This window comes from Lolium rigidum, chromosome 3 (genome assembly GCF_022539505.1).
Source record: "Lolium rigidum isolate FL_2022 chromosome 3, APGP_CSIRO_Lrig_0.1, whole genome shotgun sequence".
Lineage (NCBI taxonomy): Eukaryota > Viridiplantae > Streptophyta > Magnoliopsida > Poales > Poaceae > Lolium > Lolium rigidum.
In genome coordinates, this window is record NC_061510.1 from 77241814 (window position 1) to 77312803 (window position 70990).

The 70990-nt window shown below is 46.4% G+C and overlaps 3 protein-coding genes across 3 annotated transcripts; 2 read left to right on the plus strand and 1 right to left on the minus strand.

Moving 5' to 3' along the window:
- Positions 1-8517: 8517 nt before the first annotated feature.
- On the plus strand, positions 8518-12122 carry LOC124695062. The gene is made up of 4 exons (XM_047227953.1): positions 8518-9492; positions 9601-9664; positions 10994-11076; positions 11842-12122. The coding sequence occupies exons 1-3, from the start codon at positions 8518-8520 to the stop codon at positions 11071-11073; spliced, it is 1119 nt and encodes a 372-aa protein (XP_047083909.1). The 3' UTR covers positions 11074-11076; positions 11842-12122.
- Positions 12123-33496: 21374 nt separating this feature from the next.
- On the plus strand, positions 33497-38402 carry LOC124695063. Its single transcript, XM_047227954.1, has 2 exons — positions 33497-34649; positions 38314-38402. Exons 1-2 carry the CDS (start codon positions 33497-33499, stop codon positions 38361-38363), a joined length of 1203 nt encoding a protein of 400 aa, XP_047083910.1. The 3' UTR covers positions 38364-38402.
- Positions 38403-42582: 4180 nt separating this feature from the next.
- On the minus strand, positions 42583-45806 carry LOC124701832 (glutamine synthetase root isozyme 1). The gene is made up of 9 exons (XM_047233926.1): positions 45666-45806; positions 45408-45447; positions 45201-45304; positions 44782-44830; positions 44166-44272; positions 43629-43845; positions 43458-43532; positions 43109-43360; positions 42583-43023 (listed from the first exon to the last, which is right to left on the minus strand). Exons 1-9 carry the CDS (start codon positions 45737-45739, stop codon positions 42877-42879), a joined length of 1065 nt encoding a protein of 354 aa, XP_047089882.1. The 5' UTR covers positions 45740-45806; the 3' UTR covers positions 42583-42876.
- Between the last annotated feature and the right edge of the window lie 25184 nt (positions 45807-70990).

Here is a 70990-nt window from a genome sequence, read left to right on the forward strand (position 1 = left end):
CATATGTCTTTTATGTGAGTTTTGCTGTACCGTTCATCCTTGTGTTTGTTTCAAATAACCTTGCTAGCCTAAACCTTGTATCGAGAGGGAATACTTCTCATGCATCCAAAATACTTGAGCCAACCACTATGCCATTTGTGTCCACCATACCTACCTACTACATGGTATTTATCCGCCATTCCAAAGTAAATTGCTTGAGTGCTACCTTTAAAATTCCATCATTCACCTTTGCAATATATAGCTCATGGGACAAATAGCTTAAAAACTATTGTGGTATTGAATATGTACTTATGCACTTTATCTCTTATTAAGTTGCTTGTTGTGCGATAACCATGCTTCCGGGGACGCCATCAACTATTCTTTGTTGGATATCATGTGAGTTGCTATGCATGTCCGTCTTGTCCGAAGTAAGAGAGATCTACCACCTTTATGGTTGGAGCATGCATATTGTTAGAGAAGAACATTGGGCCGCTAACTAAAGCCATGATTCATGGTGGAAGTTTCAGCTTTGGACATATATCCTCAATCTCATATGAGAATAATAATTGTTGCCACATGCTTATGCATTAAAGAGGAGACCATTATCTCGTTGTCCATGTTGTCCCGGTATGGATGTCTAAGTTGAGAATAATCAAAAGCGAGAAATCCAAAATACGAGCTTTCTCCTTAGACCTTTGTACAGAGCGGCATGGAGGTACCCCATTGTGACACTTGGTCAAAACATGTGCATTGCAAAGATCCGGTAGTCCAAGCTAATTAGGACAAGGTGCGGGCACTATTAGTATACTATGCATGAGACTTGCAACTTGTAAGATATAATTTACATAACTCATATGCTTTATTACTACCGTTGACAAAATTGTTTCATGTTTTCAAAATAAAAGCTCTAGCACAAATATAGCAATCGATGCTTTCCTCTTTGAAGGACCATTCTTTTTACTTTTATGTTGAGTCAGTTCACCTATCTCTCTCCACCTCAAGAAGCAAACACTTGTGTGAACTGTGCATTGATTCCTACATACTTGCATATTGTACTTGTTATATTACTCTATGTTGACTATTATCCATGAGATAAACATGTTACAAGTTGAAAGCAACCGCTGAAACTTAATCTTCCTTTGTGTTGCTTCAATACCTTTACTTTGATTTATTGCTTTATGAGTTAACTCTTATGCAAGACTTATTAATACTTGTCTTGAAGTACTATTCATGAAAAAGTCTTTGCTATATGATTCACTTGTTTACTCATGTCATTACCATTGTTTTGATCGCTGCATTCACTACATATGTTTACAAATAGTATGATCAAGGTTATGATGGCATGTCACTTCGTAAATTATCTTTGTTATCGTTTTACCTCGCTCGGGACGAGCAGAACTAAGCTTGGGGATGCTTGATACGTCTCCGACGTATCGATAATTTCTTATGTTCTATGCCATATTATTGATGATACCTACATGTTTTATGCACACTTTATGTCATATTCGTGCATTTTCCGGAACTAACCTATTAACAAGATGCCGAAGTGCCAGCTCTCGTTTTCTCGCTGTTTTTGGTTTCATAAATCCTAGTAACGAAATATTCTCGGAATTGGACGAAACGAAGACCCAGGGGCCTATTTTTCCACGGAGCTTCCAGAAGACCGAAGAACATACGAAGTGGGGCCACGAGGTGGCGACACCACATGGCGGCGCGGCCAAGGGGGGGCCCGCGCCGCCCTATGGTGTGGGCCCCTCGTCAGGCCCCCGCTCGCCCTTCCGCCTACTTAAAGCCTCCGTCGCGAAACCCCCGAGGCGAAAAACCACGATACGGAAAACCTTACCGAGACGCCGCCGCCGCCGATCCCATCTCGGGGATTCGGAGATCTCCTCCGGCACCCTCGCCGGAGAGGGGATTCATCTCCCGGAGGACTCTACACCGCCATGGTCGCCTCCGGAGTGATGAGTGAGTAGTTCACCCCCGGACTATGGGTCCATAGCAGTAGCTAGATGGTTGTCTTCTCCTCATTGTGCTTCATTGTTGGATCTTGTGAGCTGCCTAACATGATCAAGATCATCTATCCGTAATACTCTATGTTGTGTTTGTCGGGATCCGATGGATAGAGAATACCATGTTATGTTAATTATCAAGTTATTACATATGTGTTGTTTATGATCTTGCATGCTCTCCGTTATTAGTAGAGGCTCTGGCCAAGTTTTTGCTTTTAACTCCAAGAGGGAGTATTTATGCTCGATAGTGGGTTCATGCCTCGCATTGACACCTGGGACAAGGATGCAAAGTTCTAAGGTTGTGTTGTGCTCGTTGCCACTAGGGATAAAACATTGGCGCTATGTCCGAGGATGTAGTTGTTGATTACATTACGCACCATACTTAATGCAATTGTCTCGTTGCTTTGCAACTTAATACCGGAGGGGGTTCGGACGATAACCTCGAAGGTGGACTTTTTAGGCATAGATGCAGCTGGATGGCGGTCTATGTACTTTGTCGTAATGCCCAATTAAATCTCACTATACTTATCATGTCATGTATGTGCATTGTTATGCCCTCTCTATTTGTCAATTGCCCGACCGTAATTTGTTCACCCAACATGCTTTTATCTTACTGGGAGAGACACCTCTAGTGAACCGTGGACCCCGGTCCATTCTTTTAATACTCGAAATACAAATCTGCTGCAATACTTGTTTTTACTATTTTCTCTCGCAAACAATCATCTTCCACACAATACGGTTAATCCTTTGTTACAGCAAGCCGGTGAGATTGACAACCTCACTCGTTTCGTTGGGGCAAAGTACTTTGGTTGTGTTGTGCAGGTTCCACGTTGGCGCCGGAATCTCCGGTGTTGCGCCGCACTACATCCCGCCGCCATCAACCTTCAACGTGCTTCTTGGCTCCTCCTGGTTCGATAAACCTTGGTTTCTTTCTGAGGGAAAACTTGCTGCTGTGCGCATCATACCTTCCTCTTGGGGTTGCCCAACGAACGTGTGAAATACACGCCATCAATGTACATTGTTATGCCTTCTTTATTTGTCAATTTCCCAACTGTAATTTGTTCACCCAACATCTGTTTATCTTATGAGAGAGACACCACTAGTGAACTGTGGACCCTGGTCCAATTCTTTACATCTGAAATAAAATCTACTGCATACTCTGTTCTTTACTGTTCTTCGCAAACAAACATCATCATCCACACTATACATCTAATCCTTTGTTTTCAGCAAGCCGGTGAGATTGACAACCTCACTGTTACGTTGGGGCAAAGTACTTTGATTGTGTTGTGCAGGTTCCACGTTGGCGCCGGAATCCCTGGTGTTGCGCCGCACTACACTCCGCCACCAACAACCTTCACGTGTTCCTTGACTCCTACTGGTTCGATAACCTTGGTTTCTTACTGAGAGAAACTTAATGCTGTGTGCGCATCACACCTTCCTCTTGGGGTTCCCAACGGACGTGTCAACTATACGCAGCAGTTGGCATGCTTCCTGGTACAGCTTTTCCGAAGCACCTTGCAGCACTACAAGGCATCCACTATGGCCTTCGTCTTGGCACCCACAACGATAGGTGATACGTCTCAAACGTATCTATAATTTCTTATGTTCCATGCTAGTTTTATGACAATACTCACATGTTTTATATACACTTTATATCATTTTGATGCATTTTCTGGTACTAACCTATTAACAAGATGCCGAAGCGCCAGCTCTCGTTTTCTCGTTGTTTTTGGTTTCAGAAATCCTACACAGGAAATATTCTCGGAATTGGACGAAACAAAAGCCCACGGTCTTATTTTCCACGGAGCCTTCCAGAACATCGAAGAGGAGACGAAGAGGGGCCACGAGGCGGCCACACCATAGGGGGGCGCGGCCCCACCCCTGGCCGCGCCGCCATATGGGGTGGGCCCCTCGAGCGTCCCCCGACTCTGCCCCTTCGCCTATATAATCCTTCCGTCGCGAAAACATTAGTACCGAGAGCCATGATACGAGAAAAGTTCCAGAGACGACGCCGCCGTCAACCCCATCTCGGGGGGTTCTGAAGATCACCTCCGGCACCCTGCCGGAGAGGGGAATCATCACCGGAGGGCTCTACATCACCATGCCCGCCTCCGGACTGATGCGTGAGTAGTTCATCCTTGGACTATGGGTCCATAGCAGTAGCTAGATGGTTGTATTCTCCTCTTGTGCTATCATGTTTAGATCTTGTGAGCTGCCTATCATGATCAAGATCATCTATTTGTAATGCTACATGTTGTGTTTGTTGGGATCCGATGAATATGGAATACTATGTCAAGTTGATTATCGATCTATCATATATGTGTTGTTTATGATCTTGCATGCTCTCCGTTGCTAGTAGAGGCTCTGGCCAAGTTGATACTTGTAACTCCAAGAGGGGGTATTTATGCTCGATAGTGGGTTCATGTCTCCATTGAATCTGGGGGAGTGACAGCAACCCCTAAGGTTATGGATGTGCTGTTGCCACTAGGGATAAAACATCAATGCTTTGTCTAAGGATATTTGTATTGTTTACATTACGCACAGTACTTAATGCAATTGTCTGTTGTTTGCAACTTAATACCGGAAGGGGTGCGGATGCTAACCCGAAGGTGGACTTTTTAGACATAGATGCATGCCGGATAGCGGTCTATGTTCTTTGTCGTAATGCCCTAAGTAAATCTCATAGTAGTCATCATGATATGTATGTGCATTGTTATGCCCTCTCTATTTGTCAATTGCCCAACCGTAATTTGTTCACCCAACATGTTATTTATCTTATTGGAGAGACACCACTAGTGAACTGTGGACCCCGGTCCATTCTTTTACATCTGAAATACAACCTACCGCAATCATTGTTCTCTCGTTGTTCTTTGCAAGCAAACATCATTCTCCACACCATACGTTGAATCCTTTGTTTACAGCAAGCTCGGTGAGATTCACAACCTCACCGTTAAGTTGGGGCAAAGTATTTTGATTGTGTTGTGCAGGTTCCACGTTGGCGCCGGAATCCTGATGTTGCGCCGCACTACACTCCTTCACCAACAACCTTCACGTGGCCTTCATCTCCTACTGGTTCGATAACCTTGGTTTCTTACTGAGGGAAAACTTGCTGCTGTACGCATCACACCTTCCTCTTGGGGTTCCCAACGGACGTGTGCTTCACGCGTCATCAATAGGCTACGACACATAGTGATGGAGGCCATGGCAAAGGGATAGGTTCTTGTGGGGTAGTGTGCTCGCGGAGGTAGAGGTTCCTGTGGAGGCCATGACGAATCCCCTTGGGGCAAGGCGCTTGTGGAGGTGGTGGCTAGCGGCGTGACACTTGTGGAGGTGGAGGTGGAGGTCTGCCGCGTAAACTTCTTGCCGTGATCAGTGATGTAAAACTTTTGAACTACAACTGCTTTAAATAAATGAAAGCCGTGTGCATCAATCTGATGCAGAGGCTGGGCTATGCCCCATTTCGAAAAAAAAACCCGGACCGGTCGATGGCGCGTGGAACCGGAGCAGACTCATTGGGTACTCGCGAAGGTGGAGGCCGGAGGGTGGGACACTCGCCGACATGCTCACCACCAACTGTCAGACCGACCGCGGCGCGTAGAACCGGAGAACACCCGTAGGGTGGGCAACTTGATCAATTGTAGACGATGAAATGAACCTGGTTGCTTTTTGAGAAGGGGAAGTATGGGCGTCAAAGGAAAAGTGGTGGGGCGCCAACCCGGACGATGGAACGAGTCCATCGTTCGGGTGATTAATAGTTTTTTCCTTCTAAAAAAAAGGCATACATTTCGAAATGGAAGTAGTACAATAAGGCGAAACTCCCATGCCGCTCGCGCGAGCGGCTCCATGGCACCCAAAACTCTAAAAGATCCACCCCCAATCCGCTCTCCTTGGTCGTTTCCGCTGACGCAGGTGGCGGCCGCACCCCAACAGGATCCGTTCACACGGGGGGTGGGGGAGTCTCCAGTGCGATGCGGGTGGCATGCGTGGGGCACGTGGAGACGGAGACGCTCACGACAACGACAGGGAGGCGCAACAATGATCAAGTGAAGCATTCTGACTTGGATGCAGCTTGAAGCGTTCTCATCAAGATCAAGTGGAATGCGCAAGGCAAAGGTATGACCTTGCTATGTTTTCGTTTTATTGGTCTCAAGGTGTTTGTTGGTAGGCCGGGTTATAGGATAGATGACCACACTATTAAGAGGGGCTTTTGGTTAGGTAACTTGATCGTATCGTCTTAGGGAGATCAATAATTTGCATAGTTTGCATCCCCTATTCTTGTTGCTTCTTTTTGTTTATCTATATGTTGTTCTTGATCTTGTTGCTAGCTTCTCAACAAGCCCAAGTTTATCAAAAACGAAATTTGTATGCATCTTTTATTGTGTTTTCGAGATTGGAGGTTTTATCGATTCTTCATTTTGGGAGGTTTAACTTCTCCCCACTTTTGACATTTATTTTCTTGCTCCTTCTTGGGTTTTATGGTCTTTATTAGATAGAACTTGTTCTAAGCTTTTCAAAAATCCCAAGTTTGAAATCGAAATATAGTGAGCCTTACGTGATAGGAGAAATATCTAGTGATACCGCACCTTATATGATATCATGATACTATTTCTTAAATTAAAATTTGCAAGTGTCAAAAAATTGAAAAAAAAGTTTGTGGGTGTTCACAAGATATGATTTTATATTCCCCAAAATTTCCAGCTCTAAATTCTTAATGCACATATAGAATTTTTTTTTGTAATGTGAGTAGTGTTATTTTGTGTTTTTATCTTTTTGTGACACTACTCATGTTGGATTGCCTCTTTGTTTCTCTGAGTTATTTAAAATTTGGTTTTGCAAATCATAGGAATTGTAAACACACATCTTGTGAACATCCGGAATGGTTTTTGGAAAATTTTGAAACTTTAAACTTGGATTTTAAATAGTGGTGTCATAATATCATATAAGGTGTTTGGATGAAGGGAATAAACAATTTTGGAAGAGAAGGGGAGGGAGTAGGAAGCAACATATATCAGCCAACATGCAGACATTATAATATATGATGAACACAACGAAGAGAACACGATACACTAGGGGAAACATAATATACAATAAATATAACGAAGATAACATAATAAACTGGCAAGAGGGGCGTACGAGAAGACGAAAGACCCATCACATTAGCAGTCTTCAGATCTCCTTGGTGGTCCTCATCTGCTCGACAGTGCTCAAACACGAGGAGAGGCCATCGAAGCACTTGGCCCCAGCGAGACACCTCATCACACTGGTACTTAAGCTATAGATCCCAGGGGGCCAATGCCCCCACCCTCCGTTCAAACATGTGTGCTTTGTGAGGCTTAATACTCCCATTTAATAGATAATAATATATACTTTCTCGGCCTAATAGCTGCAATGATGCGGGCCATTCTGAAAAAACTTTAATTACTTATGATACATATGGGAGGGACTAACCTCTCACACCAGTGTAAGGGTAGTCCGTCTCACCTGTGAGTCCGCCATTGTCTATGATCCACTCTAGTGACTGGCCGGTCTACTTATCCGCCTATGCATGTACCATCGCAGAGGTCACAATACGCAAGTTGCTGTTTCGAGAGTGACAACTTCCAACCATTATGTGTGAATCGTGTGTGTTGCTTCCACAGTAGCGACGGTAGCGAACGCCAACCTAAACAAGTAAAACATGCATATATTTCCAACGTGAAACTAAATACATATATTTATGCATAATAAGCGGAAGTCTAATAGAAATGGTAAACTTGACTCTATATTACCACTTGTAGAGCTCTCCAAAATATCTACCGCTTCATATTCCACCAGTTTTACAGTGATATTTTTTTTTCCTAAAATGGGGATATCACCGGCCTCTGCATCAATTGATGCAAATAGCCACTTTATTAAGAAGTTCAAAAATATCTAGTTATTACATCTCATGGATCACATAAGGTCGACACCGACACCCCAACCTGTACACGCGCGGAGCTAAGCCTGCACCCTAGCAAGCAACGCCCTCATCCGACCGGCCCATACCCAAGCAGCCCAGATGAGGCCCAAACCTAGTCCCCCAGACCTAAATCTAGGCCCGCCGCTGACATCCCTTGGCCATGGCCGCGCCAACGATGGGCCGTGCCAGCCAGTACCAGCACGCCACCACCCTACTGGAGTTGTGCAGACCCCACACCATGGACGAGCCACTGGCCCATCCTGTCCTGCACCGAACCCGGAGTCCCCACCGACCGCGCCAGCCCTCGCCGTCATCGCCACACGAGGAGGAGAAGAGGCCCCGCCGCCATCGACACCCCAGGGCTGTGCCCTAGTGGTGGCGAGGGAGGGAAGAAGGGAGGATGGAACTGGCGGCTAGGGAACTAGGCGTCACCCTGCCGCTCGTCTGTCGCCCTGCGGCTCGCGAGACGAACGGCAGGGATGAAACGTTTTGTGGGACCCGGAACTCACAGTGTTGTATTGTAATCCGTGAACTTCTCCGTTCCAGCAGCAGCACACCCAATTTCCGTCTCAAACGCACATTTTAGACTAGATGAACAGCCGCCGCCGCCGCCTGTCCTCCCCCACATCGCCGGCGACGACGCCGCCGCTGGAGGACGAAAATCTCCTCCTAGAGATCCTCCTCCGCCTCTCTCCGCTACCGTCGTCACTCCCCCGCGCCTCCCTCGTCTCCAAGCGCTGGCGCCGCCTCGTCTCCGACCCCAAATTCTTCCGCCGCTTCTGCGCCCACCACCGCAAAGCCCCATTCCTTGGATTTTTCATCAGATGCGTGGATGGGATCTCCTTCAAACCCATGCTGCCTACGCCGGACCACATCCCTCCCTCGCGCTTCTGCCTGCCGCAGAGCCGCTACGAGCGCTGGGACTTCGTCGGCTGCCGCAACGGCCTCGCCCTCCTCATCAATCAGACGCGTCTCGAGGTCGTCGTGTGGGATCCCATCACACGCCACCAGCTCTGCGTGGCCTTCCCACCGGACTTCGACGAAAGGTATGCAAGATATGTCAGAAACGCCGCGCTGCTCTGCGCTTCCGGTGAAAACCATGACCAAGTGCACGGTCGCCGCGGTTTGCAGCCTTTTAAGCTGGTCTTGGTGCAAGGCACCGGCAGGGTTGGTGAGCCCCAGCGTGCATTGGTCTATCTCTATGATTCAGAATCCGGGGTATGGGGAAATTCCATCTCAGCAGCGACTAAACATGGTATTCATGATGCGAGTACCAACGTCCTGGTTGGTAATGCACTTTATTGGTTGCTTAATGGGGGTGAAATCCTTGAATTTGATTTTGAAAGGCAGAGCTTAGTGGTGATCGACAGACCAGCAGCTGTACCGCCCTATGGGGAGAAGAATGACGACTTTCAGATCTTGCGGTTGCGGACACGGGAACACCGGCTTGGCTTTGCCATGTGGACAGAGGTGGGCATTGAAATATGGGAGAGGAAGGGCAATTCTGACAGTGTTGCCAGATGGGAGCGTCAGGACATTATCGAATTTGACAAGCTCCCTCCACTGGTATCCAGAAAACGTTTTTCTATAGCAGGGTTTGATGAGGACAGCAATGCAATATTTCTGTCTACGATCATTGGCCATACCTTCATGGTCCAACTTGAGTCAATGCAGTTCAGAAAAATTTCTATAGGACATTATGGCCAGGTTTATCCGTACACAAATTTCTGTACTGCAGGTAATACTCCGTCTCTACAGTGGATAGGTATTATATAATTCAATAACCCTTTTGAGAATCAATCCATTTACTTGTGACTAGTGTCTATACTAATATTGTTAACGTCTTTAAGGATTGGTTAGATGCTAAGAAATGCTAGCTAAATACTTGTGATTTGCTATGAATCAAAATGAATGACCAATCACATTAAGCTGTTGTCATTGTCTCCCTGCGTCTGCTCTCTTATCTGAGTTCCATCTAGATCAGCTCGCGCCCTAAAGTTCGTGTTCGGACTGCTCACCTCACCGTGTCCTTGGGTTGCTTCTTTGTGACAGGTGGTATCATGTATGTGTGTTAGAGATATTCTATTCTTAGGAGGTGATTCAGTTAGTTTGGCAAGGAAGAGCTTTGTTTTGTTTCATTAGTTAGTTTTTGAATTTATAGAAACGTTCGTAGCAAGATGACAAACGTGAACGAACCACTACAAACTCCCATTTTATATACTAGTAAAGAAATTGTGATGCTTGTTTCTTTGTTAGGTTGGTCATCCAGTGACATTTTTCTAAAACCGTGCAAAAATAGAAGTATATAACTAGACTCTTCTGTTGTCTGGTCGTGATCGAATGAATGGAGTATGCTATGGAAGTGTTCATATGTATGTATCGGTTGTAGTTTCTAGCTCAGTTACATAGCAGTTGAAATTTCTTAAAATCCGAACTTCTTAAATGTGTACTCAGTGACTTGATTGGTACAGTAGGAAGCCGAAAACTAGTCATGTTCCTCCATTCAGTACTTTCCTTTTCTTCTAGAATATATTATTTATCTATATTAATCTTGGTAGTAGTCATTCAATCTGCCCTAGCTTATAACTAGATAGTTCTATTAAGCTTTTATGAAGAGTCCAGCTATTAGTGATGAGTTCATTTCTACAATATGAAAAAAGACACTGCTTTCTTTTGACGTCCGTAAGGCCAGATTTATTCAGAACTAATTATTCGTACTCATTTGAACTGAAATTTCTCATTTGGTCATATTTGGTCAACTCGAATTTACTTTTAACTTATACTCATTTGAATTAAAACTTTATTTTCCCTAATCGGCTAAACCAGTTTGAATATATTCATCACTACAAGGTAATGAGTATTACTGTTTTGAGTGGTTCCCTTTGAACTTGGCAGTAGATACATCTTCCTTTACCCATTCGTAACATTGTACAAAGGTAGTAGTTTTCTCCAGTTATATAAACGTAGAGTGGTGGGCTGATCTCACAATTGCACCTTTGGGCTCTCTTAAAAGTTTATCTTTTCTTTAAAATTTCATATTGATTTGTTGGATTTTGTTTGCTTGTAGGCAGAGGAATTAGTGATGGAAGTAGAGTTGAACTGATGCGCAATACATCAGACTATATTCCTGTGGGCTGGATTGGCTGAAAGGTTATATATATTTGTCTTCTACTTATTGTTTATAATTTGCTTGTGAACATGTTGTTAGAACTTAGTTGTTAGTGCATATGTGTAGGAAGTTCATCACCTCTTTAGTCAATTTTGATCAACATTTTCTTCAGCTGCTTGGAATAGTTTGATGGGATAAAAATACATTAGTTCAATTCAGTACTTTCCCCATTTGTGTTCACACCCTTATCATATGTTCATAGAAATTCATACTTGGCTTTCTCGCCCATCTCAACTTCCTTTACCTGACCTGAATCTCTGTCGGGGCCCTGATTTTGATGGAAATGTTTCGGCCAGAAACAGGGACAAAATTTAAAACACTGATGTGCGTGGATGGAGTTATGTAGTTCCAAGGGCCAGGACTGAAGGAGCACTGTTTCCATGTTGGATTTGCTACAGATAACTAATTTTCTGTTTTAATCTGTTGCATTACTCTTAAGCATCGTTAAGGAGATGTAAACGCTGTCAGCGCGTGCTTGTATAGCCCGAGTCTGTTTGGAGCCCATGGATAAAAAATCTAATTTTATCTTGTTATTTACTTTTTTTCACAATAGGTAAAAATCCTAGCGTAGAACCCTATCCTCTTTCCTCCCAAATTTGGCTAAGGATCCTCTGAATTATCCTCAGTCCTAGCAGGATGCTGACAATATCTCACCATCCATGCTAGTTCATTAAATCCATTTTATCCGCTATAGCAGAATCAAATAATTGTCTTGGTTGGGCTAATACAATTGTCTGCTGTCACAGGATTCCAAAGCTGCTTTTGAAGTGTCAAGATGAAGAATGTTCTATGTTTCGTTCTTTGGTGGCTTGCGTAGTATTGAAAGTGTCCAAGGTGGAATGTGGCCATCTTGCAACTGTCAACCATGTCATGTGCTGTAGAACTGTCTAGTTTTGGTAGAATCCACCATTGTGTCGTATCCTTGTCATATTCGTTGATCAGCCGAAACTTTTGAGTTCGCTTCAATTAACTCAATAGACTTGACTCCTTCCACCCGATTTATGCAAGTAATATCATGCTACATGGACACATGGTTGCTTTGAGTGATTCTGCTGACAAAGCTTGGCCCCTCGGATTGTGATTGGTCTTTCCGTTCTGGCCCGACAGAAGAAATCGATATGCTATCTGCTCTCTAAATTGAGCAATTGGCCTATTTGTAGTTTGATTCAGACAAAATTTGGGTGTTGACGTCTTGTATGTTTCAGGCTGAGTATAGTTTACTATCTCCTCTATCCCAAGATATAAGATGTTACTTGTAGCTTGGCCTCCATTTGCAGTTTTCGGTTTTGGTAGGCTAAAATAGCACACAAGAACGTTTTGTCTTTTGGGACGGAGGTATACTAAACAAAAACCTTGACAAGATGCTCGGACAAACTAAATTTCGGCCTCGGATATGATGTTGCTGGACCACTATGGCAGTAGCTTGATGTGTCGTGATTGGCGAGCTATCTTCTTCCCCCTTTCCCCATGATCTGACGGCGAAGCGCTACAAGTATGACGACTCAAATCTGTTGGAAGCTGACTGCTGAATGCTTGCTGTTACGTGGGAAGAAATAATTGAAAATCCGTCTTTTCGTGTGAAGAAAGCAGTAGCAGGTTGTGTCCAAATAGGAGCACATCTTATCAATTATTAGACGTAAACAAAAGAAGGGCCGAACGTTAAAGAGACGCGACGACCATATTCCCCGAGTGGTCGTATGAGGAAGGATAAGATACATTTTGCCCCACGGTCTGATTGCGATGCAACAAGCCAATGTATTATGCTTGAAGACTTCATGGCTGCAGTACACACGTTTGCTCGAAATGTGCAAAAGCGAGCCAGAGGTAGGCCACGGTCGGTTTAGTTGCAATTATCATTGGTGCTTCAGTTCTGTTCGCGCCAGGCTTTGTTTATTTCTAGTATATTTATGGGGATAGGAGGGGATTATTTCGTATCTCGAAAAATCTCCATTGTTTATGAGGATAGAAGGTGGTGGAGGTGCTCGTGGCGGGCGCAGCGAAAGGCAGCGAGCATGCTACTCCCAGTGATGGCCACCGTTACTCAGTTCAAGTGTTTAAATTAGCCACTATTACTCAGTTCAAATGTTTAAATATGGTGGTGTGAGGTAAGCTCACCACGTGAACAAAGTGGTAAGACTCAACTTAATCAGAGAGTCAATCAAACAAATGGTTAAAATTGTTTGAGAAATGCGACCGGGTTGCGAAACAAACGAAGAATATGAGACACATTTCATACCTTGGGCTCGATTTGGGGCTCACTGGCGCGCAGTGGTGCGAGGGCACATGCGCGTTCGGAACGAGCCACATGCCATAATTAGCTTGTTGTTTGGTAGGTCAGGTTGCATGGTTTGGGTTAAAAAGGTCTTTTTGTTTGTTTGCCTGCAGCCAAACCCAAATCTCGATGGAGATGAAACTACACTGGTACCATCCAGGCAAGCATAAGGTCACATGTTCTCTACAACGGGTAGCCTTACAATACTATCACCTCCCATCACACAGAAATCACAGTTCATCACAGTTGCACACTTTCGAAACTGGCAGTTCACGAAATCAGCCGTAGCTACTACAAATGGTTGTTCATAACGATACTCCATAGCTATTACGAATGGCAGTTTATCATCACGGGGTAGTTCAACATACGGGGATCAAATTGGGGTTGGAGAAACAGGGGATCAAAGGGGGTTCTTCTTCTTCTTCACTTCTTCACTTGATTTGTTCATTCACTTCTTCACTTGTTCTTCTCCTATCAAATGGTGGTGTTGCCTCCGGCTTCCCACACTGCATCTTCCCGCTCTTGCCTCTTCTCCTTCCAGGCTTCATTGTCGCTTGCCTCCACGTCATGGCCGGTCTCAACTTCATCAAAAGTGACGACCATTTGGAAGAAGTCATCCTCGACCAACCTAGGATCCAGTTGTGAAGAATGTAGCAAGCAAGGACCAACTTTACTTGAGTGTCAAAAGTGTGGAACGATTTCTAGTCAAGGACCTTGAACCTGTTTTTCAATGCAGCAAAGGCCATCTCAATGGTGACTCTAAGGATTGAGTGTCTCAGATTGAACAACCCTTTCGCATTCTGAGGTCGGTTCCTTGGAGTAAACTCGTTGAGGTGGTACCTTGTTTTCCTGAAGGGAGTTAGAATACCATGTCGGCATGCATATCATGAGCTGAACCCTCCCAGCCAGCAAGCACGTATGTGAACCTCATATCGAAATCCACAACTGCTAGCACGTTCTGGCTGGTGTAGTGCTTCCTCCCGCAGAATGCTGTGCGACATTAATCTCGGTAGCTGTTCTTGATCTTGGGTGGTCTGTTCATTGATGTTGGTTTGATCATTTCACCTATGAGCTCCCCAACTGCGTACGTCACCTGCTGGAAGTACCGAGAGATAGTCTCCGTGGATCACCTGAATGTGTTATGGATGACTCTGAACTTCTGGTTATGACCCACGGCATGAAGAAATATTGCGACTAGTTCTTCGATAGAGGTGTGGATGCTATCAACCAGTAGTTCTCTATACCTAAACGTTTTCACAAGTGCATAGAAAGGGGATCTTCTCACCCGAAGCATCTGGATAGCCTCTACATCGTTGCAGTTGTAGATGTAGTTTAGGTTGGCCATCCTCTCCTGATCTCGTTGTAACATAGGACTGTACATGTCAGGTGGAAAAGCAACATGCCTAACTGCTCTCTTGTGCACCATCAAGATCCAGACTTGTATGCAAATGATGAGTGTTGCGGCGTGATGCACAAGCTGGAGCTGGTCGGTCTACTCAAACAAGATCTATGCATTACGAACGGTCTTGTCAAACCCAACTAGTTCTACCAACATGAATCTAACACTACAATAGAGCAGAGGAGTTTCCCCTTACCTCTGTCATGGCAGATGATGGAGACAACCGGAAGTCAGAGAAGATGTGCACAGGCTCGACCGCGGCTACAAACGACGACCCTGGTCCGGCGTCGGAGACCGAAGGGAGGAGCTCCTCGTCCAGACCACGGCCAGGGTCACATGCGCGATGCCAGATTTGGGTCGCCGCAGCCATCGCTGGTATGAAAATTGGGGAAAGGGAAATTTAGGGAGGGGCTAATGAAGAGGGTAACCGAAGAGGGAGGTTACCTCTACCTTTGTCGCGGAACACTGCTCGGATTTCGCCTTTTCTCACCATGCCGAGGCCGAACGCCCACGCGAACGGCGTTGTCGATTTTCGTCTCACCCAGGCATTTCCCTGGAAAAACTGTCAAACTGGGTGTTCCTCTCAGACCTGTCGCGGAGGTGCTTTAAAAACCGTGCGGTGCAACAACGCAGAGGAGCCTAGGAAACCAAACGGCCCAAAAACTTTGAGACACATGCGAGCCAAAGGGTCTCCAGCTGCCAAACGCACCCATGGTTTTCTTTTTGCCCTTCTACACCATCAAGACATCTAGGGCGTGCTACCGGAAAAAAGGTTGCCACTTGCCAATTGCGCCCTAGGGCGCGTTTGGTAGGCTGCACCTATTTCCTGCACCACTGGCGCAGTGGGAAGAATCCCCCTCGCGCCCAAGACGGGCCATGGGCCAGAAAAGCCACGTTGTTTGGTGGCGTAGAATTTTTTTTGCTCCATGGAGATTTGGGCTCTGGCCCTACGTCATCGTGGAAGTGGCCGACGTTAGCCGGCCTTCCACGACGCTTCTTCGCCGGTCTGTTGCGGTCAGAAACCCACCGGCGGGTAGCGACGGGCAACACCATAGAGCCGGGAACAACTCAGGGCTGCGGCTGGCCCTGGTCCCTCCGAGCGACGGCCCGCAAAGCCTTCTGCGCACAAGTCCGATGCTGATGCAAGGGCGTGCCACCTGACCTATACCTGGTCAGGAAGGTGTTGGATGATGCCTCGCTTAGTTTCCTGCATGGCATACACGTAAACATTAAATACGAGCCTCGATCGGCTCTCAGGTTATCCTGTGTGAATCGGCTCCAAGAGCCGATCCACCCATGATTCGTACCAGGTGTACGAATATATGGTGGTCCTGCTTGATCAAGGTAAAGCTAAAGCGATCTACGACGATTTAGGGTTTTCACCGCATAATCGGATCATCCTACTCACGATTGGGCCTCGCGGCCACGCACGGTGATCGTGAGCCGGTCCTAGACAAGGCCTAAAAACCAACACGAGGTTGATCCCCGGAACATCCTGTCTAGGACTAGCAAACGACACCCTACGCGCCGCTGGATCCTCCAACCCTTTGTAAGGCCTAACTATTGCGAGATATTAAACTAATCCTTGAAGAACAAGGAGCAACCGTAACGGATCGGATCTACTAAACAATGATCAAGCGGGGTGCCGCCCCTACACCTAAGATAGGTTTAAGGGCGGCTAGATGTATAAGGGTTGCACTACGACAGCATATGATACGAAGAACAATGCTAACCCTAACACATCTAAGATAACTACGTTGCTCGCCATCAAAAGGCTTCGAGTACGAGCAACGCATGAACAACGTAATAAGCTTGTGCTGCCTAGATCGCAAGATGCGATCTAGGCAGCATGGTGCTTACCAGGAGAAACCCTCGAGACGAAGGAGTTGGCGATGCGCCGAGATTGATTTGTGTTGAACGTTGGTTGTTGTTTATTTCATAAACCCTAGATACATATTTATAGTCCGTAGACTTTCTAACGTGGGAATAATCCCAACCGTGCACGAGGCAAACTCTAACTAACCGACACGTAATCTACTATGTTACAGATACAAGGGCAAACTAGCCCAAACTTTGCATATAAGGCCGATTCACGTATTTCTTCCGTATATAATCTTCAAGCCCATCTTGATCGCGGCCCACCTCTGATCTGGTCAAATTCTGGTGATAACACATGCCCCCCTGGTTTTGGAAATGACATTTCCAAAATCATTACACTTTCTTTCGTCGGGTCATGTCGTGGCAGAGCGAGAACCGCTGCAGTATCCTTCATCACGATGCCTTGCCTCTTCCACTTCTCCGCGTGGCCTGCGAATTTTTTTTTTCCTGTTGGGCACCACTTCCTCGGAAACTGCTGTGGCATTGAATCTCCACCATATCCCCTTTTATTTAACTGTTCCAAACAGTTTGCTTCTCCTTAATCCTCCTCGCATTAGCACCCAAGAAACCCTCCTGCGCCACCATGTCTTCTTCCTCCTCTTCCTCTTCCGGTCTCTCCTATGGGTCTTCCTCCTCCCGCGAGACGCCGGAGGACATCCGCGCACCAGAAGAATGGGACCAGGAAGACCACGCTTCCTCCATCTGGTCCGAGGACGACCAGTCCTTGACCAGCGGGGATGAAGATCTCCAGTTCCTCGCCGACGGGGAGCTGGAATCGGAAAGCGAGGATGACCTGTTCCCCCGGGACGGCTGCCCCTCCTCTGAAGAAGAGGAAGAGGAAGACGATGACGACGACTCCCTCGAGGGCTACCCGCCGGCGAAACGCCTCCGCATGTGGTGGGACGACGACGACAGCGATGATGAAGAGGAGGATGAAGCTCCCGTAGAGGGCTACGGGAGCAGCGACGAGGAGCCCATCGGCAGCAGTGCCGATGAGAGCTCCGAGGATGACGACGAGGGCATCGATGGCCCGTAGACTAGGATCTACTAGTGTAGGCCTAGTAGTAGTAGATTGGTCAACAGACCCTTCTTTTGTTCTTCCTTCTTTGAGCAATCGGCTCTTTCTTTGTAAGAAAATCCTGTTCATTAATGAAGAAGTTTCCCCAATTTGATTTTGCCGATTTCTTTTAAGCCGATTCTCAATGAGCCGATGGCAACGCATCGGTTTCTCATAATCCGTCCTTCATCCCTTCGACCACGGGGTGATCGCGAACTTGGTCAAAACTTAATAAGCCGATGTCAGCGCATCAAGCCCTCATGATCTATCTTTCATCTTTTCGACCAATGAGTCCGAGTTCTGCTGGATCACCACCCTTGACGAAAATCGCGACGCAGGACTAACCGATGGCCACCCAATCGGCTTCCAAAAACAGAGCATCCACCAGGCCAGCTGCCCCCCGAGCCCCAGTCGAGGTGAAGACAGTGATGCGGACACGCAGAGAAAACTGCCACGCAGAGTCAGCCAGAGCCGATCACCTTCCTTCCGTGGAAAGTCGATATAGCAGATGCTCGCACAACGGCTCAGACACAGAATTCCTCTGACACCGAGCTGGAGGTCCTTGTGTTTTGAACACGTAACTGGTAGATCCTGTGTCATTGTGCTAGAGTCGATGGCCATGCATCGGCTTTGTCACTCAGCTCTAAAGTCGATGCCCGTGCATCGGCTGTACATTGCGAGAAACTGCGTGAGAAGATTTTTTTTACAGGCCGATTTTTCTATCGGCCCCCAATGTTTCACTGCACATGTATCGCACATGTTCAGCTGATTAGGTGCCCCCCGAGCCGATTCTGCCAGGTAACTGCTGAAATCGGCTCTGTGATTAGCCAAGGCACTCTATGCGAACGTCGGCTTGATTAGGACCAGTGTGGACTTCTTCTAGCTCATTAGCCGACGTAACCCCATTGCCCATTAGATTGGCGTTGAACCCAGGCAGAATGGATGGTGAGGATAATTTTGGCCGATTGCTGGAATCGGCCTCCATGTTGCTTGCTCGATGAAGGTTTTTGCAATGTTCCTCCATAAATCCTTGGGGCCGATCACTTGGATCGGCATCGCCACATTTGTCCATCGATGTTGCTCTTGTTACACGGTCAGGCCGGTGGATAAAACTAGCCTAATCCCGTTCTTTGTCATGTCGATGCGCTCGCAGTCGTCCAAATTGATGCCTGAGAGTGGCTCTTGGCCTGATGTCTCCCAAACGTCCATGCCAGCCGTTGAAATCTCGGCTGAATCATCTGCGTGGACGACTTCTACTTCATCTCCATCCCATTGTATTAGGCATTGGTGCATCGTGGATGGAATGCAACGATTAGCGTGGATCCAATCTCTCCCTAGTAGGACAACATAGGAGCTCTTGCTGTCGACGATAAAGAACGTCGTAGGGACGGTTTTCCTTCCTACGGTCAGATCCACGTTCAGAACACCTTGTGCGTCAGATGCTTGGCCGTTGAAATCGCTCAGTGTCACATTGGTCTTGATCAGATCCGAGCTAGAGCGTCCCAACCGACGTAGCATGGAGTATGGCATAATGCTAACTGCCGCTCCGGTGTCCACCAACATCTTGTTGACAGGCTGCCCATTGATGTAACCTCGCAAGTACAGGGCCTTCAGATGCCTGTAGCTTCTTTCTCGTGGCTTCTCAAAGATGACCGGCCGTGGGCCGCAGTCAAGTTGTGCCACAGGTGCTTCGTCTAATCCTGGAGCGCTAAACTCCGTTGGAAGGATGAAGACCATGTTTGTGCCAGCCGATGTCTCGTCATCGGCTTTCTTTGTACGGGCGCCACTCTTTCCTTTGTGGCCGACCTTCTTCGTCCAGGGTTCGCTGAATTTTAGCGGCCAGATCAGGCCGTGCCTTCCTCAACGTGTGCAGGTATAACCTTTCAGCTTCTTCCAACCCACGTAGACGCTGAACCCTTCGTTTTTGGGAACGGCTGAGCCCATCAGGACACCACCTTGGCCGATGATACTTGTCTTCTTCTTCATCATCGTCATCTAGTTCCTCGAGATCTTCCACCCGGGCGGACTCAGCATGTTTGTTCCGAGGCGGGAGAGGCCCTAGACGTTTGAACACGGACATGTTAGCTGCATCCTTCTTCTTTTGTTTGCATTCTGGGCAGTTGCCGATTGTTGGCAATCGGCTCATTCCTGAATCCCAGCGGTGTACGAAGAAGGGGCAGTCCCGGTGCCTATCCACGTCGTCTTGCTCTCTCGACTTTTCCTTGGCGTGGCGCTCATATCTCTCATCGTCGCGATCATGCCGACGGCGTCTCCTGTCGTCCCTAGCCGGACGATCTTTTTCATCATCGTCGTTGTAGTCGCCGGCGTTGGTCATATTGACCCACATACTTGTTGAGGAGGTGATCGGAGAGAGGTCGCTGATATCTTACGTTCCTCACTTCTCCCTCGTGATGTAGCGCTTGCCGTCGTGGCGGAGCCGATCGCGTGGAGCGGCTTCCTCTCGTGTCCTTGCTATGAGAGCAGCTGCACTGATACGTCTCCGACGTATCGATAATTTCTTATGTTCTATGCCATATTATTGATGATACCTACATGTTTTATGCACACTTTATGTCATATTCGTGCATTTTACGGAACTAACCTATTAACAAGATGCCGAAGTGCCGATTCTTTGTTTTCTGCTGTTTTGGTTTCAGAAATCCTAGTAAGGAAATATTCTCGGAATTGGACGAAATCAAAGCCCGGGGGCCTATTTTCTCACGAAGCTTCCGGAAGTCCGAAGGAGAGACGAAGAGGGGCCACGGAGGGGCCACACTATAGGGCGGCGCGGCCCCCCTTGGCCGCGCGTCCCTGTGGTGTGGGGCCCCCGTGCCGCCTCTTGGCCTGCCCTTCCGCCTATAAAAAGTCTCCGTGACGAAACCCCGATGCCGAGAGCCACGATACGGAAAACCTTACTGAGACGCCGCCGCCGCCGATCCCATCTCGGGGGATCCAGGAGATCGCCTCCGGCACCCTGCCGGAGAGGGGAATCATCTCCCGGAGGACTCTACACCGCCATGGTCGCCTCCGGAGTGATGAGTGAGTAGTTCACCCCTGGACTATGGGTCCATAGCAGTAGCTAGATGGTTGTCTTCTCCTCATTGTGCTTCATTGTTGGATCTTGTGAGCTGCCTAACATGATCAAGATCATCTATCTGTAATTCTATATGTTGTGTTTGTCGGGATCCGATGGATAGAGAATACCATGTCATGTTAATTATCAAGTTATTACATATGTGTTGTTTATGATCTTGCATGCTCTCCGTTTCTAGTAGAGGCTCCGGCCAAGTTTTTACTTTTAACTCCAAGAGGGAGTACTTATGCTCGATAGTGGGTTCATGCCTGCATTGACACTGGGACGAGTGACGAGAAAGTTCTAAGGTTGTGTTGTCGTTGTTGCCACTAGGGATAAAACATTGGCGCTATGTCCGAGGATGTAGTTGTTGATTACATTACGCACCATACTTAATGCAATTGTACATGTTGTTAGCAACTTAATACTGGAGGGGTTCGGATGATAACCTGAAGGTGGACTTTTTAGGCATAGATGCGGTTGGATGGCGGTCTATGTACTTTGTCGTAATGCCCAATTAAATCTCACTATACTTATCATGTCATGTATGTGCATTGTTATGCCCTCTCTATTTGTCAATTGCCCGACTGTAATTTGTTCACCCAACATGCTTTTATCTTATGGGAGAGACACCTCTAGTGAGCTGTGGACCCCGGTCCATTCTTTAATACTGAAATACAAATCTGCTGCAATACTTGTTTTACTATTTTCTCTGCAAACAATCATCTTCCACACAATACGGTTAATCCTTTGTTACAGCAAGCCGGTGAGATTGACAACCTCATCTGTTTCGTTGGGGCAAAGTACTTTGGTTGTGTTGTGCGGGTTCCACGTTGGCGCCGGAATCTCCGGTGTTGCGCCGCACTACATCCCGCCGCCATCAACCTTCAACGTGCTTCTTGGCTCCTCCTGGTTCGATAAACCTTGGTTTCTTTCTGAGGGAAAACTTGCTGCTGTGCGCATCATACCTTCCTCTTGGGGTTGCCCAACGAACGTGTGAAATACACGCCATCAAGCTCTTTTTCTGGCGCCGTTGCCGGGGAGATCAAGACACGCTGCAAGGGGAGTCTCCACTTCTCAATCTCTTTACTTTGTTTTTGTCTTGCTTTATTTTATTTACTACTTTGTTTTCTGCATTATATCAAAACACAAAAAAATTAGTTGCTAGTTTTACTTTATTTACTGTCTTGTACTGCTATATCAAAAACACAAAAAAATTAGTTTACTTGCATTTACTTTATCTAGTTTGCTTTATTTACTATTGCTAAAATGGCCAACCCTGAAAATACTAAGTTGTGTGACTTCACTAGCACAAATAATAATGATTTCTTATGCACACCTATTGCTCCACCTGCTACTACAGCAGAATTCTTTGAAATTAAACCTGCTTTACTTAATCTTGTTATGCGAGAGCAATTTTACAGTGTTAGTTACGATGATGCTTGCTGCCCATCTCAATAATTTTGTTGAACTATGTGAAATGCAAAAATATAAAGATGTAGATGGTGACATTATAAAATTAAAATTGTTTCCTTTCTCATTAAGAGGAAGAGCTAAAGATTGGTTGCTATCTACTGCCTAAGAATAGTATTGATTCATGGACTAAATGCAAGGATGCTTTTATTGGTAGATATTATCCCCCTGCTAAAATTATATCTTTGAGGAGTAGCATAATGAATTTTAAACAATTAGATAATGAACATGTTGCTCAAGCTTGGGAAAGAATGAAATCTCTGGTTAAAAATTGCCCAACCCATGGATTGACTACTTGGATGATCATCCAAACCTTCTATGCAGGACTAAATTTTTCTTCGCGGAATTTATTGGATTCAGCTGCTGGAGGTACCTTTATGTCCATCACTCTTGGTGAAGCAACAAAGCTTCTTGATAATATGATGGTTAATTACTCTGAATGGCACACGGAAAGAGCTCCACAAGGTAAGAAGGTAAATTCTGTTGAAGAATCCTCTTCCTTGAATGATAAGGTTGATGCTATTATGTCTATGCTTGCGAATGATAGGACTAATGTTGATCCTAATAATGTTCCATTAGCTTCATTGGTTGCCCAAGAAGAACATGTTGATGTAAACTTCATTAAAAATAATAATTTCAACAACAATGCTTATCGGAACAATTCTAGTAATAACTATAGGCCATATCCTTATAATAATGGTAACGGTTATGCTAATTCTTATGGGAATTCTTACAACAATAATAGGAATACACCCCTGGACTTGAAGCCATGCTTAAAGAATTTATTAGTACACAAAGCTGCCTTTAACAAATACTGTTGAGGAAAAGCTCAATAAAATTGATATTCTTGTTTCTAGAGTTGATAGTCTTGCCTCTGATGTTGATCTTTTGAAATCGAAAGTTATGCCTAATAGGGATATTGAAAATAAAATTGTTACTACAGCAAATGCCATCCAAGTTAGAATTAATGAGAATATAAGATTAATGGCTGAACTGCGTGCTAGGTGGGATAGAGAAGAAAATGAAAAACTAGCTAAAAAGGAAAATGTAGCTAAAGTTTGGACGATTACCACCACTAGCAATGCTAATGATTCATATGTTGCTGCACCTCCTACTATCAATGGTAAAATAATTGGTGTTGGCAATGCTTCTACTCCTAGTGCAAAGCGCGCAAAATTACATGAAACTGCTAAAACTGCTGAAACTGCTTGTGATAAAGCTGCTGAAATTTTTTCCAACCTTGGGGATGATAATCCCATTGCTTTAGATTGTAATGATTTAGATTTTGATGATTGCCACATCTCTGAAGTTATAAAGTTCTTGCAAAAACTTGCTAAAAGTCCCAATGCTAGTGCTATAAATTTGGCTTTCACAAAACATATTACAAATGCTCTCATAAAAGCTAGAGAAGAGAAACTAAAACTTGAAACTTCTATTCCTAGAAAGCTAGAGGATGGTTGGGAGCCCATCATTAAAATGAGAGTCAAAGATTTTGATTGTAATGCCTTATGTGATCTTGGTGCAAGTATTTCTGTTATGCCTAAAAAAGTCTATGATATGCTTGACTTGCCACCATTGAAAAATTGTTATTTGGATGTTAATCTCGCTGATAATGCTAAAAAGAAACCTTTGGGGAAAGTTGATAATGTTCATATTATGGTTAACAATAACCTTGTCCCCGTTGATTTTGTTGTCTTGGATATTGAATGCAATGCATCTTGCCCCATTATATTGGGAAGACCTTTTCTTCGAACCGTTGGTGCTACTATTGATATGAAGGAAGGTAATATTAAATATCAATTTCCTCTCAAGAAAGGTATGGAACACTTCCCTAGAAAGAGAATGAAGTTACCTTATGATTCTATTATTAGAACAAATTATGATGTTGATGCTTCATCTTTCGATGTTACTTGAGTTACACTTTCGCGCCTAGGCTGAAAGGCGTTAAAGAAAAGCGCTTATGGGAGACAACCCATGTTTTTACTACAGTATTTTTGTTTTATATTTGTGTCTTGGAAGTTGTTTACTACTGTAGCAACCTCTCCTTATCTTAGTTTTATGTTTTGTTGTGCCAAGTAAAGTCTTTGATAGAAAAGTAAGTACTAGATTTGGATTACTGCGCAGTTCCAGAATTCTTTGCTGTCACGAATCTGGGTCTATCTCCCTGTAGGTAGCTCAGAAAATTACGCCAATTTACGAGCATGATCCTCAGATATGTACGCAACTTTCATTCAATTTGAGCATTTTCGTTTGAGCAAGTCTGGTGGCCTAATAAAATCCATCTTTACGGACTGTTCTGTTTTGACAGATTCTGTCTTTTATTTCGCATTGCCTCTTTTGCTATGTTGGATGAATTTCTTTGATCCATTAATGTCCAGTAGCTTTATGCAATGTCCAGAAGTGTTAAGAATGATTGTGTCACCTCTGAACATGTGAATTTTTATTATGCACTAACCCTCTAATGAGTTGTTTCGAGTTTGGTGTGGAGGAAGTTTTCAAGGATCAAGAGAGGAGTATGATGCAATATGATCAAGGAGAGTGAAAGCTCTAAGCTTGGGGATGCCCCGGTGGTTCACCCCTGCATATTCTAAGAAGACTCAAGCGTCTAAGCTTGGGGATGCCCAAGGCATCCCCTTCTTCATCGACAACATTATCAGGTTCCTCCCCTGAAACTATATTTTTATTCGGCCACATCTTATGCACTTTGCTTGGAGCGTCGGTTTGTTTTTGTTTTTTGTTTTGTTTGAATAAAATGGATCCTAGCATTCACTTTATGGGAGAGAGACACGCTCCGCTGTTGCATATGGACAAATATGTCCTTAGGCTCTACTCATAGTATTCATGGCGAAGTTTCTCCTTCGTTAAATTGTTATATGGTTGGAATTGGAAAATGCTACATGTAGTAACTCTAAAATGTCTTGGATAATTTGATACTTGGCAATTGTTGTGCTCATGTTTAAGCTCTTGCATCATATACTTTGCACCCATTAATGAAGAAATACTTAGAGCTTGCTAATTTGGTTTGCATATTTGGTTTCTCTAGAGTCTAGATAACATCTAGTATTGAGTTTTGAACAACAAGGAAGACGGTATGGAGTCTTATAATGTTTACCATATGTCTTTTATGTGAGTTTTGCTGTACCGTTCATCCTTGTGTTTGTTTCAAATAACCTTGCTAGCCTAAACCTTGTATCGAGAGGGAATACTTCTCATGCATGCAAAATCCTTGAGCCAACCACTATGCCATTTGTGTCCACCATACCTACCTACTACATGGTATTTATCCGCCATTCCAAAGTAAATTGCTTGAGTGCTACCTTTAAAATTCCATCATTCACCTTTGCAATATATAGCTCATGGGACAAATAGCTTAAAAACTATTGTGGTATTGAATATGTACTTATGCACTTTATCTCTTATTAAGTTGCTTGTTGTGCGATAACCATGTTTATGGGGACGCCATCAACTATTCTTTGTTGGATATCATGTGAGTTGCTATGCATGTCCGTCTTGTCTGAAGCAAGAGAGATCTACCACCTTCATGGTTGGAGCATGCATATTGTTAGAGAAGAACTTTGGGCCGCTAACTAAAGCCATGATTCATGGTGGAAGTTTCGGTTTGTACACATATCCTCAATCTCATATGAGAATAATAATTGTTGCCACATGCTTATGCATTAAAGAGGAGTCCATTATCCATTGTCCATGTTGTCCCGGTATGGATGTCTAAGTTGAGAATAATCAAAAGCGAGAAATCCAAAATGCGAGCTTTCTCCTTAGACCTTTGTACGAGCGGCATGGAGGTACCCCATTGTGACACTTGGTCAAAACATGTGCATTGCAAAGATCCGGTAGTCCAAGTTAATTAGGACAAGGTGCGGGCACTATTAGTATACTATGCATGAGACTTGCAACTTGTAAGATATAATGTACATAACTCATATGCTTTATTACTACCGTTGACAAAATTGTTTCATGTTTTCAAAATAAAAGCTCTAGCACAAATATAGCAATCGATGCTTTCCTCTTTGAAGGACCATTCTCTTTACTTTTATGTTGAGTCGGTTCACCTATTTCTCTCCACCTCAAGAAGCAAACACTTGTGTGAACCGTGCATTGATTCCTACATACTTGCATATTGTACTTGTTATATTACTCTATGTTGACAATTATCCATGAGATATACATGTTACAAGTTGAAAGCAACCGCTGAAACTTAATCTTCCTTTGTGTTGCTTCAATACCTTTACTTTGATTTATTGCTTTATGAGTTAACTCTTATGCAAGACTTATTAATACTTGTCTTGAAGTACTATTCATGAAAAGTCTTTGCTATATGATTCACCTGTTTACTCATGTCATCACCATTGTTTTGATCGCTGCATCTACTACATATGTTTACAAATAGTATGATCAAGGTTATGATGGCATATCACTTCAGAAATTATCTTTGTTATCGTTTTACCTGCTCGGGACGAGCGAGAACTAAGCTTGGGGATGCTTGATACGTCTCCGACGTATCGATAATTTCTTATGTTCTATGCCATATTATTGATGATACCTACATGTTTTATGCACACTTTATGTCATATTCGTGCATTTTACGGAACTAACCTATTAACAAGATGCCGAAGTGCCGATTCGTTGTTTTCATGCTGTTTTTGGTTTCAGAAATCCTTGTAAGGAAATATTCTCGGAATTGGACGAAATCAAAGCCCGGGGGCCTATTTTCTCACGAAGCTTCCGGAAGTCCGAAGGAGAGACGAAGAGGGGCCACGGAGGGGCCACACTATAGGGCGGCGCGGCCCCCCTTGGCCGCGCGGCCCTGTGGTGTGGGGCCCCCGTGCCGCCTCTTGACCTGCCCTTCCGCCTATAAAAAGTCTCCGTGACGAAACCCCCGGTACCGAGAGCCACGATACGGAAAACCTTGCGAGACGCCGCCGCCGCCGATCCCATCTCGGGGGATCCAGGAGATCGCCTCCGGCACCCTGCCGGAGAGGGGAATCATCTCCCGGAGGACTCTACACCGCCATGGTCGCCTCCGGAGTGATGAGTGAGTAGTTCACCCCTGGACTATGGGTCCATAGCGGTAGCTAGATGGTTGTCTTCTCCTCATTGTGCTTCATTGTTGGATCTTGTGAGCTGCCTAACATGATCAAGATCATCTATCTCGTAATTCTATATGTTGTGTTTGTCGGGATCCGATGGATAGAGAATACCATGTCATGTTAATTATCAAGTTATTACATATGTGTTGTTTATGATCTTGCATGCTCTCCGTTTCTAGTAGAGGCTCTGGCCAAGTTTTTACTTTTAACTCCAAGAGGGAGTACTTATGCTCGATAGTGGGTTCATGCCTGCATTGACACCTGGGACGATGACGAGAAAGTTCTAAGGTTGTGTTGTCTTGTTGCCACTAGGGATAAAACATTGGCGCTATGTCCGAGGGATGTAGTTGTTGATTACATTACGCACCATACTTAATGCAATTGTGCGTTGTTAGCAACTTAATGCTTGGAGGGGGTTCGGATGATAACCTGAAGGTGCACTTTTTAGGCATAGATGCGGTTGGATGGCGGTCTATGTACTTTGTCGTAATGCCCAATTAAATCTCACTATACTTATCATGTCATGTATGTGCATTGTTATGCCCTCTCTATTTGTCAATTGCCCGATTGTAATTTGTTCACCCAACATGCTTTTATCTTATGGGAGAGACACCTCTAGTGAGCTGTGGACCCCGGTCCATTCTTTAATACTTGAAATACAAATCTGCTTGCAATACTTGTTTTACTATTTTCTCCGCAAACAATCATCTTCCACACAATACGGTTAATCCTTTGTTACGAGCAAGCCGGTGAGATTGACAACCTCCATTGTTTCGTTGGGGCAAAGTACTTTGGTTGTGTTGTGCGGGTTCCACGTTGGCGCCGGAATCTCCGGTGTTGCGCCGCACTACATCCCGCCGCCATCAACCTTCAACGTGCTTCTTGGCTCCTCCTGGTTCGATAAACCTTGGTTTCTTTCTGAGGGAAAACTTGCTACTGTGCGCATAATACCTTCCTCTTGGGGTTGCCCAACGAACGTGTGAAATACACGCCATCATCGCCCTCATCTCCGTCCTTACCGAGTGGTGCCCAGGTCCTACCATGTTGATATTGCACGAGAAATCTGGCTGGCACCCTCCATGGTAAGTATACTCCACCATGTTAACGGCGGGGAAGGGGTGGGTGTCGACCTTCATGGCGTACTGGTTGAAAATCCGACGTCCTTGTTCTATCGCCATTTGGATCTGCTGACGCCACACCCTGCAGTCGTTGGTGGCATGGGAGACCGAGTTATGCCATTTGCAGTATGGCTTTCCGTTCAGCTCCTGCACCGTGGGGATCTTGTGGCCTTCGGGTACCTTTAGCTGCTTCTCCTTGAGTAAGAGGTCAAAAATCTGCTCAGCTTTGGTCACGTCGAAGTCGAACCCTTTTGGAGGGCCTTGTGGCTTAACCCACTTACAGGACACGGGGCTTGCCGCCCGAGTCCATTCAGCCACTGCTACCTCTTGATCTCCCGCAGCACCTTCATCCTCGTTTGCCTCAACCAGGACCACCGCACGCTTGAATTTGTCCTGGTAAACATCTGGGTGGCGCTGTTCATATGCTGACAGACTTACGCACCATGTGCGCCAATGAAGGGTAGTACGCTGGGAGGCCACGTCCTTGATCGATGATGAGAGACCCACCACCGACAACTCGACTCGCTTCTTTTTCACTTACGTGAACCGAATAGCATCGGTTCCTAACGGTCTCGAAGCGCTGGATGTATTCGACACTTGTTTCCCCGCGCTTCGTCATACTTGTGCTAGATCGACAATACCAGCCTCGGAAGCCTGCGAGTGATACTGTATGTGGAGCTGCTCTTCCAACTGCTTCCAAGTCCGGATTGAGTTCGGTGGCAGCGATGTGTACCACCCGAAAGCCGATCCTGTGAGGGACTCGTGCGAAGAACCTCACACGCAGCTCGTCGATGCTTCGAGATCGTGCCCAGCTGTGCCAAATATCGGCTCACATGCTCGATGGAGCTGGAACCATCCGATCCATTAAACTTGGTGAAATCAGGGAGCCGATATTTGGGTGGTAGTGGGATCAATTCGTACTCATTAGGGTACGGCTTGGAATAGCCGATTGTCCTCCTTTTCGGCATCATGCCGAGCCGATCTTTCGAGGATCGTACAAATCTGATCCGCGGTGATGGCTGCAGGTGTCGAACTACGAAGGTTCGCCGGAGTGGCATACTTAGCCAGCCATGCTTGCTTTTCCAGCTCCGAGCCAAGCTGCAGGAGCTGAGCTCGGAGGTTTGTCGGAGTGGCATACTTAGCTAGCCACGTACGCTTCTCAAGGTGCTGTTCCCGACGTTCCTCCTGCTCGTTCCGAAGTCCCTGTCTGTTGCAGCCTGGTTTGAGAGTGCCCGATTACTGCAGATCGGCACGTATGCGCACGTGTATCCGTGCGGGATCTCCTTGGGCGCCTCATGTAGGAATTGGTAGTCGCTAGGGTCACCACCAATCTTGTAGACGATGTATGCCGATGAGTTCGGCACTTCTGGTGCTGCCAACGCAAACGGCAGCGGTGGACGGGACTGGAGTGGCATCTCTCCCTGGTAAGTCCCCAGAGCCGGTCCTGACGGAGAGTACTGATGGCTCATGATTTCCTGGATCACGCGAAGAGCGACACGCTCCAAAGTGTTCACCAGGCTCTCGAGTGGCGGCGCGGCGGAATGAGCCACCATGAAGTTGATCTCCTGACGCAGCGACCCGGTGCGTTCTTCGACGGGGAGGACAGGTCCACTCCATCAAGCGCGCCTTCAGGTGAGAACCCCTTCCACCTGATGCCATGGGAGAGGGTTCTGTGAAAAGAGCCGATGAGGTCGGCTTCGAGGACTGCCTTGATCTCGTCATGCTTCTTCTTGAGCTCGTCAGTCAGATCCTCGTACTTGACCGGAGTGCCTTCCGCCATCTCGGATGTAGATGGCGATGCGGTGGATGTCGAAGATGGTCCTACCGAGCGTGCCAGAATGTGTTGCGGTCAGAAACCCACCGGCGGGCAGCGACGGGCAACACCGTAGAGCCGGGAACAACTCAGGGCTGCGGCTGGCCCTGGTCCCTCCGAGCGACGACCCGCAAAGCCTTCGCGCACACGTCCGATGCTGATGCAAGGGCGTGCCACCGACCTATACACGGTCAGGAAGGTGTTGGATGATGCCTCGCTTAGTTTCCTGCATGGCATACACGTAAACATTAAATACGAGCCTCGATCGGCTCTCAGGTTATCCTGTGAATCGGCTCCAAGAGCCGATCCACCCATGATTCGTACCAGGTGTACGAATATATGGTGGTCCTGCTTGATCAAGGTAAAGCTAAAGCGATCTACGACGATTTAGTGTTTTCACCGCATAATCGGATCATCCTACTCACGATTGGGCCTCGCGGCCACGCACGGTGATCGTGAGCCGGTCCTAGACAAGGCCTAAAAACCAACACGAGGTTGATCCCCGGAACATCCTGTCTAGGACTAGCAAACGACACCCTACGCGCCGCTGGATCCTCCAACCCTTTGTAAGGCCTAACTATTGCAGATATTAAACTAATCCTTGAAGAACAAGGAGCAACCGTAACGGATCGGATCTACTAAACGATGATCAAGCGGGGTGCCGCCCCTACACCTAAGATAGGTGTAAGGGCGGCTAGATGTATAAGGGTTGCACTACGACAGCATATGATACGAAGAACAATGCTAACCCTAACACATCTAAGATAACTACGTTGCTCGCCATCAAAAAGGCTTCAGTACGAGCAACGCATGAACAACGTAATAAGCTTGTGCTGCCTAGATCGCAATGCGATCTAGGCAGCATGGTGCTTACCAGGAGAAACCCTCGAGACGAAGGAGTTGGCGATACGCCGAGATTGATTTGTGTTGAACGTTGGTTGTTGTTTATTTCATAAACCCTAGATACATATTTATAGTCCGTAGACTTTCTAACGTGGGAATAATCCCAACCGTGCACGAGGCAAACTCTAACTAACCGACACGTAATCTACTATGTTACAGATACAAGGGCAAACTAGCCCAAACTTTGCATATAAGGCCGATTCACGTATTTCTTCCGTATATAATCTTCAAGCCCATCTTGATCGCGGCCCACCTCTGACTTGGTCAAATTCTGGTGATAACACGGTCCCTCGCCGGGAATCTCAGCAGGTGACCCAAGCATGATCTTCTCAGTCTTCCCACAAGAACACATGTCATTAGAGGTGTGCGTGCTCACAAATAATTTAGATGAAAACAAACATTTATAAAATTAGTAAGGCCTCATACATTGCCTCACACAGAAGACATAGGGAGTGACCACAAACTAAGTGTAGTATGCAACGACTGTGGCACACATGACTAAGTTTGAGGCCATCACCTAACCTTCCATTGTGCCTTTGTTGAATCATTGGCCAACGTAAATGAGGCCTCATACATTTGGTAACATGGTAGGCAGAGGGACTGTCCCGAAACTAAGTCTAGTGTGCAATGAATATGGCACACACGACTAAGTTTGAAGGCAGCACCTTGCCTTCTATTGTGCCTTTGTTGAATCATTGGCTAATGCACTAGACAAACCAAAACGAGGCCTCATATCTAGGATCACACGGCAGGTAGAGGGACTGTCCCCAAACTAAGTCTAGTGTGCAACGAATATGGCACACATGACTAAGTTTGAGGGCAGCACCCTGCCTTCCGTTGTGCTATTGTTCAATCATTGGCCAATGCAGAACTGAAGAAACAGAAACATGCAAAGCAAAGGTAGCAGAGGCCTCATACTATGAGGACATATGGAGGAGATGTTCGATCAGAACCAATGGCATGGTCATGTTCAGTCATGCCATAGGTTCTGATCAATCATCTCCTCATACTATGATTATAGTTTATAATCATCGGCCTAGTTCAATCAGAAAAAACACAAGTAGCAGTTCAAATTGAGTACGTTACGAGTGGTACTTAGGGTACATTACAAATTCTACCTATGGTACATTACAAATTCTCCTACGGTACATCTAGAACACATTCATCACTCATCACAAACATCCTGATCCTCTAGAGCTTATCCTTGATTGCAAAGTTCACAAAGCCTTCCATTCCTGTTTCTCAGTCTTCAAAGCCTTTCTTTCTGCCATCCATTCCTGTTTCTTAGCACTCATCACTTGTGCTTGTGTTCTCTGCAGATTCTTGAGCAAAGCAACTTCGTTCTTCAAATCCTCCACTCCTCTTGCGTCTGAACAAACTATCGCGACTCAGCTTAATCTTTCGCACAACAATCACAACAGGCTAAACCCCAGCATAAAAAGTCCTTCCCCTCTTAGCATGCACAGTAAAATCTGACAGTTTCACCAATCAACAGTCCGATCTACGAAGGATCTACCGTGATTGGAGATTAGAGTAATAGATCTAAGCTAATCGAGACCGTGAACAACAAGAACTAGACAAGAACATCAAGCAATGGCGACGGACACCTTGCAAACATCTATCCAAACCCTATCCTAATGGAAACCCTAGCAGATTTAATGTGCATGTCGTCGCAAATGCCCGAGCGCCTGTTCTGGCACAACGAGTAAGAAGGTGAGAAGCAGAGGTCTTTACCGCCATTGTTCTGGCTGAGGATGAGTCGAGTTCGCGGCCAAACTCGAGATGCCGATGAAGACCGCGGAGCAGGTTGCGGCCGATGTCGCGGTGCTGCTCACCGACGTCTCCTCCTCCGGTACCGGTGCTCCTCCTTGCGGCGGTGCGGCGGATTGGTCAGTGGGAGGGGAACCACCTGGTGATGTGACAGTTTGGGGGTGGTGAGAGTGAGGTCGCGAGTGAGAGGAAGAAGAGGAGAGCGGTGAGGCTAATTATGGCGCATGTTTCCGAAGGGACGTGGTGTTTCCGTCTCCCTTCCCCACTCATGCAACCTTCTGGCCACAACGAATCTGGCTCGAGAGAAACTGTCATTCCATGCGCTCCTCTAGGACCTATCCCAGGAATGCTTTGAGAATCGGTTCATGTAACAATGCAGGCAACCAAACAAACCGAAAATTGTTGAACCGATGCCCCGAGCTAAGGGTCGTCCAGGCTACCAAACACGCCCCTAAAGGTCCTCTCAGTGCGCTTTCCAGCATCAGACTCGCATGGTCACACCCGTTACCGTACCAAACACTTCACTTTTATGTCCAGATGAACAGCCGCCGCCGCCGCCTGTCCTCCCCCACATCGCCGGCGACGCCGCCGCCGCTGGAGGACGAAAATCTCCTCCTAGAGATCCTCCTCCGCCTCTCCCCGCTACCGTCGTCACTCCCCCGCGCCTCTCTCGTCTGCAAGTGCTGGCGCCGCCTCGTCTCCGACCCCAGATTCCTCCGCCGCTTCCGCGCCCACCACCGCAAACCCCCACTGCTTGGCTTTTTCATCCCATTCGTGGATGGAATCTCCTTCAAACCCATGCTGCCCACGCCGAACCACATCCCCGCCTGGCGCTTCTACCTGCAGCAGAACCGCGACGAGATGTGGAGCTTCTTCGGCTGCCGCCATGGCCTCGCCCTCCTCATCAACCGGACGTGGCTCGAGGCCATCGTATGGGACCCCATCACCGGCCACCAGCGCTGCGTGGCCTTTCCACCTAGCTTCGACGAAAACCATGGGAAGTTGGTCAGAAACGCCGCGCTGCTCTGCGCATCTGCTGAAAATCATGACCACGTGCACGGCGATTGCGGCTCGCATCCATTTAAGTTAGTACTGGTGCGCGACGCCGGCAGGATTGGTGAGGCCCCAGGTGCATCGGTTTGCCTCTATGATTCAGAATCCGCCGTGTGGGCAAATGTGATCTCAGTAGCCACTACACATGGGAATATTAATGAAACGAGTCCCAGCGTCCTGGTTGGTAATGCACTTCATTGGTTGCTTATTGGGGGTGAAATCCTTCAATTTGATTTTGAAAGGCAGAGCTTAGTGGTGATCACCAGACCTGCAGCAGTATTCCATTGTGAGAAGTATGGCCGCTTTCAGATCTTGCGGACACGGGAAAACCGGCTTGGCCTTGCCGTGTTGACAGAGATGGGCATGGAAATATGGGAGAGGAAAGGCAATGCTGACAGTGTTAATATCAGATGGGTGTTGCAGCAAACCATCAAACTTGACAAGCTCCCTCAACTGGTACCGCCGATTAATACATCACTTCTCTATATAATGGGGTTTGATGAGGACAGCAATGCCATATTTCTTTCTATGGGCCTTGGCCGAACCTTGATGATCCAACTTGAGTCGATGCAGTTCAGAAGAATTTTATTAAATAGTTACTGCCAGTGTTATCCCTACAGAAATTTCTATACCCCAGGTAATATCCGTCTCTACGTTGGATTGGTATCATAATTTGGTTACCCTTTTGAGAATCAATCAGTTACTTTTGGTACATGTCTATAATATTGTTCATGTCTGTAATGAATATTAGCTAAATGCTTGTACTTTGCTATGAATCAAAATAAATAACAGCTCATGCTAAGCTATTATCATCGTTTCACTATGATAGTTCGTTTATCCGTATTCCGTCTAGGTCGACTCATGCCTTAAAGTTCGCGCTCGGACTACACAAGTGTCGTTGGGTTCACAACCATATAGAGCCATGCTTCTTTGTGACACATGACACTCTGTGTTCGTTGGAGGTATTATATTTTTGGGAGGTGGCTCAATTAGTTTGGTAAGCAAGAGCTTTGTTGTGTTTCATAGTTTCATTAGTGAGTGTATAGAGATTTTTAGCAACGTTGTGCTGTGAGGTGATACAGTCTGATGTTGTCTGCCCATAATAGTATGACTGGAGATGGAAGTGTTCACCTGTACGTATCTGTTGTAGTTTCTAGCACAGCTAGTCAGCTACCTAGCACTTAGCAGTTGGAATTTCTCAAAATCTGAACTTGAACCATCTTAAATATTTACCCAGTGACTTGATTGGCACAGTCAGAGGCTTAAAAGTAGTCATGTTCTTCCATTCAATACTTTCCTTTTCTCTGTCTATATTATCTATCTCTATTATCTTGCTGGTGGTAGTCATACAATCTGATAGTGGCTACATATATCCTAGCTTATGAAATAATTAGCGGAGTTCTATTAAGCTTTTGTCGAAGAGTCCTGCTAGTGATGAGTTCATTTCAAACGGACATTTTTTTTAAACCTCCATAAGGCCTGATTATTGATAATTATCCGTACTCATTTGAACTATTTGGTCGTATTTGGTCCATTCGAATTTACTTGTAAGTTAATACTCATTTGAACTAAAACTTTATCTTCCCTAATCAGCTAAACCAGTTTGAATATGTCCATCACTACAAGGTAAATGAGTATTACTGTTTTGAGTAGTTCCCCTTGTACTTGGCATCTTCCTCTACCTCTTCGTAACATTTGGTTTCCGTCGGATCCTGGGAGAAGATGGCCCCCTGCTGGTTTGTTTTTTTAAACATAAGGCTCGACGAGCCCAGCTTTGAATTAACAAAGCCATCAACCGGCCAGGAGTACAAGGTAGCATGCAACGAAGAAAAAGAAAAGAAAAGAAAAAACTGGGGATACCAGCTCTAGATACAAGCCCAGGTGGTGAAGAGCTAAAGCCTACTACAAAGGAACAAGCAGACCAGGGCTATGCCCTAAACTACAGGATCTCCAAGAGCGCCCAAGACTTCAGCAAAACACCGGCGGCTCAGCTTGAGACCCCAAGCCCCGAGCCGCCACTCCGCGGATCTGAACCATGCAGGACTAGCACACTGAGCATCCTGTCAAAACAGAGGACCACCAACACCCCGATATCTGGCTAACTACGCTAGTGAAGCCGGCGAAACTCCAGAGCTCGAAGGGGGAAGCTTCATGACAGCGCCTCCAGGAAGGAAAATGGCGCTCGCGAGCGTCATCGTTGTCGGCATAGGCCAGCTGTGCAATGCTTTCACGGAGGCTTCGGCACCCACCCCAAGAGAACGCCTAAGTCTCAGCGCATGCCAATCACGACAAACCACCAGCTGTTGAAGAACACCGGGGTGCCTCCTGCCACGACGCACCACAGACAGCCACCCTAGGCTCGGGAATGGTCGCGCAAAGGGGAGACACACCGTCTATATGGAGCCGGGTACTGCCTGACGCATGGCCTCAACGAAAGGGGTTTCGAGGAGGAGCTCGGATGGATCACTAGTAACTAGGGTAGCAGACAGAGCCCAGGGGCAGGCAACCGGCGACAAGTTGTGTGTCGTGGCCACGCCTCCAAGAAGGTGAACGGCGTCCAAGGACGTCGTCGTCGCCGGCAATGGCAAACGCCTTGCTTTGCTTTCGCAAACACCCCAACGAGCCCGCCAGCGTCCCTGAAGGTCAGGGAGTCCAGTGGTGCCACACTAGACCTGCGGAACAAAAATCCGAGACACACCGTCCCCCGGTGGTCAAGGGTGGCCGGAGGGCAACAGGAAGGCGATGTCAGCGACCGCCACCGCACCAATGGAGCACCCCCTCCCAACCACCAAACCCCACCATCCTCCGGCCGGAGCAAGCCGGAGATGGCATCTTGGTCCCTACCAAGAACGAATTCAGAGGAGGCACGAGCACTGCCAGCCCGGCCATACTCCAGCGACGGCCTCGACCCGCACCAACCTCTGCCGTCGGGGGCACTGGGCAACACCCGGCTGCCCAGGGACGAGACCCCTCAGGCCAACCCAGCCCGAGCCAGTCCACGCCCGGCCCAGATCTAAGCCCACCGGCCCAGATCCAGGCCCGCCGCCGCCACCCATGGCCACGGACGCGCCGGCGTTGGGACGCGCCAGCAAGGAGCCAGCCGCGCCGCCACCTCGCCGGAACCACGCAGGCCTCGCACCGTCCGGGCGCCGTCGCCTCCTGCGCAGAGACGCCGCCCCTGCTGACTGCGCCGGCCCGCGCCGCCACCGCCAGACGAGGGGGAGAGGAGGCCCCGCCGCCGCCGGCGCCCCAGAGCTTTGCCCGGAGACGCCCTCCGGCGGCGGCGAGGGAGGGAGGAGGCGGAGGAGGGGGTGGTCGCCGGGTGGAGGCTAGGGTTCCGCCCTGCCGCTCGCGGGAGCAGGCAGGACGAAACGTTTTGCTCTGTTGCTGTGAAAAGATGCTGGTTTGTTTCTCTTGGCGTTTGCCATGGTGTTGATTTCCATGTCCAGAGTATCTTTTGTGTGTCGTGCATCTCCGGCCTGTTCATGCTTCGTCTCCAGCGCCTCCAATTCCACTCTGGCTGCCAAGGGGCTTGCTTTTGTAGGGGATGGTTGAGGACTGGTTCAAAGCTTTGTTTGGCAAGGTGTGAGAGGGGAGAAGCGGTTGGCCCGGGTGTAAACCTTGCCCGGCTGGTCTGGTGCCAGCGCCGATGACACCTGTGGGTGCCATTCTTTGAGGCGTCACTGAGGTGCCTCCGTTTAGCTCCCATTCTTGGTCTTGTGTTTCTAGGTGAAACCCTCGCTTCTCCTGGGGCGGGCGACGGCGGCATTCTGGTGCTTGAGAGGTGTCATCTTGGAACCTAGACCCTCGACGGTTTGCTCTACACTCCTGGTGGTTTTCGTGAGCCGGTGGTAATGCTCGAGATGAAGACATCATGGTGATCCCGGTGAAGGTGGTGGCTGGATCCGGCAACGTCCTCAGTGCTTCAGTGGATATAGGATGAAGATATCAAGCCCAGGACATTTTAATTTCTTTGCTGTGATTGCTTGGTGTAGTCTTTATTTTTCTCTTTGTAGTTAGGCGGTGTTCTTCTCTTTTGTGCTTCTATTGTAAGATGGTATCCCCATCATGCTCGATATCTGTACTCTGGCGGGTTGAGGGCTTTGTTAATTCAAAGTCGGGCTTGTGGAGCCTTCTGTCTAAAAAAAAACTCTTTGTAACATTGCACAAAGCTAATAATTTTCTCAAGTTATACAAGCGCATTCTGGTGGGCTGGTCTAACAGTTGCACCTTTGGGCTCTCTTATAAATTTCTCTTTTCCTTCAAATTTGGGTTGATTTATTGGATTTTTTTTCTTGCAGGCAGAGGAATTGGTGGTGGAAGTGGAATTGAAATGTTGCATAATACATGAGACGATCATCCTGAAAGGTCTGCTATGTGCCGTGTTGGCTGAAAAGGTGTCTTGTGTTTATTTTATTATTATTTTCTTGTAATTTTCTTAGTTGTTAGTGAATTTGTCCAACAAGTTCATCAACTCTTTAATCATTTTTGATCAATATTTTCTTCAGCTTCCTGGAATAGTTTGATGGGATGAAATGCATTAGTACAACTCAGTACTTGCCCCTTTTGTATCCACCACCTTTATCGTATTCTCGTAGAAATACATTCTTATACATCCTTTTCCTGATCTGAATATCTGTTAGGACCTTGAATGTGTTGAAAATGCTTCAGTCAGAAACAGCAGAGAAAACGTAAAATGCAGAATCCGCCTTCGCTGTTAGCTTCGGCAGTTGAGATATGAGCGGATAGAGTTATGAAGATCCAAGCCAATATTGCAGGAGCGCTGTTGCTGTGTCGGACTAGCTACAGTTAACCATTTTCCTGTTTTAATCAGTTGCGTTACTCTTAGGAAACATGGAGGAGATGTACAGACTGTCAGCGCGTGGCTGTATAACCCGAGTCTGTTAGGAGACAAAGTAAGATCGAAGAAAGACTTAATTTTATCTTGTTATTTACCTCTTCACAATAGGAGTAAAAACCCTAGCGAAGAACGGTATCCTCTTTCACCTGCTCAGAATCCTACTACTTATCCCCAGTCCTAGCAGGATTCTATGGATTATGCCCAGCCCTACCGGGATGCTGACAATCTCTCCCCATCTGTGCTAGTTCATTAAATCCAGTTTATCCTAAGCTATAGCAGAATGAAATATTTTTCATGTGTTGTGCTTTGTGAATGTTGTGAAACCAACCTCTATAAATGTGAAGTGGTTCCTCAACGTTTGAGCTAGCTGAAAAATGATAACTTTTGAACCTGTAAGTAATGAAATTTGGTTGGGCTAATATGATTGTCTGCTCTGCTGTCACAGGATTCCGAAGCTGCTTTTGAAGTGCCAAGATGAAGAATGCTCTATGTTTCGTTCGTTGGTGGCTCGTGAAGTATTGACTGTTCATTGCAAATGTCAACCCCATCGTCTGCTGTAGAACTCTCTACTTTTGGTAGAATTCACCTCTATGGCTCTATGGTGTATCCTTGTCATATTCGTTGATCAGCCGAAATTTGAGTTCACTTTAGTCGATGCAATAGACTAGACTCTTCCACCTGTTTATGCAAGTAATACCATGCTTCATGGTTGCTTTTAGTGGTTTTTGCTGACAAAGCTTGGCCCACCGGATCTTGATCGGGCTTTCTTTCCTGTACCGACTAACTAATTGGCCTGCTCAGTTAATCGTTTCGATATTGAGCAATTGTCCTCTGTTAATCGTTTCGATATTTGATTGCTTGCAGTGGCACTGCTTGAGGTTTTGATTCAGAGAAAAATTAGGTGTCGATGTCTTGTATGGTCAAGGCTGAGTATAGTTCACTACAGTACCTTTACAGGATGCTTGGACAAGATAAATTTTCACCTGTTTACTTTAGTCAATGCAATAGACTAGACTCTTCCACCTGTTTATGCAAGTAATACCATGCTTCATGGTTGCTTTTAGTGGTTTTTGCTGACAAAGCTTGGCCCACTGGATCTTGACCAGGCTTTCTGTCATGTACGGACTAACTAATTGGTCTGCTCAGTTAATCGTTTCGATATTGAGCAATTGTCCTCTGTTAATCGTTTCGATATTTGATTGCTTGCAGTGGCACTGCTTGAGGTTTTGATTCAGAGAAAAATTAGGTGTCGATGTCTTGTATGGTCAAGGCTGAGTATAGTTCACTACAGTACCTTTACAAGATGCTTGGACAAGATAAATTTCACCTGTTTGCTTTAGTCAATGCAATAGACTAGACTCTTCCAGCTGTTTATGCAAGTAATACCATGCTTCATGATTGCTTTTATTGGTTTTTGCTGACAAAGCTTGGCCCACCGGATCTTGATCGGGCTTTCTGTCCTGTACCGACTGACTAATTGGCCTGCTCAGTTAATCGTTTTGATATTGATCAATTGGCCTCTGTTGATTCGTTCCGATATTTGATTTGCTTGCAGTGCCACTGCTTGCCGTTTTGATTCAGAGAAAACTTAGGTGTCGATGTCTTGTATGGTCAAGGCTGAGTATAGTTCACTACAGTACCTTTACAAGATGCTTGGACAAGATAAATTTCAACCTCCAATGTTGCTGGACCACTCCGGCAGTAGCTTCTGCTGATGTATCAGTTTTTTATCTGTCGTGATTGGTGAGCTATCCTCTTCCCCTTTCCCCCATGATCTGACGGAGAAGCGTGTTACAAGTATGACGACTCAAATCTGTTGGATGCTGACTGCTGAATGCTTGTTGTTATCCATCTTTTCGTCTGAAGAAAAGCAGGAACAGGTTGTGTCCAAATAGGAGCACACCATCAATTATTAGACGTAAATGTGACAACTCCTCTCTCTCCTGTCGCCCCCTCCAGGCGACGGGGGAGGGAAACCCTAGCCTCCCGCCGCCACCTCCCCACCTCCTCTGCCCGCCCCCTCGTCGCCTCCCGAGGCCGCCGCCGGCTAAGCCGTGCGCCGCCAAGGACGGGGGCGGCGAGGATCTACGCCTCTCGGGCCCCCGCATGGCCGTCTCGGAGGGAAGCCGCCATGCCGGTCCCGGAGGTCGCCGTCGTCCGCGCTGGCTCCGTGCGTGGCCCGCCGCCGTCCTGCTCGCTGCCGTCCCCTCGTCGCGTCTGCATCGTCCACGGCGGCGGGATGCTGGCCGGCCCTGGCGGCGGGATGCTGGCCGGCCCTCGCGTCTGCATCGTCCAAACCGGCCCTGGCGGCGGGATGCCGGCCGGGCCGCGGCCTCGCCGCTCGGCAGCTCGTCATCCGGCCTCTGCGCGGCCCCTGCAGCTTGGGATGGTCGCGGTTTCCGCCGGCGCTCGCGCGCGGGGCTCTGTTCTGCGGGCTCCTGCGGGCTCAGATGGGCCCCTGCGGGCTCAGATGGGCCCCTGCGGGCCCCGATGGGCGCCTCCCAGCTCCGTTTTTCTGTTTGGTGGACGGCTACAAGGCACCCTGCTCGGCGGGACACCTCTTCTGCCAGGGCCTACGTTGGACCCGACGACAGACGACAGCGCTGACACTCCAGGCGAAAGCTTCGCACCATTGGTGCCGATGTTGGCGGTGCTATTGGGTACCGTTTTCCCTGTTGAGGGCTTCATCGGGGAGCTTGGTCTCCTGTTGTCGCGAGTTCTTGCGTTCTCCGGGTGAAAACCTCTCGCTCCTTGGAGCGGGCGGCGGCGACACACTGTGCCGTTACCTTCTTGAAGGCGCCGCTTTTGGAGTCCGTAGTCCTCGTGGTGTGGTAGATGTGTGGTTGTTGTGCTGCTTGGTTGCCTTGTCGTCGAGGGTGGTGGATGCCGGGGCGGCGGCCCCGGACGGTTGACGTGCGCCGAGGCGGCGGCCTCGGATGGTCTTGCAGCGATGACTCCATGGGGTGTGGTCATGTTCTTGCAAGGCTTGGGTGGCGTGTTCGTGCTACGTGGGTAGCGAGCTCGTCGGCCCGGCCTACGCGACGGGGTGGTCGGTGTGGCTGGCAAGTCGGGGCGGCGGCCCCGGATCTTTGGCGCGGCGTTCGTGGTCTGCGGGTGGTCGCCTTGGTAGCTTGGGCTACAGGTCGTCCACACCGTGCGGCGTTGCGGCTCGCCTCCGAGCAGGGGACGTCGGAGCAGCGGCTCCGGGTTTGGTGGTGTGTGTTTGGTCGTCGGCGGTCTCGTTTCGTGTGGGCGATGAGGCCCCGACTTTTGTGCGGTTTTTTCGGCCGGTTTCCCTCATAAACTCGGCCACTCTGTATGGTTTTTGGGCCCGGTTTCCCTGATTAACTGAGCCAAATCTTCTTCTATTAATATATCGAGCAGCTCACCTGCCGAATTCTCAAAAAAAATTATTAGACGTAAACAAAAGAAGGGTCGAACATTAAAGAGGCGCGACGATCATATTCCCCGATTGGTAGCATGAGGAAGGATAAGATACGTTTTGCCCCACGGTCTGATTGCGATGCAACGAGCTGCTGTATTATGCTTGAAGACTTCATGGCTGCAGTATACACACTTGCTCGAAATGTGCAAAAGAGAGCCAGAGGTAGGGCACGGCCGGTTTAGTTGCAATTACCATTGGTGCTTCAGTCTTGTTCGCGTCAGTGTGACATTGCCAAAGAGATCAGAGAACATGGACATGTGGGGATTGAACAGAATCATAACTTTTTCCGTAAATTCATTTATCAGAATGCGGAAATATAGCATTATTCAGTGTACACTAGTGGGGACTCTTATGCAAAAGAGTATACACCCAAAAAAGACAGGACTGCTAAAGAAGACCTTTGCGTACGGGAAGGAATCGAAATACAGTGAAGCGAACTTTGACAATTTGCAGAAATTAACCATCAGCACCACCCTCGATCGAGAGAGTCGAGGACGTAACAATCATCGTTGCCGAATGTAGGTATACTGGTATAGGTAGGGGTTTTCGTGTGTGTGTTTAGAGGAGGAGCGTGGTCTCAGCGATCATGGAGGTGACGACGTAGGGGTCCATGTTGGAGGCCGGCCTGCGGTCCTCGAAGTAGCCCTTGCCCTCCTTCTCCGTGTCGCGGCCTACGCGGATGGACGCACCGCGGTTCGCGACGCCCTGCAGGTCGAAGCCAGTCAGTCAATTACAGGTGTATGAGCAAAGATGAGACACGCGAATTGTAGACGACGACGACGACCCATACCCATTTGAATGTGTTGATGTCGGCGGTCTCGTGGTGTCCGGTGAGGCGGCGCTCGTTGCCCTCGCCGTAGGCGGCGATGTGCTCCGGGTGCCTCTTGCCGAGCTTCTCGATGGCCTTCTTGATCACCTCGAACCCTCCGGCCTCCCTCATGGACTTGGTGCTGTAGTTGGTGTGCGCGCCGGCGCCGTTCCAGTCGCCGGGGATCGGCTTCGGGTCCAGGGACAGCACAACTCCTGCAACCTCTGTGATCCTCTGCAATCCATCAATTTAGCATCAAATCAGAGTCAGTCAGTTGCATTGCACCTCAGTGATTCTCACTGAGAATCGAATATATTCCAAAGACACTGACCTCGAGGATATAGCGGGCCACCCACAGCTGGTCGGAGGCAGCGATCCCGACGGACGGGCCAACTTGGAACTCCCACTGTCACACGCAGAATCGGGTTCACAGTCAGAGTTGGCGGCACACGCAACTGGAAGTGTTTCTGAAAGCAAGTCGCTGCAAGATGATGTGTAGTACCTGGCCGGGCATGACCTCCCCGTTGATGCCGCTGATGTTGATCCCGGCGTAGAGGCAGGCCTTGTAGTGAGCGTCAACGATGTCACGCCCGAACGCCTTGTCCGCACCGGCGGCGCAGTAGTAGGGGCCCTGAGGACCAGGGTAGCCACCGACGGGCCAGCCAAGGGGCCAGTTCACGTCCTTCTGAAGGAGGGTGTACTCCTGCTCGATACCGTACCTGTTTTGGATTCAGAGATAAGCCTACTGCGTGTGCTATCGTAAACAGGTAAGGCAGGAAAGTGGATACAAAGGTGCCAAATGCTCTGTGATCACCTCCTGGTAGCTTTTCTTTTCCAGGAACTGAATTTTTAATTTCTTAGCTCTTACGTTGGACATTACTTATATTTGTACTTTTCATCTGATGCAAAGTACAGTGTCTGGTAGTAATCTCCTCCTTTAGAATTTTATGTTGTATGTTTGAAACAAGAACATGACTGAAACAACACCGCAAAAAAAAAAAGCGAAGATAACTTGAAATCTGGATAGAAGCATTCGTACCATGTCACCTCAGCTGCCACCTTAGGGTTATCGAATATCTTGGCAGCGTTGTTCCTCTTGTTGGTGGGGATTGGCACACCTTGTGGTGTGTAGCAGTCGCACATAACCTGCAAAGAATATTCATAATTTAGAGCCAAATACAGTGGTAACATCGGTTCTGCATTGGGTGAAGCTTTTATTATTTATTTAAGCAAATATTTATGAGTTGTGATTGTCAAGCAGTTGACCTATTTTTTTTTAAATAGCACCAATCACCACTAAGAAGTTGAATCTCTCTAAACTGAAAGTTATGGGCCAGCTACTAGACGGGCAACTTGTGGACTTTTGAGGTTTGTATACAACAGGACACACACACTCCACCTGATTGTTTTGTCCACCATATCAAAGATTCAGTCTTAGAAAAATAAGATGCCGATACTTAGTAAAACCGTAAAAGGGGTCTACGTTACACAAGATTTTAGGCAGGTTACAAGTTACAAAAATATAGGACTGTATTTTTTTTCGAAGTACATGCTGTGTCTTTTCCTGTCCTCTTCACTCTTCTTACTTTAGGACATGCCATGGTGCATAACAAGTTCGGTGTGAAACATGGAAAATAAAAGGCAGAGGAGCTTACAAGGATGTGGTCACCCCTCCTGAACGGGTCCTTGAAGATGGCTTGTGGGCTTCAGAGTCAAATAGGTAGAATAGCATGTAAGAGCAAGTACAATAGCGTCTAGTCAGCTGACTATAAGACGTTAAATAATATATTTTAGGTGAGTTGGAAGAGAGAAAAGAGGAGAGAGAAGGGAGGTGAGGCTACTTATCTGCATAGCAAACTCTTGCACGTGCTCCTAGGCACCTTGTGAGAGTGAAATGTGGGCTATATATTAGTAAAGTACTACATTCGTATAGCCAACTATTGTACATGTTAGCTATATGATGACTACAAATGATATGATATCTTGTTATAGCCAACAGTTGGCTATACTATTGGAAGAAGAGAGTAGAAAGTAAATAAAACCAGTAGAAGCGGTGAGGAAACCGAGATCATACTAGAGGATGACTTCGCTGTCCTCTCCGGGAGCCTGTCCGGTGCTGGAGCCATCGTAGTTCCACTTGGGCAGCTGGCTCGCGTCGGTGATGGGGCCGTTCACCGTCTGCTCAGATCGAAAAAAAAGCAGTCGGATGGTGAGAAATCGTTGCACCGGCCGGTATCTCTTGAGATTTTTCAGAAGTGTGTGTCTAGATCGAATTTCTCACCCTTGCTTTGCTCCTGATGTCAACACCAGTTCCTCCAACCCTGAACAGAGAGAAACAAAGAATTACAGACGATACGAGATCACGCAGACTAAACTCGACAGAAAAACTTCAGCGTTAGGCTTGCAGCAGAATCAAAGATCATGTATGTAGAATGTAAGTAGTGTAGTTTCGCGTGAGAGTGTGATCCTAAATCTTTGGCAGGATCTTTCTTTTTCTGTCAAGATCGGGAGCAGATGGAAAGCAGAGGAGGATGCTAACCATAGGTACTCAACGATGATCTTGTCGGTGGTGTCGCTGAGGTCGAGGTTAATGAGGTCGGCGAGGCTGGCCATTGCTAATCGCAAAGGAGAGATAGGATGACAATGGGGAAGACGATGGGATGAGGTGTGCAGCTCGAGAAGCAGGGGATGAGGAAAAAGCCGGGGGACGCGACCGGTATTTATAGCAAGGAGTTGCCTACGGTGGCAATGGCAAGTTTCTTTTCGCAACCGCTGATAATCTGATATGATTTGTTTTTTCAGTTGTACACTTGTACAGACATTTTGAAAAAGATACTCTTATCTTTCTCTTTTTATGAAGGAGATGATACAAGTACCGCATGTGTGGAAAGAACCTCAATTAATAATCATCTCAACCTGAGATGGGGCTACACGTATCGAAGCCCTAGTTGTAAGTTGATTGAGCAGCTCGCAAATATCTTAGGTTTAGAGAGTGTGAACATGTTACATAAATAAATCTGGTCACTAGTTAGAAACGTGTCGCGGTAACCCGACTTGGAGAATATATGTTCAGGGACTAACAAATGCGTAGTGGAAACCTGTTGTGAAGTGCCTCGAAAAGGGTTGACTCGCTAAAAGCTCCTCCCGTAGAACATTGGTTCCCATCAATTTAAATTTAATACTAAGTATTAAAGTATATACCGGTTTAGTAGTTTGAGTTGTCATCTATCTCTATTTTCTTTGTGTGTTGGTTTAGGTTGCTCTATATAAACAGCCTATTGAGGCAATAATCTATACAAGTAATATTCTTCAATTATTATGGTATCACACACCTAGGTTTCCGCCCTCGCATGGCTCCGCCGCCAACACCACCCCCGCTGCTGATGCAGCCTCTCTTCTCCACGGCCAAGTTCCGCTCTGCCAGCGCGCCATCCTCCTCCTCCTCCACTATACACCAATCTCATCCCGACCTCCTCAACTCACACTCGCCGATACTATTGCCGACGTCTCACCATTTATACCGATCTCCCTTGACCTCGCCGCCCACAACTACTACCATTGGCTCCACCTTTTCCACATCCACCTCTGCCGTTGCGGCCTTTGTCATCACATCCATCCATCCTCCATACCGCAGCTCGACGATCCTCGCTGGGTGAAAGACGACCTCGCCATCATCCAATGGATCTACACCCGCATCTGCACTGAGCTTTTTAACCTAGTCTCCAACGATGATGCCACCGCCGTCGAGCTTTGGGCCTCCCTTCAGCAGCTGTTCCAGGACAACTCCGACGCACGCATCAACGCGCTTCATACTGAGCTTCGCACGCTCTCCCAGAGCGATTATGCGGTCACCGTCTTTTGCCAACGGATCAAATCCATCAGCGATGAACTCCGTGAACTTGGCGATCACGTGGAAGACCGCACTCTCATCAACACCCTCCTCGTTGGTCTTGGTGATCAGTTTGAGAAATAGCATACCTTCATCCCCATGCTCAAGCCCTACCCGACCTTCGCCGAAGTACGCTCCATCCTCCAGCTCGAGGCATAGAATCAAGATCGCAAGGTGACTCGCCCTGCTCAGGTTTTCCACGTCAACGTTGTCCCCTCTACTGCGGCAAGGAATCGTGCTACCGCGGACCCGCGGCAGCCTGCCGCGACACCCGCTCCTCCGCAACCTCCTCCTGGTTGGCGCATGAGTCCCATTTATCGTGGCCGGAAGCAGACGTATCGGCCCCGCAACCTCGCCCTGTCGTCGCCTCGCCATCCACCTCTACTGCTTCGGCGCTCCCTGATCCCTCGGCGTGGCAACCACAGCACGACCCCTGGAGTGGTCTTGTGCAGGCCTGGCCCATGCCATGGTCGGCCCCTCTCCTTACGGCGCTCCTCCTGCATGCACGGGCACCTGGAGTCCTAGCCTTCGCCCCTCCACCGGCTCCCCTGGTCTCCTCGGCCCCAGGCTGTCGGCGCATGTCTACACTGCCACGCCTACGCCACCTCCTCATGGCGCACCAGGGCCTCCGTTCTCCTACACCAACATGATGGCTCCCTATGCGTACGGACCTCCTCCATACATGCATTTGCCCGGGACCTCCGCTCCTCCTCAGCAACCGGCATGTGATCAAGCCGCCTTCATCGCCGCCATGAACAACTTCACCCTAAACCACACAGGTACGGATTGGATTTTTGATTCTAGTGCATCCTCGCATATGTCTTCAAAAATGAATTTTCTATCAGCTTGTTTTCCCTCTTGTTTTTCTACAATCATCATTGGTGATGGTTCCACCATTCCTGTCTCTTGCACCGGACACTCCTACATATTCTTTCCCTATGCCAATTTTCTTTTACGCAATATTCTTGTTGTTCCTTCCTTAATCAAAAATCTTATATATGTTCACCAATTTACCATTGGCAATCAAGTTATTCTGGATTTTGACCCTTTTGGTTTATCTGTGAAGGATCTGAAAACGGGGAGGTTCTAGCCCAATACAATAGCACGGGCGATCTTTATCCACTTCACGGCACACCTACATACAGCCCCCGCGCCATGCTTGCATCCGTTGACCTATTGACATAGGCATCCCCGATGGGCCTGCCGAAGATGGTACCCGGGGTTTACTGAAGGCCCACAGGTCGAAGAATATGAAGTTCGGAAGCCCAATTAGTTGTTAAGGAAAGTTAGAGTTGTATTAGGAATAAAGAGATTTGTAACTTTAAGGGTTGAACTCAGAGAGTCTCCCGGAATCTGTAAACTTGTGTAATACGAAACCCTCGGCTCCGCCTTCTATATAAGGGGGATTCGAGGGACAAAGAGAGGATCAAATCATTGTCAACACAACCCTAGTTTTCATAAACAGTCGAGTACTTTTCCGGCTGAAACCCTCGAGATCTACTTGCCCTATACTTCCGACAAAACCCTAGTCTACAACTTGTAGGCATTGACAAGTCGATACCTTGTCAATTGGCGCCGACCGTGGAGAATAGAGGCGACAAGGAGCTGATCTCGATGGCACGTTCAAAATCGTCAACTTCTTCGGTAGCAAGCAATGCGATGGATAGAGGTAAACGGATCGAAACTGATCTAGTCGATTTTGTTCCTCACCCGCCCTCCCGTTTGGATGCATATGCGTATATGGAGGAGCCTATGGAGATGACGTTCGGAAGGTTCCACTTCCGCGTCGAGAAAGAAGGATCGTATCGTCTCGAGGTTCCGATTTCGTCGGGATTGTCGGCGGTCGATTCCGATTTTTCGGATTCATCGTCATCGTTCGAGACAGACGATGAGGAAGTTTCGCCGCCACGCTTCATCAAAACTACGGCAAGCGGAAAGCTCGCGAAGATCTTCGGCAACATGTCCTTCGAGTCGTCTGCGGACTTCGATATAAGCGGCGACTCGGACAGCATCGACGGCTTCAATTTCATCGACAGATCCACTATTGTTGGAGAGGTCTTCATCGATCTATATGACGGTGTCAGCAATCCCCACAAAGATCAAAGTTCAAAATACCATCAAATCTATGCAATTGGAGATACAAGTCGCCCACAGGAGGAGACATCAAAGAACTTCGATAACGCGGGAAATCTGTATGTCGATCCCGCAGATCTTACGCGAGGTTTGGGAACCAAATATGTTGGACCTGGAACACGAGAGATGGTGCAGGCAGTGTGGGATAGAGTTGCAAGAGCTATTGATGGCACAGAGCCAATGACTGTAATGGCGACAGCTGAAGAGTTACAAGCATATCAATATAGACTTGCATGTGCCATGCAGGAGCTCGAGAAACAGAAAATTGAGCTGGATAGGAGGCAAGCCGCGGCTTCCGCATCAAGCAGGCGAAGGGCGGAGTTGAGCCGACAATCAGGTACTTCGGGAGATAGTCACAGAGCAGCTCGAAATAGAGCAAGATCTCGGCTGCAAAATATACCTGAGGCTGACAGGGGGAATTTATTTCAAAACCTCGACATGTCCTTTATGTCAATTGACACGAGGGGGAATATTATTCCCAAAACACCAGAAGCTGGATACATGACGACACAAGCTTTCATCCTCGCATCCAGGCCACCTCCCGGAGATCCAAGAGAAGCGTTGTATAACATGGCCATGGCAGGAGTTGGAGCCATGGGAACAGCGTTCGCAAACACGCCTCCCGAAAGATCTGCTAGGCAAAATAGTCCACGACCTGCTGCAGCGGTGCAAGATCCTGTGAGGACAAGTGGGGCAAGAGACATAGCAATGCAAGCAAGAGTGGACAGAGCGCGACAGGAAAGAAGGGAACGTCGGCATTCACCAGAGGTTGATGAAGAAGATATGTGCGGACTCCCGTGATTTACGAGACGAGTCCGCAGAACTCGAGTTCCATCAGGGTTTAAGCTACCCGGTAATTACAAAAAATTCGATGGATCACAAGATCCTGAGGATTGCCTAATTGATTATCTCGAGACGGTAAAGTTAGTGGGTGGAACTAGAGCAACAGCCATGCAGAGCATTCAAGTGCACTTGAGTGGTGCCGCACGATCGTGGATAAATAAGTTGTCTCCTGGGTCTATCGATAGCTGGGAAAGTTTCGAGGATATATTCGTAAAGAATTTTTGATCCACGTGCAAGAAGCCTGCATCATTGGAGCAATTGAGGGCTTGCAGGCAGAAATACGACGAGTCAATGAGAACGTATATCCAGAGGTGGAACATCATCAAAAACTCGGCAGAAAATATATCTGACGAGAGAGCGATAGATGCATTCGTTGCTGGTATTCGAAGGAGGGACTTCGTCGAGGATTTGGGAAGAACCAACCCAAAGACAATAGCAGCACTCATGGAAATAGCGAATAGATGGGCGGATGGAGAAGATGATGTTCACAACAAACGGCACAGGTCGCCTGAGGAAGACCGCAGCCGAAACTTTCAAAATAGACGACGATTCCCTCGACAGTTCTCAGATTATGATGCTCCCGGCCAAATATCGGCTGGAATTCGAGGAAATAGTGGAGGAAACAATCGCGATGATTATCAAAAAAGCCGCGAGCAGCGCAGCGACTACAAGGACGGCTCCCGCCCCAATAGACAAAATAATGGTCCAAGGTTCCAGAGGCCATATATATCTCCCGAAGATATGATGAACGGATCATGTCAAATGCATTTTTATCTCGACAATAATGGGAAGAGACAGTCGGGACATCTACAGAAGGACTGTCGGACTTTCCAAGCATTGAACAGATATGCAGGGCACGCTAACGCGCAGGCAGCACAAAGAAACCCCCAGGAGCCAAGGAGTGAGATCCACCTTCCACCTCCTCCCGCGATCACGGACGAAAATCGACATCAGTTACGAATAGCGGCAACACCACAACCGCCTCCTTATATTGACACCAACGGCGCGGTGTCGATGATTCAGAAGGCCAGGCCATCAAATAGAGCTCAAAAAGTAATTTCACGACAGGTCTTTATGGCAGAGAAGATGCCTCCACCGACAATTGAGTACCTGAATTGGTCGGGTCAGGATATCGGCTTCACCATTGCGGACCACCCGCAGCAAGTCCCTCGATCAGGGCAGTCAGCTTTGATCTTACCAGCGATGATCGCAGGTTTCGACGTCTCGCGGGTATTCATATAGATGGAGGCAGCAGTTTAAACCTTATGTACGCAGATACATTGAGGAAGATGAACATATCTTTGGCGAACTTAAAACCAACCGACACACGTTTCCATGGCTTCACACCAGACAAGCCAAGTTATCCGCTAGGGAAGATCAACCTCGACGTTCAGTTTGGAACTCGAGAAAATTACAGGATAGAGAGGTTGGAGTTTGAAGTCGTGGATTTCCCATCACAGTACCATGCTCTACTGGGACGACCCACGTATGCCAGGTTTATGGCGGTTCCACATTACACATACTTGTTATGGAGACTCCCTGGACCCGGAGGCCCAATCATAGTGAAGGGCAGTTTTACGCTAGCGGATAAATGCGACAAGGATTTTCATCGGTTGTCAGAAACTTTCGGTATGCAGGCAGAGTACATGGCGTCAAGGCTCACAACTGATTATGATGTGTTGCCGGATGCAGGGAGGCCGCTAAAGGAGCCAACCTTTGACACAACCAAAAATTCAAAGGAAGTACAAATTCACCTGACGGATCCCAAAAAGACGACAGCTATCGCAACAAACATAGACCTCGCATAGGAAAGCGCGCACGTCGAGTTCCTCCGTGAGCGCTGGGAAATCTTCGCATGGTGTCCAGCAGACATGCCAGGAGTACCCAGGGAACTTGTCGAGCACCCGCTAAACTTGGATCCATTGGCCAGGCCCATCAGACAACCTTTGCGGCGTTTTTCGGAACCAAACCGCAAAGCTATGCTGTCACAGATTAATCGACTCAGAGAAGCCGGATTTATCAAAGGGATACACACAGAAGCCACGTGGGTAGCTAACCCAGTGTTGGTCCCGAAAAAAAACACGGAGGTCCTTCGCATGTGCATCGACTTCACGTGTCTCAATAAACATTGTCCAAAGGATCACTTTCCCCTCCCGAGGATCGATCAAATTATCGACTCCACGGCCGGCTGTGAACGTCTTTCCTTCTTGGACGCATATTCTGGTTACAACCAGATTCGATAAAAGAGGAAGATGAAGTCAAAACAGCTTTCATAACACCCTATGGCGTGTTCTGCTATAGAACAATGCCCTTCGGGCTGAAAAACGCGGGAGCAACATATCAGCGGATGATGCAAAAGTGTCTTGCCACACAGATTAGCAAAAACGTTCAAGTGTACATTGATGATGTCGTCATAACAACAAAGAAAGGATCAACATTGATAGATGACCTCAGAGAAACTTTTGACAATTAATCTCGACAAATTCTGCCTCAAGCTGAACCCGACAAAGTGCTCCTTCGGCGTCCCTACGGGAGAACTTCTCGGGTTTTTGGTGTCAACAAGAGGGATCGAGGCCAACCCGGAGAAAATTCAAGCCATCGTGACGATGAGGAAACCAACAAAACTCAAGGAAATACAACAACTAACTGGGTGAATCGCAGCTTTGAGCAGATTCGTCGCCAGGTTGGGAGAAAAGGCGTTGCCGTTCTATGCTTTGATCAAACAGGGAGAAAAGTTCGAGTGGAACGAAGAGGCAGATTGAGCCTTTGAAGATCTCAAACGTACAATCTCGACACCGCCAATATTGGTGGCGCCCAAGGAAAATGAACCTCTCCTGTTGTATATCGCGGCCACACCTCAGGTGGTCAGCACAGTACTTGTGGTAGAGCGAGAAGAAGAACGGAAACTTCATGGAGTACAAAGGCCAGTATATTTCATCAGTGAAGTTTTATCACCGTCAAAACAGCGATACCCGCATTATCAGAAACTGGCGTATGGAGTATTCACAACAGCAAGAAAGTTGCGACACTATTTTCGGCACACCCGATAATAGTGGTTAATGAGGCGCCTTTGTCCAATATACTAAATAACCCGGAAGCTACGGGTCGTGTCTCCCTTTGGGGAATAGAGCTTTCCCCTCGGGACATCACATATGAAAAAAGGAAAGCAATAAAGTCGCAGATCTTGCCAGACTTCGTCGCAGAGTGGATGGAGCTGCAAAATACGGGACCCTGATAACCCACAAGTATAGGGGATCGCAACAGTCTTCGAGGGAAGTAAAACCCAAATTTATTGATTCGACACAAAGGGAGGTAAAGAATACTTATAAGCCTTAACAACTGAGTTGTCAATTCAGCAGCACCTGGAAAAGCACTAGTAACAGGGGTGATGTGAAAGCAGCAGTAATATGAGAGCAATAGTAACAGTAATACAGCGAGCAGAATGAGTAATACGTAGGCAATGGCACCAGAAAATAGTTGATACTACTTCCAATGACATATAGAACGAGTATATGATGATAAGAGATGGACTGGGGTTCCCAGCTATCTACACTAGTGGTAAATCTCCAATAACAAGTGTTGGGTGAACAAATTACAGTTGGGCAATTGATAGGATTGAAATAGCATTAAGACAGAACATCAAGATTATTAATTATGTAGGCATGTTTTCCATATATAGTCATACGTGCTCGCAATGAGAAACTTGCATAACATCTTTTTTCCTACCAACCGGTGGCAGCCGGGCCTCTAGGGAATCTACTCGGTAATTAAGGTACTCCTTTTAATAGAGCACCGGAGCAAAGCATTAACACTTGGTGAAAACATGTGATCCTCATACCTACGCCTTCCCTCCAGCTTATCCCGCTTGTCGTCACTCGGGGCCTCGGGTTCCGGACATAGACATGTGCAAACAACTTGTAGATACAATCTAAGCAATAATTATGGAGCTTAAATCTAAGATCATGCCACTCGTGCACTAGTGACAAGCATTAAACACAACAAGATTGCAGCAACAATAACTTCACAAACTTATATAGATAGACTAATCATAATGTAACAATCCATCGGATCCCAACAAACACAACACCGATTACATCAGATGGATCTCAATCATGTAAGGCAGCTCATGAGATCATTGTATTGAAGTACATGGGAGAGAGAGTACCAACTAGCTACAGCTAGAACCCGTAGTCCATGGGGGAACTACTCACGGAGCATGATGGAGGCGGTGGCGTTGATGGAGATGACTTCCGGGGGCACTTCCCCGTCCCGGCGGCGTGCCGGAACAGAGACTTCTGTCCCCCGAAACTAGGTTTCGTGATGGCGGCGGCGCCCCTAGAGTCTTTCTGGAGTTTCGTCAATTGTTATCGGGTTTTTAGGTCGCGAGGGATTTTATAGGCGAAGAGGCGGCGCAAGAGGGTGCCTGGAGGGCCCACCCCATAGGGCGGCGCCCCTCCCCCTCTTGGCCGCGCCAGCCTATGGTGTGGAGGCCCTGGGCCTCCTCTCCGTCTCCCCTTCGGTGTTCTGGTCCGTCTCGGTGAAATAAGATGTTTGGCTTTTGTTTCGTCGAATTCCGAGAATATTGCCCGAACAGCTTTTCTGGAACCAAAAATAGGAGAAAACAGGAACTGGCACTTCGGCATCTTGTTAATAGGTTAGTCCCGGAAAATGCATAAAAACATTATAAAGTGTGAGCAAAACATGTAGGTATTGTCATAAAACTAGCATGGAACATCGGAAATTATAGATACGTTGGAGACGTATCAAGCATCCCCAAGCTTAGTTCCTACTCGCCCTCGAGTAGGTAAACGATAAAAAGAATAATTTCTGTAGTGACATGCTACTTACATAATCTTGATCATACTATTGTAAAGCATATGAGATGAATGAAGTGACTCAAGGCAATAATCTATAGTTTGCTAACAAATAGATAACATATAGCAAAAAAAATCATGAATAGTACTTTCAAGACAAGCATCAAAAAGTCTTGCATAAGAGTTAACTCATAAAGCAATACATTCTTAATAAGAGGTTTGAAGCAACACAAAGGAAGATTTAAGTTTCAGCAATTGCTTTCAACTTCAACATGCATACCTCATGGATAATTGTCAACACAAAGTAATATAATGAGTGCAATAAGTAAGCATGTAAGAATCAATGCACAGTTGACACAAGTGTTTGCTTCTAAGATAGAAAGGAGTAGGTAAACTGACTCGACATAAAGTAAAAGAAAGGCCCTTCGCAGAGGGAAGCAGGGATTAAATCATGTGCTAGAGCTTTTCAAGTTTTGAAATCATATAGAGAGCATAAAATTAAAGTTTTGAGAGGTGTATGTTGTTGTCAACGAATGGTAGCGGGTACTCTAACTACCTTATCAACCAGACTTTCAAGAGCGGCTCCCATGAAGGACGTTATCTCTACCAGCAAGGTAGATCATCCCTCTTCTCTTTTGTTTACACATGTACTTTAGTTTTATTTATGGATGACACTCCTCCCAACCTTTTGCTTACACAAGCCATGGCTAACCGAATCCTCGGGTGCCTTCCAACATTCACATACCATGGAGGAGTGTCTATTTGCAAAATTAAGTTGCTTACTGATAGATTAGGGCAAAACATGTGAAGAGAATTATTAATGAAAGTTAATTAATTGGGGCTGGGAACCCCATTGCCAGCTCTTTTTGCAAAATTATTGGATAAGCGGATGTATATGCCACTAGTCCATTGGTGAAAGTCTGTCAAAAGTAAATGACAAGGTCGAAAGATAAAACACCACATACTTCCTCATGAGCCATAAAACATTGACACAAATAGGAGATAATAGCTTTTGAATTGTTTAAAGGTAGCACATGAAGTATTTACTTGGAATGGAAGAAAATACCACATAGTAGGTACATATGGTGGACACAAATGGCATAGGTTTTGGCTCAAGGTTTTGGATGCACGAGAAGCATTCCCTCTTAGTACAAGGCTTTGGCTAGCAAGGTTGTTTGAAGCAAACACAAGTATGAACCGGTACAACAAAACTTACATAAGAACAAATTGCAAGCATTATAAGACTCTACATCTGTCTTCCTTGTTGCTCAAACACTTTTACCGAGAAAATATCTAGACCTTAGAGAGACCAATCATGCAAACCAAATTTCAACAAGCTCTACGGTAGTTCTCCACTAATAGGTTTAAACTACATGGTGCATGAGCTTAAACATGATCTACTTGAGAGCTGAAAACAATTGCCAAGTATCAAATTATTCAAGACAATATGAGGCATTTTCTGTTTCCAACCAAATATCAATAAGTGATGCGGCTCTCAGCTTCGCTATGAACATGAAAAATAAAAGAAGAACACCAGTGTTCATATGAAAAAGCGGAGCGTGTCTCTCTCCCACACAAGGATTGCTAGGATCCGAATTTATTCAAACACAAACAAAAATAAAAGCACACAGACGCTCCAAGTAAAGCACATATGATGTGACTGAATAAAAATATAGTTTCACTAGAAGTGACCTGATAGGTTCTTGATGAAGAAGGGGATGCCTTGGGCATCCCCAAGCTTAGACGCTTGAGTCTTCTTGAAATATGCAGGGATGAACCACGGGGGCATCCCCAAGCTTAGACTTTTCACTCTTCTTGATCATATATCATCCTCCTCTCTTGACCCTTGAAAACTTCTGCCACACCAAACTTCTCATAAACTTCATTAGAGGGGTTAGTACTCAAAAAACTTTAATCCACTTTGGTCTTGTAGTGACACATTGCAAGAACTCAATAAAACATTAGCTACAGCTCTCCACGTCTAGAAAGCCTTACTTAAAGTCCACAAGAGACAATGCAAAAAAAAAACAGAGACAGAATCTGTCAAAACAGAACAGCCAGTAAAGACGAATTTTTAATAGGTACTTCCGTTGCTCAAATCAGAAAACTCAAAAGTAATGAAAGTTGCGTACATATCTGAGGAACACGCATGAAAATTGTCAGATTTTTCTGAGTTTCCTACAGAGAGACCTACTCAAATTCGTGACAGATAGAAATCTGTTTCTGCGCAGAAATCCAAATCTAGCATCAACCTTCTATTAGGGACTTTACTTGGCACAACAATGCAATAAAATAAAGATAAGGAGAGGTTGCTACAGTAGTAACAACTTCCAAGACACAACAAAACAGTAGTAAAATAAAGACATGGGTTATCTCCCAAGAAGTGCTTTCTTTATAGCCATTAAGATGGGCTCAGCAATTTTAATGATGCTCACATAAGGATGAGAGTTGAAGCAAAAGAGAGCATCAAAAAGCAAGTTCAAAACACATTTAAGTCTAACCCACTTCCTATGCATAGAAATCTTGTACACAAATAAATTCATGAAGAACCAAGTGACAAGCATAAGAAGATAAAACACGAGCAACTTCAAAAGTTTCAGCATATAGAGAGGTGTTTTAGTACCATGCAAATTTCTACAACCATATTTTCCTCTCTCATAATAATTTTTAGTAGCTTCATGAATAAACTCAACAATATAACTATCACATACAGCATGCTTTTCATGATCTACAAACACATAATTTTTATCAAGCTCAAAAATAGTGGGTTCAAAACTTTCAAACCCACTTTTAAATAATCTATAACAAGATGATTGATCATTCTCAAAAGATATGGGACTCCTAGATAAATTCAAGACCTTTCCAATCCCATTTTCATTAGTGGTATAATTAATATTATCAAGTAACATAGGACCATCATCTAGAGCTTTATCATAAACATTTGCTAAGCAAAACTCTTTAGTACCATGCATTTCGATATCAGGCACAAACAAAGCATTATCATAAGATTTATCAAAATAGCATGGATTATCATAGATAACAGTAGCATAATTATTCTCACAAGTTTTACTCGTAGGGAATATTGCAAGAGAATCCACAGGAATATAACATTCATCCTCCATTGGTAAGCATGGAGGACAATCAAATAGTGTAAGAGATAAAGAGTTACTCTCATTAGAAGGTTGGCATGGGTAGCTAATCCATTCTCCCTCCTTTTGTTCATCACTCTCCTCCTCTTTTTCATCCAATGAGCTTTCAGGTTCATCAATTTCCTCCTCTTTTTCATCCAATGAGCTTTCAGGTTCATCAATTTCTTTTTTCACAGGTTCCTGCAAATTGTGAGTGCATTCTTGTGCATTAATGAGTCTCTATTTATAATCAATGATATAAGGATTATCGCTGTAACTTTCTATGCAAAAATTAAGGATAGAAGAGACATAATCTTTAAGGTTCTTACAAGCAACACAAGTTTCATAATTTTTAGACATGAAGGATTCGATCTCAGAAGCTCCCATAAATAAGACAAATTGTTCTACCTCTTCGAACCCAAAATGAATATAGTTATTCCAATTATAGTTCTTAATTAAAACTTCTTCACTACACCCACATTGGAATTTCAGATGTTTAGTATCCTGTTTAGAGCAACAGTTTATATCATGGCGTTTAAGCAAGATTTTAGCAATTGTATTCAATTTTTCTATCACATCACTCATGACTTTATCCTTTCTTGATTCTTTATAATTGTTATATAATTCTATAAGATCCATATAGGTTATGGGTTCTTCCATAACAACAGTTTTTAATTTTTCGATTTTTCAAATTTTTATGGATTTTCAGGCATATAGGAAAAATAAAACAAGACAAAAATAAACTAGACAAAAATAAACTAAGCACAAATAAACTAGACAAAAGTAAACTAAGCAAAACAAAATAAAATAAAAACATAGAGAGAGAGGTAGAGTGTACTCCCCAGGTGAACTTATGAGTAGAGCTATGCCTCCCCGGCAACGGCGCCAGAAAATAGTCTTGATAACCCACAAGTATAGGGGATCGCAACGAGTCTTCGAGGGAAGTAAAACCCAAATTTATTGATTCGACACAAGGGGAGGTAAAGAATACTTATAAGCCTTAACAACTGAGTTGTCAATTCAGCTGCACCTGGAAAAGCACTAGTAACGAGGGTGATGTGAAAGCAAGCAGTAATATGAGAGCAATAGTAACAAGTAACACGGCAAGATACTAGATAACACGTAGGCAATGGCATCGGAAAATAGTTGATACTACTTCCAATGACATATAGAACGAGTATATGATGATAAGAGATGGATCGGGGTTCCCAGGTTATCTACACTAGTGGTAACTCTCCAATAACAAGTGTTGGGTGAACAAATTACGAGTTGGGCAATTGATAGGATTGAAATAGCATTAAGACAGAACATCAAGATTATTAATTATGTAGGCATGTTTTCCATATATAGTCATACGTGCTCGCAATGAGAAACTTGCATAACATCTTTTGTCCTACCAGCCGGTGGCAGCCGGGCCTCTAGGGAATCTACTGGTAATTAAGGTACTCCTTTTAATAGAGCACCGGAGCAAAGCATTAACACTTGGTGAAAACATGTGATCCTCATACCTACGCCTTCCCATCCAGTTATCCCAGTTGTTGTCACTCTGGGGCCTCGGGTTCCGGACATAGACATGTGCAAACAACTTGTAGATACAATCTAAGCAATAATTATAGAGCTTAAATCTAAGATCATGCCACTCGTGCACTAGTGACAAGCATTAAACACAACAAGATTGCAGCAACAATAACTTCACAAACTTATATAGATAGACTAATCATAATGTAACAATCCATCGGATCCCAACAAACACAACACCGATTACATCAGATGGATCTCAATCATGTAAGGCAGCTCATGAGATCATTGTATTGAAGTACATGGGAAAGAGAGTACCAACTAGCTACAGCTATAACCCGTAGTCCATGGGGGAACTACTCACGGAGCATGATGGAGGCGGTGGCGTTGATGGAGATGACTTCCGGGGGCACTTCCCCGTCCCGGCGGTGTGCCGGAACAGAGACTTCTGTCCCCCAAAACTAGGTTTCGCGATGGCGGCGGCGCCCCTGGAGTCTTTCTGGAGTTTCGTCAATTGTTATCGGGTTTTTAGGTCGCGAGGGATTTTATAGGCGAATAGGCGGCGCAAGGGGGAGCCTGGGGGGCCCACCCCATAGGGCGGCGCGCCCCCCCTCTTGGCCGCGCCAGCCTATGGTGTGGAGGCCCTGGGCCTCCTCTCCGTCTCCCCTTCGGTGTTCTGGTCCGTCTCGGTGAAATAAGATGTTTGGCTTTTGTTTCGTCGAATTCCGAGAATATTGCCCGAACAGCTTTTCTGGAACCAAAAACAGGAGAAAACAGGAACTGGCACTTTGGCATCTTGTTAATAGGTTAGTCCCGTAAAATGCATAAAAACATTATAAAGTGTGAGCAAAACATATAGGTATTGTCATAAAACTAGCATGGAACATCAGAAATTATAGATACGTTGGAGACGTATCACACCCCCAGATTTATCGAGAACTTGGACTATGAATTTCGACGGGTCCAAAAGGTTAGAAGGAGCTGGAGCAGGCGTGATATTGGTTTCACCTCAAGGAGACAAAATGAAGTACGTGCTGCGGATGACGTTCCCCAATGCATCAAACAATGAAGCAGAGTACGAAGCACTGATACATGGGATGAAGATGGCGAAAGCTTGTGGTGCAACCCGATTAAAAAAATTCGGTGACTCTCAATTAGTGGCTCAACAGGTGATGAACCAGTGCGATGCAGTCAACGATAGTATGATAGCATACAAGGAGGTGTACAACGAACTTGAGAAGCTCTTCGACGGATGCGAAGTAAATCATATCAGCAGACTCAGCAATGATGAAGCCGACGTTCTGGCAAGCAGTGTTTAGCTATACCTCCCGGAGTATTTTGGGAGGAGATAAGTGAAAGGTCGACTAAAGCAAAGAAACAGACGAAGAAAAAAGACAAGGTTGAGAAGGACTCGGGGGCTCTAGCCATGTCAGAAGCAAGTGCGCCAGGAGAAGACGAGGAGTCACATGAGGTGATGATGGTCCAAGTTCCTTGGATGCAAGTCTATATTACATACATCCTAAAGAAAGAAATACCTAATGTTCCAGTGGAAGCAAGGCGAGTTATTCGACGATCCAAGGCTTTTACCGTGGTCAAGGGCGAGCTTTACAAGAGGAGTATATTGGGTGTCTTACATCGGTGTGTCACACCCGAGGAAGGTCGGTCGCTGTTAAAGGATGTACACGAGGGAGTGTGTGGACACCACGTGAGTAGTCGAGCTATAGCAGCCAAAGTTTTCAGAGCAGGATTTTACTGGCTAACAGCAATCGAAGATGCAAAGGACATAGTGCGTACCTGTGATGCCTGTCAAAGGTTTGCTGCGAAACCTCATTCTCTAGCAGCAGAGTTGATGCCAATACCATTGTCATGGCCCTTTGCTCAATGGGGTCTTGATATGGTGGGAAAGTAATATAAAGCATGGCCAGGAGGATATGAGTACATGCTCGTAGCTGTCGATAAATTCACGAAGTGGATCGAGGCGAAGCCGATAAATTCACCAGATGCAGCGTCGGCAATCAAATTCATCAAGAGTATTGTTTTTCGGTTCGGAGTTCCTCACAACATAGTCACAGACAACGGCAACAACTTCACGTCCAAGGAATTCAAGGCATACTGCGCAGAGGTAGGCATCAAATTACAGTTTGCCTCGGTGGCACACCCGCAAACCAATGGCCAGGCCGAGAAAGCAAACGGCATTATCTGCAATGGCATCAAGAAGCGCCTGCTGACACCATTGGAAAAAACCTTGACACACCTGGCCAGAGGAGCTGCCAAGCGTGCTATGGAGTATACGAACAACACCAAATACAGCGACACAAGAAACTCCATTTTTTCTGGTCCACGGAGTTGAGGCAGTGCTGCCGATAGAAATAGAACACAATTCCCCGAGAGTGGCGGAATTCGATGAAGAAACCTTGAGAAGGGCACTGGAAGACGATGTCAATGCACTCGATGAAGCTCGAGACGAGGTATTGTCAAGAGTAACCAAGTACCAGCAAGATATGAAAAACTACCATAGTCGACGGTTGCGACCAAGGTCTTTTCAAGTAGGCGACCTGGTTCTGCGGCTTGCACAAAACAGCCATGAGAAACTCGAGTCGCCATGGTTAGGCACATACATCGTCACAGAAGTAATTGAAGGAGGAGCATATAGGATAAACACAAGAAGACCGGGATCGACGAGCCAAATCCCTGGAACGTGGCGCAGCTTAGGCGTTTCTATGCCTAAAGCCGAAAATATAGTCTTCTATGTAAACATACAATGTACCGAAACGCCCGCGAGTTTTCAGACGCACTCTTTTCCTTTCAGGGCACCGAGTGGGGCTGGAAGGTTTTTAATGAGGCGGACTCGCGGTGCTGCAATATAATAAAGATATTGGTGATATACATATTTTTCTTCGACAGGCTCGGGAGCTTGCAACCCGCAAAATACAATATATATACTCCAGTATACAATACAAAAATTTCAAAGTTATTCTGCCCTGGTCTAAAGAACCTCGCAAATCAATCAACATAACTATTCGTTCCCAACAAACGCTCGGGGGCTAGAAGGAAAGAAAACATACAAGATATCTTACAAAAATAGCATTTACAATATACAGGGTCCTTTTATACAGAAAATTTTGACAGTAAAAAATAACTATTCGTGACCCATCAGGTCATCTATGTTAACCCTTTCATCATCAGCAGAGGCACTCATATGTTCAGCATAGTTGCCCTTCACGAAGAACTCAGCATCCATCCGAAGCAAATCATCCATCATTTCTTCGGCTACAGGCGTGACAATCTCGTTGATCTTGTTGATATTCCTCCTTCGTCTCTTCAGTTTAGCATGGCACAATTCAACGATTTTAGTCATATCCAATTTTGGATAGACGACCTGTAGCATGATCATAGCAAATCGGGCTCCCGCAGTTAATTGGGCTTTCACAAATTCATGGATCCGAGGAGCATCCATGAACTTGTTCATCAAATCAGGAAGAGTCTTCGGTTGGACGTTTCGAGGAAACATGGTGTTGTAAACCAAGGCCAATGTCCTCGCACAGAAATCAAGGTAGTCGCGAACTTGACTTGCGCGATCTTGAAATCTGACAATTCCTCTGGTACGATCCGGAGTGGCCCAAAAACTGGAACCATGCTCTTGGGCAAGCCTAACAAGATGAGTGGATCTTGCCTCCACACGTTGGTCTTCGGCAGCAGTATCCAAAAAAGAGCCTATTCAACGGAAGTACATGGATAAGAAACAAGAAGCAAATAGAAGGGAAGAACCTCGAAGACAAGAAGCGTACCCGCCATATCTAGGCTGACGTCAGTCATCAACTCGAGCATATAATTCTCTCGAGCAGCAGCCTGTGAAGTTTCGGCGACTGTGGCCTCCTTCAGAGCCAAGGCTTCCTGGGCTTGGTGAAGCGCCAGCTTTTCTTTTTCGGATGACTTTCGAGATTGATCCATAATCATAAGTGCTTGTTTTTTCATCGCCTGTAGCTGCTGTCGCAGTTCGTTCAAATCTTGTTCTGGATCAGCACTCGAAGAATCCTCATTGAGATTATCAGCGGAAGTTTTCCTCGAGAAGGAAGAAGCGGGCAAGGCATTTGAGGAACGAGGAGTCGCGGTATAGTTGTCAAAAACCAACTGGAAAGAAAATACCGACATCAATAACTTGGCAAAACAGCACTCCATTGATTCATGAGGATATTTACATCAGCATTACAAAATATAGGGTTCCTAGTGAACCAATGATACGCTGTCGCAAAAGCTACTACGACGACAGTAACAAAAGAGGAAGAAAAAAGAAAAAACCAGGGACAAGATGGTCTACTTGACCTCCGGCATTGCAGAACTAGGGGAAGGAGTTGGTTTGTATCCGAGAAAGGAGAGGATTTTCTTCAAGCTCGGCTTGGCAGCCTTAATCAAAGACTGCCACCTTTTCGTCTCCATATTCTTCACGTCACCAACCTTCGCCCAGTCGACGCTTTTTTGGCTCTCGGCAACCAAAGCGATGGTGCCTTCAACGCTAATCTTCAGGTTTTCTTGCCGAAGAGCTAGCCCAAGATCCTCCTTCGGAATGAAGCACTTGGTAAGCGCAGCAAAGGTGTTGGGCTCGTCTGTCTTCGGGAAGAAATAGGGAAAAAGTCGCGAAAATGCCGCCTTGGCATCAAACATGCTATGGCGCACTTCATCCCCATAAATTTCAAGGAGAGAAAGGGCGTCGAGGAGACGGTCATCATCGGGCTTTTCAAGTTCATATTCCTGGCTCGTCTTCCCTACTGAAGCAAGTTCCACGTTAATAACAAGCATACGCAAAAATGAATGCTAGAGACAATTCGAGGAACGTGAATGGTACTTACTGACAAAGCGTCGATTCTGCGACTCCAAGCGGGCGGCGATTTCACCTTCACGAGCGAGTTGTTGGGCTGTGTGCTCGCTTAAGGCATTTTCACCATCATGGAGTCTTTTTCGAAGACCCTCAACTGAGGCAACGTCTAGTTCAGCCTTCTCACGAGCTTTTTCGCTCTTCGCCAGCTCGAGAGCAATATCATCGGCGCGCTTATTAGCTATGGTGAGAGCCTCTGGTAAAAGACAGCAACAAAAGTTACAACAAAGTAGCAAAGGAAAAATTGTTCGACAAGGAAGAGATAAGAGGAGTACCTTTCAAACTATTTGCATGGTCGCGGTACCCAACAAATTGAGTACCAATACGAATAAATTCTTGCATCAGAGGCTGAGAAAACGGAAAGGGGTAAGAAAGCCAGAAAAAGCAAAAGTTCGACAGTAATAAAAAAAAGAGTGGTAAGGGTCCTTACATCATCCATAGAAGGAGTCGACGAACTCCCAGTCAGGAGGTTTGACCCTTCGCCAACCCTCGCCCTCTTCGGCGAAGGGGCACGGGGGCTGCCGGGAGGAGTCAGGTTCCCTATATCCCGCCGAGGAGGCGAGTTTTCTTCGGTAGCAGCGCGAGTTTTGGAAAGCACCAAGGTGTGTGACGTGCTTGTGGGAGCAATCACATTAACAATGGGGTCTTCTTCTTCGTCGCCACTATGCATCAAAGACAGTGAGAATACTCAAAAAGCAAATATAGCAAAACCAAAAGAGATGACATAGACTTACGAGCTAACAAGGGAATCGTCATAAGGGTTGAAGGCTTTCCCCTCTTCTTCGGGTGAAGTCTCCTCGGCAGGAGATTTACCCGCTTTAGAGGTGCCAGAATCCTCGACATCCTCCCTTTTCCTCTTATTCTTCGGGGAAGCAGCTGAAGGGAGAGAATGCGTAGACTCGGAGGCCTCAGATTCAACTTCTCTTTCAGAGGAAGCCGCAGATTTGTGAGAACCCGCAACTTCACTCTCAGGGCGAGAAGTGCCCTGGTTATCGTCGGTGACGACGGCTCGTTCTTCGACTTCCCCGCCTTCAGGAAGGGGAGGATGAGAAGATAAAACTTGATGTTTCTACAAGATGAAAAGATATGTCGACAATAAGTTATACCAGGGAAGTCAGCAAAATAGTCGTCGACAAATGTTAAAAACTCGGAAGGGCAAAAATTGTTTACCTTGGGGAGGGCGTTGGTGCCGCTGTACGGCTCCACGCGACAAAAGGATGGAATGGTGTCTTTCTTGCTCAGCGACGAAATCTTCCGAACAAGCCTCTCCAAGTCTTTTACTGACAGATCCTTGGAGAAGCGGTCCACGTCTTTTGCGCCAGCATACATCCAGAGAGGGTTCTTGCGAGCCTGAAGAGGCTGCACCCTAATCCTAAGGAAGTACGCAGTAATCTGAATACCCGACAGTTCTTTGCCGCGGGTATTCTGGAGTTCGTGGATGCGCTTCATCAGCGCATCTGTCGCCGTTTTCTCTTCATCAGAAGCTTCAGCGTCCCACGAACGAGGACGAACGATTTTTCTCCACCATCAAAAGGAGCGACATTGTACTCCTGCGCGTCATTGTGCTCCTCATGGACATAAAGCCATCTTTTGCGCCACCCTTGAACAGAGTCAGGGAACATGACATCGAAATATTCGACATCTGGGCGGACGCATATAACTACACCACCTACATTATAGGCGGTGGTGTGGGAGCTGTTGCGGCGGACAAGGAATATGCGTTTCCACAGGCCCCAGTTGGGAGGGGTCCCGAGAAAGCATTCGCAGAGGGTGATGAAGATAGAGATGTGAATGATGGAATTGGGGGTGAAATGATGGAGTTGCAGACTATAAACAAAGAGTAATCCACGAAGAAATTCGTGGATCGGAGTAGCTAAGCCGCGGATGAGGTGGTCAATAAAGGTTACCCGGTATCCAATGTGCGGCGTGGGGTAGCTCTCCTCGCCGAGGAAGATCAGCGTCTTCTCCTGCTTCATGAACCCGAGCTTCTTGAGCAGGTTCACGTCTTGATTGGAGATCCTAGATCTCTCCCACTCGGAGAACTGTAGGTCTTCCATCGCCATGGGGGAGGTGTGCTTGGTAAGCCTTGACCGCGGCGGCATTCAGTGGGATTGACTGTGGTAGGGAAGCAAGCACGGGCGCAGGAGCGTTTTTGGCAATGGGGATTATGGAAAGAGATAGAAGCAGAGGTGCGGCGCAGCGAAGGGGAGAACGGAGGAAGAAGAAGGTACTTTATAGACAACTTGCGAATCGACGCACCGTTGGATGATATGAGAATGGACTTGATTCTTTACACGTGGCTCAAGGGGTAAATAGGTATTTTTACTGTGAACGAACTGGACAGGCGCTACAGCGCGCGTGCCAGGAAAAGCGGAGGACGTGTGTCCCCCACTTGCGCAACGTGTCAAAGTGCCGCAGACTTTGGGTCCACAGGTCAGTGACAGGATAGAACTCGCGTTTTCCCGATACAGTGGTCGTGGCTATCGTCAGCAATGATGTCACTTTACAACGGAAAAATCTCGGCTGCGGTATATGAAGATTGGCGACAATAATGGAATAGTGGTAATCTCGAGAGCTTTTGACCGAACACAAGTTTTTGTTCAAATGCTCGGGGGCTACTTCATGAAGAGTTTTATTAAGAATATCGACAAGGAAATTTCAAGCAGCATAAAAAAATAGAGATGAGAGCCTATGATCAAATACAAGCATTTGTTCATATGCTCGGGGGCTACTCTTATCAGAAGTATTGTTTATACTTCTGATAAGAGATAAACATGGACGATAAAAATACAGAGTTCTTCAGTAATGCAAGTTGAGCCTACAGCCAAGTATAACTACTCGACTGTAGCCTCGGGGGCTACTCCCATCGGGAGCGCTGGTCGCGCACCCGATAAAGGTGGAAAAAATCGAGAAGGAGACAATATAGCAACAAAGATGTAAAAACGGTGAGCCTACAACCAAGTACAAGCACTTGGCTGTAGCCTCGGGGGCTACTCCCATCGGGAACGTTGTTCGTGTGCCCTATGAATTTAGAAACAGCATGATGAGCATATTTCGAGTTATACAAATAACTCTTCATATACTCCCATCGGGAGGACAAGATAAAAATATACAAGTCATCCGATGACTCGAATAAATGTGTTATTCCATCAGCCGAAAAAGGCACTCGACAATATATTCTCAGAGCGCCTCAGTCGCGAATAATCTCTGAATGCCGCAAAACTTTGCGAAGGTAAGTCCCCGGATCCGTCCTGTGCGGCGTGGCACCGTCTCTGACGGCGGTTTGCTACTTTTTCCGTATCAACAGCTACGAAGAAAAATCCTAACGGACGCGTTAGGTACCCGATAAAACATAACTGGAACTCGTCATATGGTAAGACCTTAAGCGGCACATGTCGAGTTACGCCAGTATCCCGAGATCATGTCCAGGGACGTGATTTTGAAGTAGGTTTTTGTGGATTGCCACAAGAGCAGTTAACTAGTACCTGATCCGTCAGATGAACTAGCCCCAATTACCGTTATCCCTGTACGATATATGACTGTTTTATTAAAGATATGTGTTAACTCGAAGAAGTTATATGATAATTGTAACGTTGGAGATTTTCCCTGATTCTCCGATTCATGCAAAATCTCGGGGGCTACTGACATAGGCATCCCGATAGGCCTGCCGAAGATGGTACCCGGGGTTTACTGAAGGCCCACAGGTCGAAGAATATGAAGTTCGGAAGCCCAATTAGTTGTTAAGGAAAGATAGAGCTGTATTAGGAATAAAGAGATTTGTAACTTTACGGGTTGAACTCAGAGAGTCTCCCGGAATCTGTAAACTTGTGTAATACGAAACCCTCGGCTCCGCCTCCTATATAAGGGGGAGTCGAGGGACAAAGAGAGGATCGAATCATTGTTAACACAACCCTAGTTTTCATAAACAGGCGAGTACTTTTCCGGCTGAAACCCTCGAGATCTACTTTCCCTCGACTTCCGACAAAACCCTAGTCTACAACTTGTAGGCATTGACAAGTCGATACCTTGTCACCTATGGCATCGTCGTCTCGGCCACCCCAACAACACTACACTGTCATTCTACTTCAAGAGTTTTGTATCCCTAGTTCTAGTGTCTCTCATGATTCATCTCTCTGTAATGTCTGTCAATGTGGCAAACATGTTTGATTACCTTTTGGCACATCCTCTACTTATCTCTACTTATAGTACTTTTTCATTTGAATTGGTACATTGTGATTTATGGACCTCTCCAATTCCTAGTGTTTCGGGTTATAAATAGTATCTTGTTATTTTGGATGACTACTCCAATTATATTTGGACTTTTCCTCTAAGTGCAAAATCTGATGTACACTCCATTTTTCTTAATTTTTTACAATACGTTCTCACGCACTTTGGCTTTATCTATTCGCTTTATTCAATGTGACAACGGCTGTGAATTTGGCAACTCTAAAAACCACAACTTCTTTCTCTCTCACGGTGTTCTTCTTCGATTTTCCTGTCCCTATACGTCTTCACAAAATAGCAAAGCAGAACGCTCTCTTTGCTCCATCAATGACATCCTTCGCACATTGCTTATCCAAGTGTTTCTCGTTTTTGGGCATAAGCCCTTCACACCGCCACCCTCCTTCTCAATATTATACCCACCAAAACATGTCCTCTCTATAGGCCTTTTCAATCCCTTTTTCTATCTCACCCTAACTATCTTTTTCTACGTGTTTTTTGTTGGCTTTGTTTTCCCAACATTGCCCCTACTTCTTCTCACAAGCTAGAACCACGGTCTTTACCCTACATTCAGCTTGGTCTCTCTCATGATCATAAAGGATACCGCTGTTTTGATCCATCCTCTGGTCGTGTTCTTGTCTCTCACCATGTCACTTTTGACGAAAATATTTTCCCATACGCTGCCATCAAGACTACACCCATATCTACTGATAAACCAACATCCAAAATTTCTCCCATTATAACTCCTACCGTCACCTCTGCTGCGATAGAACCTTGCGTTGCCGAGAGATCGTCCGCACCCACCTTCTCTCCTTTCGCGGCATCACAATCTCCCGACGTGCGCGGCAGCATGACAGGTCCCCTTCTCCTGCCACGACAGCCATCCCTGCCACGACTGATCCCACACCGGGTTCTTGCCCATCATCGACCACCTCCTCTCCCTCTACCACACCATCCCTTCCACCTCATGTTGTACTCATCCTACGTCCTACAAATGATCATGGCATGTGCACCCGTGGTAAACGCAGATTTCTTCTTCCAACTAAACGTCTCAATCTCACAACTACATCAAAAGTTTCTCCCATCCATCTTCATACAAACGTGATCTTCTTGGCATGCTCTGGCTTTCCTCTATGCGTGATGAATTTAATGCTCTACAATAAAATAATACATGGACTCTCGTTCCCAAACCCCCTGGTTTTAATATAATCTCTGGCAAATTGGTTTTTTTCCATAAATTTCATGATTACGGTACTCTCGCTCGGTACAAAGCTCGCTGGGTATGTCGTGGTTTATCTCAACAACAGGGTATTGATTTTGATGAGACTTTCTCTCGTGTAGTTAAACCCAGTACAATTAATGTTGTTCTTAGTCTTGATATTTCTTCTTTTTGGCCAATTCACCAACTTGATGTCAAAAATATTTTTGTTCATGTCACTCTCAAAGAAACTGTCTACTGTCAGCAACCTTCTGGTTTTGAGCATCCCTCTTCGCTTGATCTTGTTTGCCTTCTTAACAAATTCCTCTATGGTCTCAAACAAGCTCCTCGTGCTTAGTTTATACGTTTTTCCACCTTTATTTAAACCATTGGCTTCATTCCCACTAAATTTGATTCCTCCCTTTTTATTTTTCAATCCGTTGCTCATACTGCCCACCTTCTTCTTTACGTTGATGATATTATTCTTACTGCTTCTTCTGATTCCTTTCTACAACATATCATCTCCTCTCTTAATCGTGAATTTTCAATGGCTGATCTTGGTCCCCTACATCACTTCCTCGGCATTGTTGTTTCTCGCACAAAATCTACTCTTTTTATTTCCCAACGTCACTATCTTTTAGATTTCCTCCATCATTCTGGTATGGCCGATTTTCAATCCTCCCGTACCCCGGCTGGTATTGGTGCCAAATTGTCGGCTGATGGTGATGTTGTTCCAGACCCTACACTCTATTGTAGCATCACTAGTGCTCTCCAATATGCCACTCAAACTCGTCATGACATCTCGTATTCTGTTCAACAAGCTTGTCTCTTTATGCATGATCCTCGCACACCTCATCTCGCTGATGTCAAACGCATTCCTCGGTATCTCAAAGGCACTCTCGACCATGGTCTTCTTCTTAATTCATCCTCTCCAACAAGCTTGACACTAGGCAGGTTGTCCAGATACTCGACGATCTACATCTAGCTATTGTGTTTATTTGGGTGATAATCTTGTTTCTTGGTCCTCTAAAACGCAGGTCACAGTTTCACGGTCCTCTACTGAAGCTGAATATCGCTCCGTTGCTCATTCTGCGGCGGAGGCAGTATAACTACGACAACTCCTTGTTGAGCTCCATCGACCAATTAAGCATGCAACCATCGTATATTGTAATAATATTTCAGCAGTCTATATGGCTTCAAATCCAGTTCAGCATCGGCGCACTAAACACATTGAGATTGATATCCAC

Coding starts and splice junctions, on each gene's coding strand:
- LOC124701832 (XM_047233926.1), bottom strand. CDS start 45,739: ATGGCCAGCCTCGCCGACCTCATTAACCTCGACCTCAGCGACACCACC. Junction 45,448..45,665: donor ATCATCGTTGAGTACCTATG/GTTAGCATCCTC, acceptor CTCTCTGTTCAG/GGTTGGAGGAACTGGTGTTG. Junction 43,533..43,628: donor GGGAGGTCATGCCCGGCCAG/GTACTACACATC, acceptor TGCGTGTGACAG/TGGGAGTTCCAAGTTGGCCC.
- LOC124695063 (XM_047227954.1), top strand. CDS start 33,497: ATGAACAGCCGCCGCCGCCGCCTGTCCTCCCCCACATCGCCGGCGACG. Junction 34,650..38,313: donor CAGAAATTTCTATACCCCAG/GTAATATCCGTC, acceptor TTTTTCTTGCAG/GCAGAGGAATTGGTGGTGGA.
- LOC124695062 (XM_047227953.1), top strand. CDS start 8,518: ATGAACAGCCGCCGCCGCCGCCTGTCCTCCCCCACATCGCCGGCGACG. Junction 9,493..9,600: donor TTGACAAGCTCCCTCCACTG/GTATCCAGAAAA, acceptor GAGTCAATGCAG/TTCAGAAAAATTTCTATAGG. Junction 9,665..10,993: donor CACAAATTTCTGTACTGCAG/GTAATACTCCGT, acceptor GTTTGCTTGTAG/GCAGAGGAATTAGTGATGGA.